This window comes from Triticum aestivum, chromosome 2A, assembly GCF_018294505.1.
Source record: "Triticum aestivum cultivar Chinese Spring chromosome 2A, IWGSC CS RefSeq v2.1, whole genome shotgun sequence".
Lineage (NCBI taxonomy): Eukaryota > Viridiplantae > Streptophyta > Magnoliopsida > Poales > Poaceae > Triticum > Triticum aestivum.
The window spans coordinates 739,171,977-739,244,065 of NC_057797.1; the positions used below are offsets into that span (position 1 = coordinate 739,171,977).

The 72,089-nt window shown below is 44.4% G+C and overlaps 1 protein-coding gene, 2 non-coding genes and 1 pseudogene across 3 annotated transcripts; all 4 read left to right on the forward strand.

The window, feature by feature from the left end:
* The first annotated feature begins 22,994 nt into the window (after window positions 1–22,994).
* On the forward strand, window positions 22,995–23,065 carry TRNAC-GCA (transfer RNA cysteine (anticodon GCA)). Its single transcript has one exon. It is a non-coding gene; the product is annotated as a tRNA-Cys (tRNA).
* Window positions 23,066–28,788: 5,723 nt separating this feature from the next.
* On the forward strand, window positions 28,789–30,070 carry LOC123190750 (cytochrome c biogenesis CcmF C-terminal-like mitochondrial protein; annotated as a pseudogene).
* An 873-nt stretch (window positions 30,071–30,943) lies between these two features.
* On the forward strand, window positions 30,944–31,929 carry LOC123190748 (cytochrome c biogenesis CcmF C-terminal-like mitochondrial protein). Its single transcript, XM_044603461.1, has one exon. It carries the CDS (start codon window positions 31,022–31,024, stop codon window positions 31,736–31,738), a length of 717 nt encoding a protein of 238 aa, XP_044459396.1. The 5' UTR covers window positions 30,944–31,021; the 3' UTR covers window positions 31,739–31,929.
* Window positions 31,930–47,501: 15,572 nt separating this feature from the next.
* On the forward strand, window positions 47,502–47,576 carry TRNAP-UGG (transfer RNA proline (anticodon UGG)). Its single transcript has one exon. It is a non-coding gene; the product is annotated as a tRNA-Pro (tRNA).
* The last annotated feature ends 24,513 nt before the right edge of the window (window positions 47,577–72,089 follow it).

Genomic DNA, 72,089 nt, shown 5'->3' on the forward strand with positions numbered 1-72,089 from the left:
GCAACCGTTACCCTTCGTGGGTTGAAGTCTCCATCAACGTGGATGTAGGATAGCACCACCTATCCGAACCACGGGAAAAACATCCGTGTCTCCAATTGCGTTTGAATTCTCCAAACCCTTCCCTTTACATTCTTGCAAGTTGCATGCTTTACTTTCCGCTGCCAATATACTCTTTGCATGCTTGCTTGAATTGTGTGATGATTGCTTGACTTGTCCTACAATAGCTAAAATCTGCCAAGAACTAAAATTGGGAAAAGGTTAAGTTTTTATTTGGTCAAGTAGTCTAATCACCCCCCCTCTAGACATACTTTCGATCCTACAAGTGGTATCAGAGCTTTGGTCTCCATTTGCTTTGATCTCCATAGCTTTTGGTGGTCATAGCCTTGGTTTCACAACCTAGGAGAGTATGGCGTCTAGCGAGGGAAATTATCACCGTAGAGGTCCTTACTTTGATGGTACTAATTTTGCTAGTTGGAAGCATAAAATGAAAATGCATATTCTTGGACATAACCCCGCCGTTTGGGCTATTGTGTGTGTTGGTTTGCAAGGTGACTTCTTTGATGGGAAAGAACCAAACCGTGAAGCTACCGCGGATGAGTTGAAGATGTTGCAATACAATGCTCAAGCTTGTGATATTCTCTTCAACGGATTGTGCCCCGAAGAATTCAACAAAATCAGCCGTCTTGAGAATGCAAAGGAAATTTGGGACACTTTGATTGATATGCACGAAGGTACCGACTCCGTCAAGGAATCCAAGTTGGATGTGCTTCAAAGTCAACTTGACAAGTTCAAAATGAAGGATGGTGAAGGTGTCGCTGAAATGTACTCTAGGCTTGCTCTCATCACAAATGAGATTGCCGGCTTAGGAAGTGAAGAGATGACCGATAGATTCATCATCAAGAAGATTCTAAGAGCCTTGGATGGAAAATATGATACCGTGTGCACATTGATCCAAATGATGCCCAATTACAAAGATCTCAAGCCAACGGAGGTGATTGGAAGAATTGTTGCTCATGAGATGTCACTTAAGGATAAAGAGGAACTTCACAACAAATCAAGTGGTGCCTACAAAGCCTCATGTGAAGCCCCTACATCATCAAGTGAGAAACAAAACTTCAATGAAGAATTGAGCTTAATGGTGAAGAACTTCAACAAGTTCTACAAGAGTAGAAGCAAAGATAGAAGCTTCAAGTCAAGGTCCTACAATGACAAAAGATCTTCTAGTCGAGAGCGAAACTGCTACAGTTGTGGAAGACCCGGACACTATTCCAATGAGTGTACGGCTCCCTACAAGAGAAGAGAAGATTCTCCAAAAAGAAGAAGCAAAGAATCACCACCAAGAGAGAGAAGGAGTAGAGATGATCGTTATGAACGAAGATACTCACGGAGAAGCAAGGATTCGGAAAGGAAGGAAAAATCATCAAGGAGCTACACAAAACGAAGACATCAAGCTCATGTTGGTGAATGGGTATCCGGCTCCGACTCCGACAGCCACTCCGAGAGAAGTTATCACTCCGACTCCGAAGATACTCAAGATGAAGGTGTTGCCGGTCTAGCACTTGTGTCAACCAACTCCTACGACATATTTGACTCACCAAATGAAGGAATTGGAAGATGCTTCATGGCCAAAGGTCCTAAGGTAACACACCCCGAGTATGTTGATTTCAATAGTGATGAAGATGACTTGTTAGGTGATGATTTGCTTGTTGACAACTCTAGTGATGAATACTATGATGAAACGTCAATTAATCATGCTAATCAAGATAAAACGAATGACAATGATAAGGAGAAGATTGAGGCTCTAACTAAAGAACTAAACACTCTTAAGTTAGCTCATGAAACTATCTTCGAAGATCATCGAGAACTTTTAAGAGCTCATGAGAAATTACGCTTTGAAAAGCTCAATCTTGAGCAAGAGCATGAGTTCTTAAAAGCAATCAATGATGATCTCCGCAAGAAAAGTTCTTCTTACATTGCCAAGCGTTTACTCTTATCCACTTACATGCCTCAAGTCAAGTCTAGTAACAAGAACAAGAAAGATTCTTCCTCTAGCAGTAACAATGATCATGCTAAATCCAATATTGTTGCTTCTAGTAGTTCTCTTGATTCCACTAATGATTCTCTTAGCCAAGTTACACTTGAGCAAGAAAATAGCTTATTGAAGGGAATTATAGAGAAAGGAGTGTACAAAAGCCTTGCCGGGAGTAAGCAATTCGAGGAAATTGTGCGCAAGCAAGGAATGCACCGGAAGAATCAAGGTGTTGGTTTTGAACGAAAGTTCAATGCCAATGGAGTTGAGTGGGAAGAAGATCAATACCCCAAGACAAAGTTTGTTCCTCAACAAGAGAAGTATGATACTTCTTTCAAGGGGACACAAGCTCAAGATGATCTTCCACCACAAGACTACAAGCAAAAAGGCAAGGACAAGCTTCAAGAGGAAATTGATGCATTTGAAGAAGCTCCTAAGACCTTAGTCAAGTGGATTCCCAAGACTACTTCAAGTTCCACTTCATCAAGTACGACTACAACTCCAAGGATTCCCATCAAGATGGTGTGGATCCAAAAGAAGAAGAACTAGAGAGTTCTTGAGGGTGACTCCGCCAACATACTTCACTCTTATCATTTTGGCAAGAACAAGTGCAATCAACTTCCACATCTTGCACTAGTTCAAGGAGTCACAAACCCTCTTGTTGGTAAGACAAGGGACAAGGTAACCTAAAAGTTTTCATGGACATCATCTTGTGTGTGCATCACTCTATGTCTATGGATATCCTTGTTTGTTCCTTGTGGGACTAACCCATGTAGGTATTGAAAGTGCAATTCACTCAAATGGATAGCTCCAAGTGATCTACATCAACATTGAGCATCCACATCTTCAACATCTACATGAAGTCATCATCGACAAAACCCGAGGTTAGTTCATCCCTCTAAGGGGGGATATCACATCTAGGGGGAGCTTTACTCTAAGACTTGAGCTAAAGCAACTCTAAAGATGTGAACACAACAATGCTTTATGTAAAAGTGGTAACCCCACTTGAGCTTAAACGATGAGTATGACCTATGATCAAGTGTTCTCACTTGACTCCTAAGTCAATATACTCATATATAGATGACCTTGTCATCGCAAATTGCTTGATAGATGCTAGAATTGGTTGTGCATGCCTTGTCACATATTTCATTTGCCATCTTATTGTGTGAGCATGCTGGTTGCATATTTTACTCATTCGAGGACATCCACTTGTTGTTTTGATTGTTTGGTTTTATTTCCTTTTGCCAAGTGGATGGACAAGAATGCCTAAGAACCTCCTCTAGCTATCTATGCTTTTCTCGTCTCAAACTCTATTCATGCTACATCACAAAATTTGATCAAGTCAGATTCGAACCACTCTGTGTGAGGAGCGCTCGGAGTCCCCGATTCGTCATAGACTTAAACTTCCAAAACCTCTTTATGATTCTCGGTCTGACCGATACCCTACTTTCGGTCCTACCGAGATCATTAAGTTGATCTAGGTTTTCGATCTCGGTGCAACCGATTTGAACCATTCGGTCACACCGAGTTGCAACAACTGTATACAGTTTTGCATCTCGGTGCCACCGAGTTGTTCCACTCGGTCACACCGACAGGGTCGGGCTATATATAGTCACGGGCAAAAATTTGGAAATTTCTCCGAACCCCTTCGCCCGCGCGATAGCCTGCTCTGCCAACTTGGTCTCCGGATCGTCTCCTCGCCGCCAGCCGCCTCCAGTCGCTGGTCTCCGTCGCCGTCAACGGAAATTCAACCCCGCCGTTGCCGCCGTAGCGAGTCTCCGCCGAACTAGGGTATGGACTCGATCTTTGTGCTATTCCCCAATCCGATTCTTAGCACATTGTGATCATCATGATTCTTGCCACGTTTGTTAAACTTCTATCCAGTCAATGAACTCGTAGATTAGGTTTAATTCGAAAATTTTAGGGTTAGGTTTCCGCCGAAACCATCTCGGACCCACCGAGTTGAAAAACTCGGTCCCACCGATTTGGCTTATGCCATTGCACAAGTGAGACTCGGTCTGACCGAGAATTACTTATCGGTGTGACCGATTTTGGAACTCTGTGAAACCCTAGCAGTCTCGGTGCCACCGAACTGTGACTCGGTCTGACCGAGTTCACTAGTTTAGGTGCCAAAACTGCTTCGGTATCACCGAGTTTAGAAATCGGTAGATCCGAGATGCTTTCAGTGGGAAACTAAAACTAAGTTTTTGAATTATTCTTTTGCAAAAATCTCTGCATTTTGTGATGCTCATCCACTCTATCTCATCTATAACCTATTCACAGGGTCAGCAGTCAGAGTTTGCATCATGTCAGACCAAAGTGATAGCCAGAACTTGTCAGAGCAGCAAGTGCAGATGAGTGAGGGCACTAGTCCCTCAAGTTCCTCAGATGATGGCAGCAGGAGCACCCCTAGCAATCTGCCTAAAGCTGCCACAAGACAGAGAAAGAAGAGAACCTCAGACTCAGAAGATGAGGATTATGTGGCAGAAGAGGAAGCAACTTCCAAGAGAGTTGAGCCAGCACAGGGCATAAAACCAGGGATGAAGATCAAAAGGCCAGCAGGCAGGCAGCCTATGTCAAAGGCCAGAGCTTCAACTGAGAAGCCCACTCCCATTGAGCCAGTTGCTGCTGAAGGCAAGAAGAGGAAAGAAAGGGTGAAGAAAACTGTAGCCAGAGTGCTTGGCAAGGCTTCCATCATGGAAGATGAGGAGGAAGAAGAAGAGGTAGCTGCACCAGCACCTAAGGCACCCAAGCTGATGGGTGATGCCATAAGAACAGGGGCAGCTGCTTCCAAGGCCAAGCCAGCTCCAAAGCCAAAGCCAAAGAGGAACACAAGAAGCATCCCAGCTACTGAGAAGAACAAGGCCCCAGTGCCTGAAGCTGCAGAAGAAGAAGAAGAGAATGTTCTTAGAAAGCTCAAGCCCAAGATCCCAGACCACAACGATGCTCATCCTGTGGCTGAGGATATGAAACTCAGGAGAGATTCAGGGCTCCGGAAGTGGAGAGAAGCAGACCCGTATGCTTCAAGGAGAAGGACTGCAGTTGACTACAGGTTTCACACCAAGGAGCAGCAAGACTTTTATGAGACAGTGCTGCTAGACAAGAAGCCAATTGTCTGTGATATGAGATGGGTTGATTGGCAATACATCAAGGACAACGAAGAGTACTACCCTGGAGTGCAGGACAGCTTCAAGGCATGTGGAGTAGAGGACTTTGTTGGGCAGAAGCTCACAAAGTGGAACGAGGAACTCATCATGCAGTTCTACTCCACAGCCCATTTCTATCCAGATGGCAGGATTGTATGGATGTCAGAGGGTACGAGGTACCAGTCTACAGTTGCTGAATGGGCTCAGCTGATTAATGCCCCAGAAGAGCATGACGATGACTTGGACATTTATGCCAAGAAGAAGATGGACCACAACTCAATGTCAAACATGTACAAGGAGATTCCAAATGAAGCACTTGATACGTTCAAGTTTGGCTCAGTACACTATCTTCTGTCAGGGCTGCCAACCATCAACTGGATTCTTAGGCACACCCTATTGCCCAAGTCTGGAGATCACAAGATGATCAGGGGCCACGCGATCAACTTGCTTCATATCTTTGACGTGCCACAGAAATTCAAAGTCATGAGCCTTATGATTGAAACAATCAAGAGGACAGCAGCAGACCAGAAGAGGAGCTGTGGATATGCCCCACAGATTCAGGAGCTCATCAACTCTAAGATGGGCACGGGCATATACTTATTGGACAAGGAACACCTGCCCATCCGTCCAGACTTTGAAGATAATCAAGTGGTCATGACTGAGAATGAGCCATCATCTGCCCAAGCACAAGCCAAGAAGGAGAAGGCGAGGAAGGAGAAAGCTGCCAAGATGCCTACTCAAGAGGAGGCATCTGAATATTTCCTGAAAACCAAACAAGAGCAGCTTGGTTACTTGATTGCATCCACCCTGCGGATTGAGCAAGGACTAGCCACCCTAACTCAGAACCAGGCAAGCTTAGAGAGGATCATGGAACAAAAGTTCTATGACTTGGATGTCAAAGTGACAGAGATTCAGACTGCAGTGGAGCAGCTCCAGGATGACATGCAGGAGAGGAGAGGCAAGACTACAACTGATGCCTTTGCCAGAGTGCCACGAGGTCCGAGGTCGTCTGCAGTGCCAGTTGCTGACCCCAGAGCCACCACGTCTGCACCAGCTACAGCCTCAGTTCCACCAGCTCCAGCGTCCACTTCAGCCTCGACTCCGACCACGTCTACAGAAGGCTTCGTCCTTGGAGTGCTCCGGACTCCACCACCACCTGAAGATCAAGCCTGAGTGTCGACTTAGCACTATGCATTTTCTAGGAACTTTTTGGTAACTTGTTGCCAAAGGGGGAGAAAATGTATAGATCATAGGCTTCGAGAGAGAGTGTTGCTTTTATTCTCTCTTGTTTTATTTGGTGGTTTTTTCGAACTTTGTTTGCTTTTGTGTGAGATACTATGTCATTGCTCGTGAGACATTGATGATCATGTGTTTGATCATAAGCTACACTTAATGTTTGCTTAATATTATCATCTTATCTATCTTATGTGATCATTCACTATTCTTGGTGATGAGTGCATGTATTTCATTCTTATCATTTTAAGCGCTCCACCAAGATGTATGTGACATGGAAGAGTAACCCATGACTCTAACTCTTTGTGCATTTGCAGTCCAAAGCAAATTTTAAATATGCACAAATTTAGGGGGAGCTCTTACTTGTCACATACTTCTCAAAGCGACGATATATTTCATGCTTATTATCATTTGTCGAAGCTTTGATCTATATGTTGTCATCAATTACCAAAAAGGGGGAGATTGAAAGTGCAACTATCCCTAGGTGGTTTTGGTAATTCATAACAACATATAGCTCATTGAGCTAATGCTATTCCAAGATGACTATTTCAGGAAAGCTCAATGATTGGCATGGCATGGATGTGAAAGTGGAACCCTCAAAATGCTAAGGACAAAGGATTGGCTCAAGCTCAAAAGCTCAAGACTCTTCATTTTATATTTTAGTGATCCAAGATCACATTGAGTCTTTAGGAAAAGCCAATACTATCAAGGAGGGATGAGGTGTTGCTTAATGAGCCTCTTGCTTCATGTGCTTAGTGATATGCTCCAAAACCCTCAACTACTTTCCCATATCCACATATGACCTAAACCCTAAGCCAAACTCGGTCCTACCGATTCTTTCTATCCGGCGCCACCGAGTTTCACTTGTCATAAGCCACTGCCAAACCCTAGCAATTCGGTTCTACCGATAGGGATCTCGGTCTCACCGAGATGGGATTGCAAACTCTCTGTTTCCCTTTCGTAACTTTTCGGTCTCACCGAAAGAGCGAATCGGTCCCACCGAGATTGCAATGTAAACTCTTTGTTTCCCTTTTGTAACTTTTCGGTCTCACCGAAAGAGCAAATCGGTCCCACCGAGTTTGCCTGACCAACTCTCTGGTTAGCTTATTACCAAACTCGGTCTCACCGAGTTTGTGTAATCGGTCTCACCGAGATTACGTTATGCCCAAACCCTAACCATATCGGTCCTACCGAGTTGCATGTCAGTCCCACCGAAAATCTCTAACGGTCACTAGGTTTACCTTTTCGGTCCGACCGAGTTTGTTGATTCGGTCCCACCGAGATTGGAAAACTGTGTGTAACGGTTGGATTTTGTGTGGAGGCTATATATACCCCTCCACCTCCTCTTCATTCGTGGAGAGAGCCATCAGAACACATACACAATTCCAACTCATATGTTCTGAGAGAGAACCACCTACTCATGTGTTGAGACCAAGATATTCCATTCCTACCATATGAATCTTGATCTCTAGCCTTCCCCAAGTTGCTTTCCACTCAAATCTTCTTTCCACAAAATCCAAATCCTATGAGAGAGAGTTGAGTGTTGGGGAGACTATCATTTGAAGCACAAGAGCAAGGAGTTCATCATCAACACACCATTTGTTACTTCTTGGAGAGTGGTGTCTCCTAGATTGGCTAGGTGTCACTTGGGAGCCTCCGACAAGATTGTGGAGTTGAACCAAGGAGTTTGTAAGGGCAAGGAGATCGCCTACTTCGTGAAGATCTACCGCTAGTGAGGCAAGTCCTTCGTGGGCGATGGCCATGGTGGGATAGACAAGGTTGCTTCTTCGTGGACCCTTCGTGGGTGGTTGCTTCTTCGTGGACCCTTCGTGGGTGGAGCCCTCCGTGGACTCGCGCAACCATTACCCTTCGTGGGTGGAGCCCTCCGTGGACTCGCGCAACCGTTACCCTTCGTGGGTTGAAGTCTCCATCAACGTGGATGTAGGATAGCACCACCTATCCGAACCACGGGAAAAACATCCGTGTCTCCAATTGTGTTTGAATTCTCCAAACCCTTCCCTTTACATTCTTGCAAGTTGCATGCTTTACTTTCCGCTGCCAATATACTCTTTGCATGCTTGCTTGAATTATGTGATGATTGCTTGACTTGTCCTACAATAGCTAAAATCTGCAAAGAACTAAAATTGGGAAAAGGTTAAGTTTTTATTTTGTCAAGTACTCTAATCACCCCCCCTCTAGACATACTTTCGATCCTACACACCCTCAAGAACTCTTCTAGTTCTTCTTCTTCAGGATCCACACCATCTTGATGGGAATCCTCAGAGTTGTAGTTGTACTTGATGAAGTGGAACTTGATGTAGTCTTGGGAACCCACTTGACCAAGGCCTTAGGAGCTTCTTCAAATGCATCAATTTCCTCTTGAAGCTTGTCCTTGCCTTTTTTCTTGTGGTCTTGTGGTGGAAGATCATCTTGAGCTTGTGTCCCTTTGGATGAAGTAGGATCATGCTTCTCTTGTTGAGGAACAAACTTCGTCTTGGGGTATTGATCTTCTTCCCACTCAACTCCATTGGCATTGAACTCTCGTTCAAAACCAATACCTTGATTCTTCCGGTGCCTTCCTTGCTTGCGTACAATTTCCTCGAATTGCTTACTCCCGGCAAGGCTCTTGTAAACACCTTTCTCTGTAATTCCCTTCAATAAGCTATTTTCTTGCTCAAGTGTAACTTGGCTAAGAGAATCATTAGTGGAATCAAGAGAACTACTAGAAGCAACAACATTGGATTTAGCATGATTATTGTTACTACTAGAGGAAGAATCCTTCTTGTTCTTGTTACTAGACTTGACTTGAGGCATGTAAGTGGATAAGAGTAAACGCTTGGCAATGTAAGAAGAACTTTTCTTGCGAAGATCATCATTGATTGCCTTTAAGAACTCATGCTATTTCTCAAGGTTGAGCTTTTCAAAACGTAATTTCTCATGAGTCCTTAAAAGTTCTCGATGATCTCCTAAGATAGTTTCATGAGCTAACTTAAGAGTGTTTAGTTCTTTAGTTAGAGACTCAATCTTCTCCTTATCATTGTCATTCGTTTCATCATAGTATTCATCACAATAGTTGTCAACAAGTAACTCATCATCACCTAACAAGTCATCTTCATCACTATTGAAATCAACATACTCGGGGTGTGATACCTTTGGACCTTTGGCCATGAAGCATCTTCCAATTCCTTCATTTGGTGAATCAAATATGTTGTAGGAGTTGGTTGACACAAGTGCTGGTCCGGCAACACCTTCATCTTGAGTATATTCGGATTCGGAGTGATAGCTTCTCTCAGAGTCATTGTCGGAGTCGGAGAGCCGGATACCCATTCACCAATATGAGCTTGATGTCTTCGTTTTGTGTAGATCCTTGATGACTTGTCCTTCCTTTCTGAATCCTTGCTTCTCCGAGGGTGTCTTTGTTCACATCGATCATCCCTACTCCTTCTCTCCCTTGATGGTGATTCTTCTCTTCTACTTCTTCTTTTGGGAGAATCTTCTCTTCTCTTGTGGGGAGCCGTACACTCATTGGAGTAGTGTCCGGGTCTTCCACAATTGTAGCAGTTTCGCTCTCGACTAGAAGATCTTTTGTCATTGTAGGACCTTGACTTGGAACTTCTTTCCTTGCTTTTACTCTTGTAGAACTTGTTGAAGTTCTTCACCATTAGGCTCAATTCTTCATTGAAGGTTTGTTTCTCACTTGATGATGTGGGAGCTTCACATGAGGCTTTGTAAGCACCACTTGACTTGTTATGGAGCTCCTCCTTATCCTTGAGTGACATCTCATGAGCAACAATTCTTCCAATGACTTCCGTTGGCTTGAGATCTTTGTAATTTGGCATCATTTGGATCAATGTGCATACGGTATCGTATTTTCCATCCAAGGCTCTTAGGATATTCTTGATGATGAATTCGTCGGCCATCTCTTCACTTCCTAAGCCGGCAATCTGATTTGTGATAAGAGCAAGCCTAGAGTACATTTCAGCGACACCTTCACCATCCTTCATTTTGAACTTGTCAAGTTGACTTTGAAGCACATCCAACTTGGATTCCTTGACGGAGTCGGTACCTTCATGCATATCAATCAAAGTATCCCAAATTTCCTTTGCATTCTCAAGACGGCTGATTTTGTTGAATTATTTGGGGCACAATCCGTTGAAGAGGATATCACAAGCTTGAGCATTGTACTGTAGCATCTTCAACTCATCCGCGGTAGCTTCACGATTCGGTTCTCTCCCATCAAAGAATTCACCTTGCAAGCCAACACACATAATAGCCCAAACGGCGGGGTTATGTCCAAGAATATGCATTTTCATCTTATGCTTCCAACTAGCAAAATTTGTACCATCAATGTAAGGACCTCTACGGTGATAATTTCCCTCGCTAGACGCCATACTCTCCTAGGTTGTGAAACCAAGGCTATGACCACCAAAAGCTATGGAAATCAAAGCAAATGGAGACCAAAGCTCTGATACCACTTGTAGGATCGAAAGTATGTCTAGAGGGGGGGGGGTGATTAGACTACTTGACCAAATAAAAATCTATCCTTTTCCCAATTTTAGTCTTTGGCAGATTTTAGCTATCTTAGCACAAGTCAAGCAATCTTAACACAATTCAAGCAAGCATGCAAAGAGTCTATGAGCAGCGGAAAATAAAGCATGCAACTTGCAAGAATGTAAAGGAAAGGGTTTGGAGAATTCAAACGCAATTGGAGACACAAATGATTTATCGTGGTTCTGATAGGTGGTGATATCGTACATCCACGTTGATGGAGACTTCAACCCACAGAGGGTAACGGTTGCGCGAGTCCACGGAGGACTCCACCCACGAAGGGTCCACAAAGAAGCAACCTTGTCTATCCCATCATGGCCATCGCCCACGAAGGACTTGCCTCACTAGCGGTAGATCTTCACGAAGTAGGTGATCTCCTTGCCCTTACAAACTCCTTGGTTCAACTCCACAATCATTGTCGGAGGCTCCCAAGTGACACCTAGCCAATCTAGGAGACACCACTCTCCAAGAAGTAACAAATGGTGTGTTGATGATGAACTCCTTGCTCTTGTGCTTCAAATGATAGTCTCCCCAACACTCAACTCTCTCTCACAGGATATGGATTTGGTGGAAAGAAGGTTTGAGTGGAAAGCAACTTGGGGAAGGCTAGAGATCAAGATTCATATGGTAGGAATGGAATAACTTGGCCTCAACACATGAGTAGGTGGTTCTCTCTCAGAAAATGTGTACTGGAAGTGTAGGTATGTTCTGATGTCTCTCTCCTCGAATGAAGAGTGGGTGGAGGGGTATATATAGCCTCCACACAAAAACTAACCATTACACACAATTTACCAATCTCGGTGAGACCGAAGTGAAAGACTCGGTTAGACCGATTTAGCAAACCTAGTGACCGTTAGGATTTTCGGTGGGACTGAGATGCAACTCGGTAGGACCGATATGGTTAGGGTTAGGGCATAACGTAATCTCGATGCGACCGATTACACAAACTCGGTGGGACCAATTTTGGTAATAAGCTAACCAGAGAGTTGGTCAGGTAAACTCGATGGGACCAATCGCTCATTTCGGTGCGACCGAAATGTTAAGAAAGAGAAACAGAGAGTTTACATTGCAATCTCGGTGGGACCGATCGCTCATCTCGGTAGGACCGAAACATTACGAAGGGAAATAAAGAGATTACAACCCCATCTCGGTGTGACCGAAATCCCTATCAGTGAGACGATTTGCCTAGGGTTTGTGGCAGTGGCTATGACATTTGAAACTCGGTGGCGCCGGATAGAAAGAATCGGTAGGGCCGATTTGACTTTTGGTTTAGGTCATATGTGGATGTGGGAAGGTAGTTGAGGGTTTTGGAGCATATCACTAAGCACTATGAAGCAAGAACCTCATTAAACAACACCTCATCCCTCCTTGATAGTATTGGCTTTTCCTATAGACTCAATGTGATCTTGGATCACTAAAATATAAAATGTAGAGTCTTGAGCTTTGAGCTTGAGCCAATCTTTTTGTCCTTAATATTTTGAGGGATCCACATTCCTCATCCATGCCATGCCATTCATTGAGATTTTCCTGAAATATTAATCTTGGAATAGCATTATCTCAATGAGCTATATGTTGTTAGGAATTCCCAAAACCACCTAGGGATAGTTGCACTTTCAACAGTCGTCTAGTCGTGCTGGCGTGTATACCGCCAGGCTTCTTGGAGGTAGGTAGCTACGCCCTACCGTCGACGTCCTTGGCGGTAGGGTTTACTCCCCCCAAACCCTCGAAACCCTTCTAATGCTCAGAGTAAAAATTCCTGGGTGCGGTAGGGCGTGCAACCCTACCGCTGAAGTCACTGACGATAGGTGGTTATACCCACCCGTCGAAGACCTTGGCGGTAGGGGCTTAACCCCCCCCCCCCCAAATGCTCAAAACCCTTCTGTTGCTTGGAACAAATGTGTTTGAGCGGTACGGTGTGTCACCCTACCACCAAGGTCCCTAGCAGTAGGATACTTTACCGTTTAAATCCAAAGTTCTCTTTCTCTAAAATTTTAACATTGAACATATGCATCGCACACAAATAGTTCAACATATCCAAATGAAAGATAGTTCAACATATCCAAGATAGCAAATAGTTTTACATGTCCAACATAGCAAATATTCTAACATATCCAAGATAGCAAATAGTTCAAGATATCCAACACAAGTTCTAAAGCTCAACACTAAGCTCGTCATGCCCGGAGCAAGTGACCATATCACTTATTCTTCTTACCCCTCTTGGAGGTAAGCTCCTCGTTTCTCTTTTAGCGACCCTCATTTTTTCCTTTCGTTGTTGTTCATTGACGAGGACACCCTTTTTGGAATGGTGGCGGACTCAAAATATTCTTGTGTGGGAGATAACCTTTTTCCTAGGTTGGCTCAGTGGGTGGAGGTCCGTCATCCTCGTCGTACTCTGCCTTGTCGCCCTCGTAGTAGTCCTCATCACCGCCGTCACTTCCCTCAGCTTGCTGAAAATCCTCTTCTTCATCATCTTTCTTGGGCTGCTCAACATGGCGAGACGATGAGGCAATGTGGCTAGAGGAAGCTGCACCGGGATCACTCGAGGAAGTGACGATATGTCCACTAGCATGTGTTGACGGGCCAGGAGCATGCACATCAACCAAGCTAGCGCACCCAAGCATGCTTACTAGCTTTCGACAACGGTCATGAACTTCTACAACAACAAAGAGAGTTGAACATGGTTACTTCAAGATTACGAATCAAGTGACAAAGACTATACTAGATTATGGCTAGGCTCAAAGTTAGTGACAAAAATAGGATATGTATAAAGGCTATGGTTGCTTGGAGGTTATGGCTAGGTTCAAACTTACTTTCGTCACTTCCCTCAGTGTTGAGTCAGAATTTCGCGTTCTCGAGGGCATGCACTGGCGCTTTTGAGCCATCGAAAATGCTTGTGTTCACCTCGAAACTCTGCAAATGTCGGCATCATGAATAAATTAGTGACAAAGACTATAATAGATTCACCTGCAAATGTCATGTCCAACAAAATCAACACAACTTACCACTCCGTTAATAAGGGGTGCATACTCCCTAAATTCACCTCGGGTATATCTAATGTTGGCATTATAGGCTTCTTCCTCGAGGTTGTCCTCCTCTAGTGATGTGACATCCGTTGCGGTCCAACCGTGGCCTCAAGCGCAAATGGTACTTTATACCATCATCAAACCACTTCTGATGCTCCTTGTACGCCTCCCAGTCGACCACTTTCATGTCGCTCTCTTCGCGATACCCCCCCCACACACACACATTTTCACATTTTCACATAGTCCTTGTGCTCATGTGCCCAGTTCATGATCGACTGACAAGTCTGCCTATTCTTCCTACAAGGCACAAGAAATAATAAACCATAAGAAATCATTAAGCCTTTTATGTAGGTTAAGAAATCATTTAGACTTGTAACAAAAAGTGGTAATAAACCATAAAAACAACAAACCATACAAAAACATAATAGATGTTAAGTCCCTCACCAGTGAAGGTCTTAGCCATCAGTGTAGTTATCCGCCGTGGGGTGCGTTGTATCCTACCGAATTGCGTCGCCACACATTGTGGTTCATGCCACTCGATAGCGTACACACATATCAATGGGACCCTAGCCCACCAAATATTCTTGTCCCTCGTGCACATCACGTTCAGCTCGAAACCCTGGTATGTCTTATACAGCCATGAGTTAACCCACAGACAAATTGGTTAGGTCTTCGTAAGCAACCAAAAAAGTGGTTAGAAGAAATCACTACCAAGCAGTTTTGCCTGGTGAAATTTTAGATTGTCCAGCTCGTTGTTGAAGGCCTTGTACAAGGTCTTGGACTTCCCTTTAAAGCCTTTAACTTTGTCCCAAGAGTACACAACGGTGAGATATCAAGAAGAGTCGCCTTCTTCGCCATAGTCTACCCATGGATGCCAGGATCTTTTTCAGGATGGCCCACCGGCAACTGCTCCCATCATGCGTCGTCTAACATGCGTCGTCCATCTGCAAATGTCAATTCATGATTAGATGACACAATTAAAAAGCAGACATACATCCATAAGTGTTTGTTGCATTAACTTCTTACCGAACGGTATGAATACGCCAGACCAGCAGACCCCCAGCTGTACCATGCGTCCCAGTCTGCCAGGAAGTCTAGATACATCCACAGGGCAATGCCCCCTGAGCAGTCTGGAAACACTACTTGTGACAGGAGATACCACAAATAGGCCCTCGCATACTGCTCCAAGGTCTGCTCGTCGACATTTTGTGGGCATCTAGAACGGCTGGCAGCTAACCATTGGAATGGGATACCGAATGACTCATTATCTGTCATGCCCTCGGCCTCATTACAGATAGAGGGGGGCAATCACCGATGAGGTTGATAACCCTCTGCCGCCAATTGCTCTTCTCTACTCGCCCAGTGAGAGGCTCGCCCTGGAGCGGTAGAGCTATGATCATGGCAAAGTCATCGAGGGTCATCATCATCTCGGCACAAAAGGGAGATGGAAAGTTTGCATCTCCGACCGCCAACGATCCATCAGGGCTATGAGAGTTGAATGGTTGATCGTCGGTGGCGCATGCTTAAACTGAAGCACAAACTTTAGCAACCCAGCTTTCTTGAAGTATGTCTCAAACCGCACATCATATGCCATCTTGCATGCCTTTGTGTGAGCCCTCATATGCACTGGTGGTACCATCTGCCAAAAGTTGGTTCAAAATAGTAAGTAACTTTCTTTTGCAAAGCAAACAAATATTTGCAAGAATTTGATCATGAGCATCGCTTATTACCACTCCATTCTCGTAAAACATGCACGATGACCCTTGTCGAAGGCAGGGTCAATAGTGTACCAAGTGTTGGTGTTCAAATCAAGGGTCCTCCTAAAATAATTGGCAACTCAAATTAAATTTTTGACAACAAACTGAAGAAAATATAATCCAAATTGAACAAAATATGTACTACAACTATCAATACACATACATCCACTCATCAACAATCATTCTATATCTACTCTAAATGATATACTCCTCATTGAAGAAAATGTCTAATCCAACTTCAATATATATCATTGCATTCATTCAACAACGATCAATAACAGTCATTAATCAACTAATTGCAATATGGACAAAGACAAAATATACAATCCTACTTCGATATATTTGCATTGCATTGCATTCAACAACAATCAACAACTTTCATTCATCAACATTGGAATATGCAACAACTAATTGCAATATACAACAACTAATTGCAACAGTCGACAACAACAAAATATTTAAATTCAACATTATCTATGCATTCATCCATAACAAAGGGGTTTATGAAACAACACAACATATCCACACATCACCCATTCGTCCACACATCCAACATATCCATTCTAAATAAATTTAGTTACAAGAAAATTTCAAACTAATAGATGAACTAGGGTTCACCTAAAGCCAAAAAATGCATCAAAACTAAAGCTATTGGAATATCTAAAAAGACAATATTTAAGAACGGAGGAAGTACATATGGAATAAACTACCGTAGTCTATATTGGAATATAAAAAGACTGTATTTAGGGACTTCAACCATCTGCCGTCTGAAATATACCTTTTGACATTTCTTGCAAAGATATTCAGAAGCTTAATGACAAACAAGTGACAAACACATCTTGACATATTCTGTGCTTATTATACCGAGCCAAAAGGCAGAGAAGGATTTGATCGACAGGGTAGCCGCGCCCCCTCTTTTGTAGCATCCTTTGCCCTTGCTGGGTGATGTGATGCTGATCAATCCCCGCTACAGCTCACACGCTCGGCAAAGCCAAGAGACGAACGTGCTCTCATAACAGTCTCCCAATTCTTCAGGACTCGATTATGTCGCACTTCCCTCTCCAATACAATTTCATAGCCCAAGCCCAGCTCACTTGCACCTACTGAGACAGAGTCACACGTTCGCTGGAAAAAAAATCCGCACTCGAGCGCGACGCACAGACGGGTTGCCATCTGCATCGCACTGCTCCTTCCTAGCACGCAGACTGCATCCAGTAGGAAAAAGTCTAAAACAAACCTTAAACTTGTAGACGAAAGCTAAATCAAACCCAGAACATTGAATCCAGGAAATTGACACTCTAAACTTATCAACCCTAGTCTATTTTGAACCTTGAGAGTGTTTAGCTTGTATTCGCTGAGTCGGGCCAACCCATTAGTGCAGTCGCTCACGCCGCTGATGCATAGCTGTAGGTTCACTCGCTCTCCTCTGTTTTTTTTTGTTTTCTCCTTTTTAGCTTTAGCTTTTCTTTGATTTTTCATCAGTTTTCCTTTTTCAATTGTTATATTTTATGTTTTCAATGGTTTTTTGTTTTTCTTTCTTTTTTATTATTTTGGTTTTTTTGTTTCTTTCTTGATTTTCTTTGTATTTTTTTCTTTTCCTTTTTCCTTTGCCGGTTTCATTGGTTTTTTTTATACATCTCTACTTTTTCTCTACATTCTTAGCTCACACTTGTAATTTTTTAGATAAAATTTGGACATTTTTAAAATACATTATGTATATATTTTAAAAATCCATGTTTTAGCACTTTTTTGAAAACACGGTAACATTTTTCCAAATACATGTTGTACATTTCTTAATGATAAAAACATATTTTAAAACTTCCTTAAATTAGTTTGCCAAAAAATTCATAAAGAACATTTTTAATACACTTTGGAAAATTTTCAAATATATTATATACATTTTAAAAAATACATATTTTCAGAACTTTTTGAATGCACGGTAATTTTTTTAAAAATAAATGAAATAAAAAATATTTTTAAACTTCCCTAAAAAACATATTTTTGAGCACAAGGTAACAATTTTTTGAACTTCCCTAAAAAAATTCTTCAAAAAAAACCTCCCAAAAAACACGGTCACCTTCTTTAAACCTCCCAAAAAAGAGTTCGCTAGAAACATATTTTTGAATACGCGGAGTTTTAGTTTAAACTTCCATAAAAACTTCCTAAAAAACCTCCCTTAAACACACGGTAACGTTTTTAAAAACTTCCTAAAAAAACAACTTTCCTAAAATACATATTTTTTAACTACACAAAGCCTATGAGGACTCGAACCAGGGACCTCGCACTGAAGGTGCGCGCAGGTAGCCGAGTTCAAAACACAAATAATGTTTGAAAATCCAAAGAAGATTTCATAGCATGTGAAAAACTATTGGAATTCTGAACATTTTTTGACAAGCGTGATTTTATTGAAATCGCGAAGAGTTTTTAAAAATATGAAAAGAATTTCAAATTCCATTTTTTCGAACACAAAAGTGATTGAATTTTTAATTTTACCAAAAATAGAAAAGATAAACATTTTTTCTAACTTCTGAACAATTTTAGTAATGGGCGAACATTTATTAAACTTCGCAAATTCTTGCTGTGGTATAGTGGGCCGGCCCAAATTTTTGTCTGTGAGAGTAGCCGGTTATCCGGTCGGGGTTGTGTTATTCCAAGTGTGCCAAACAGGTCTAGGGTTCATAATAGACCGGGATTGCAAGTTCAGAGTGCCAATTTTCAGAATTAAAAGTTCAGGTTTGATTTAGCTTTCATCTACAACTTCAAGGTTTGTTTTGGACTTTTTCCCATCCAGCAGGACTTGCAGATCAGACGGCGAGTGCTCCGTCACACTGGAAGATGCTCTGTACCATGGGTGCTATGTGGTTTTTGAATTCAGTCACACTTAGGGGAAAATTCAGTCACTTCCCCTAAAAAAAGAGAGCTAAAATTCAGTTCGCTAATTTAAGCATTCTATATTTTGGAGGGAGGCAAATTTTTTGTGCATCATCTCATTAATTAAGAAGAATTATAGTTGCCTTATTAATTACCAAAGAGACGGGCAAACTTTATAGTAAACAAAATCAATTCAAGCAGGTTCTGTGTTCTTTCACAAAAAAAGCAGGTTCTGTGTTGGTGGCGCCATCGTTGGCTCGCCACGCGCCAGTCGAAGCACTATCGTCGTTGGTTGCATCTTCAGTCATCACCGATCCAAGTTTTTTTTCCAGTGCACCGAGGTCGCCCGCAGCTTCTGCCATATTCAATTGTAGCTTACACCATTGGCGGTCCCAGCAACATGGGTTAGCGGTTCCAGCATCCCGTATGTCTGGTTGTAGCATGCCCGGCTCCCCAACTTTGCACTAGCACCCGAGGGCTTTGTAGCATTGACGGATGCCGGTTGTAGTCGGTTGCAGCATCCAAAGGCGTTGGCCCCAGCTACACACTCAGACGGTTGTAATAGTATTTGGCGGCGCTAATTCCAGCTCCACACATCGCAACATCCCGTGGTGCCGGTCCTCACATCAGATGCCCCCAATTCGAGCACATCGGCAACTCCACGCGCGGGGCGCGACTTGCTGTACTGACTGTCTCAAAGCTCGCGGTGTTGCCTCACCGAGTCGTGAACACAACAAGTGGCATGGCCATGGTTGGGGGAGATTGTGCAAGCTTTGGACGATGACCATCGTCACGACAGCTGCGCACGGTAACTACTGGATCACTAGCGCGGTGATGCTGAAAAGAGTGGTTACGGTAGCGTGGTGGTCGAAGAGATAATTAAACGTTTCCCTTTGAAGAACTCGAGTAATATGCCTTTTGCCCCATGAAGATTATTGCTCGTGTCACTATATTTAGTTTACATTAGGTCTGACGCAATAACGTCGTGGTTTGCATCATATCGTTCATATCGTCCTATAGATGTATTTGGGAAGACAATTAAAAAAAATCATATACAAGTACTATGGAAATAAAAATATACATGTAGAATTTGAATTAGAAAATATATCATTTTGATTTGTATCTGCATACAAGTGCAAAGACAAAAAAAATGTACAAAACACATCATTATATTTATATTCGTATGTGTTAGTACGAGATCGTGCTATCAACTTATTTCATCTTTCTCGATGATTAGGACAAAATTGTATCCCTTAGGAACCGTACATGCACCTTTGTTTGGATGCCGATCTAATATTGTTACAATACGAAATACTTGAAGGCCACACGCAATTGACTCACCTACATTTTATGCTCCCACCCTTTTGTAGAAAAAGCCTCTGCCTCTGGGGAAGTGCTCACATCAACTCCAATTTGGATGGAGCTTCTCGATGGGTTAGAGCGTTTGCGAACCAAAAGGGGAAAAACCCATCCTCCAAAGTAGTGAAGTGAGCCAGTACAATAAGACAATAGGTCTCATGGGCCAAGCCTGCTATCAGGCAGTGAGTGGGAATCAATCCTGAAAGAGAGAAGGTCTAGTGCTCTCAGAAAATATTTGATTCGCCGAAAAATTGGCTTTATCAGACCAATCCATGTTCAGAAGCCTTCCATCAAAAGTCAGTGGTCTAGGCCGCTTTCCTTGACTTTGAGTTGGATCTCATTCTTCTTCCCGGCACAAAAAGAGGGTAGACTTCATCCGAGACACATGGGTTCTTTTGCTTCCTTCAAAGAACTCATCTTTGAGCCTCTAAAAAGAAGGGCATAGTATCCCAGCCACCTAGACCACCTAAAAGGAAGGAATTGGTCTTTAGCTTTGAGTGATCCAATCATTGGTGAATGGGTTCAGTAAGGTAGAAGGAAAGGGCCCCTCCCGACCTGGGAAATTCACAGCAGGAAAGACTGGCGCCGATCAGCGAAAGCGAACCCTTTAGTACATCGCGTTCAGCCCTCCCTCAAAATCCCATTTGTTTTATTGAGGAATCACTCTTGATCCTCTAAAGGCTCTTCTCCGTCTATAACTCAAAGTCCATCTGTCTCTCGTGGAAGCGCTTTAGAGTGCCTAGAAGATCCAGCAAACGGGGGTGCCAATGCTGTCCCAAGACCAGATCACGGTAGGTAGCTGCTTTAAAGAGGTTGGGAGACAGACTGGTGAACAATCTTCTTCTTGTTTTCTCCGACCTAGAGCACTCTTTTTTTCAATCGTACGAAGAAACTCCGTGAAAAACCCAGCTATCACTCCTATGAGACGGCTAACTCCCAACTCCCGATACATTCTTTAGAGTCGACCAAAGGACTCGTTGGTTTGGACATAGTTTCTTTGTTCCTGTGTTTCTGTTTTGCTCTCCCCCTTTTTTCACTTAGTTTAGTTGGAATGGAAAGAGAACTTCCTTCAGTTTTTCTTTTTTTTGTTGCCTGGTTCGGTCTCTCCGAGTGGAATAAGTGGGTCCTTCTTCTTTTTCCTGACTGATGAAGGTCGAAACTGAAGATCGAATCAAGCGGAGTCTGGATTCCTATGTTCGTACCAACTCAAATGATTGATGAATTGGATCTTGAGTATGCTCACTTCGCTACTCAGCAAGGGTGAAAGAATGACAAAGAGACTGACATCACAGAGGATGGGAAGGACCCAATCGCCTGCCTCTTTCTTGGTCCACCCCCCCCTGGTGGGTACTTTATAGCTCACAACACGAGATAGGCAGATATGTGACATAGAAAAATTGCTTTCATTGACAACAAGACTCTCTTCCTGATTGGGATTGGTCTGTGCAGGATCTCCTTCCCTATGAGACTCTTGCTTCCCTTTGAAAGAGGCAGACCCCTACTTCAATTGTCATCTGACGCCTCTACCCCAGCTGTGGACTCAGACCTCTCACAACCAAAAAAAAGAAAATCAAAATCAAACGAATCCGAATATAACCAATCTATCGCCTTTGATGACTCGTTGACAGCCTCCTCAACCCAAGCTTCCATCTCCTGCTCCAGACATCGGCGCTTGCCCGCGCCAGTCCATGAAAGGTGGATGAAGGTGAGTTTGACTACGAACTCGAGGATGCTGGGAACGATCTCTTTTCGGGGAATCACTCCCGTCGAGAGGCCCTCTTCCTCCCTTTTTCTGAATCTGGTAGAGAGGCAAAAGAGAAGTCCAGAGAGACCTCGACTCTTTCAGGGAAAGGAGGGAGATCGAATGCGAGATGGAGTCCCTGCCGAATGGAATGGACATCCTTGGGGACAGCTGTGTAAGACTTAATTTACCAAAAAATGGGACGGAAAAACTACTAAAAAGATCACAAGAAACCCAGCTCAAAGTGAATGGAGAGAGAACCCCTGCGCCTTGGAAGGATCTGAAGCTGTTCGGACACTCATAGACAAGTGAACTCCAATCCAGGATCCCTCGAAAAGTGAAGTGAACTAGCCAGGTAGAACAGTCAGGTTAGGAAAAGAGTCTTTCATGTCAAGGTGAACATAGACAGACAAGGTTAGTTTGTTTTCCTTAATTCTCAGAGAAAAGACTCGTTGCTGGAACCGAGAGCACTGGCGATTGCTTTCTTTCTGACCTTCAGCCGAGAAATTCCATACCTTCCACCGACTTCTTTTGTGTGTGGCCAGAACGTGATGCTTTCCAATGCCGAGTACTTTTCTTAACAATGTATGAAGCCCGTAAAACCGAAATCGATCCAAATCCACGACCTTGACGATCGAGGAAAAAGGGTATGTATTATTATGGTGTGAGCCTTCTTTCTTTTTGGCCTTAGATTATCATAAGCGAGGAATGGTGCGTGCTAGCCTTCAGACTATACTTTATTGTAGGGAAAGGGAAAAAATGGAGAATATCTTTAAGAACCCTAGAAAGAATTTCACTTGGAGCAACAGGGGTCAGGTCACACTATATCAATATCATAATTCTCTTTTTTTAATTGATACTGATTAGCCGTAAATCAATTTGATTTTGTTATGCCATTAAGGAAACACTATTTGGGATACAATACCCATTTTAGAACCGTTCACTACTAACAAATAGAATTTATAAAAATAACAAATAATAACAAATAATATAGTTAATGGTTCCAATTTTTCCTAAATTTGCTGTGACTGGAAATCCTTTCTCTTTTCAATAGAAAGAGAAGGTATTTAAGCAATGTGTGTTTTGAGATACAATCAATCGAAGAGAATAAAACTGGGTCCAATAAAAAACAGGAATGAATTTATTAAAAGGGATTGGAAAGGGATAAGTACAAAGGGATTCAACGATCTAAAAAAATCAAAAAGGGTTTAATAATCCCCTCCTACGAATAAAAATTAGTAAAATAATGTGGATGAATAAGATTTTGCTCTATTTTGGATCGGATTTGGCGGCATGGCCAAGCGGTAAGGCAGGGGACTGCAAATCCTTTATCCCCAGTTCAAATCTGGGTGTCGCCTGACCAAAAAAATACTTAGGATTTCTTATTGTACTGATTGAACTCGACAAATTCTTGCCCTGCATAAGCAAAGGAAAAGAACTAGGCCTGTCGATACTGGATTTTACCATAGTTCTAGTTCTAAAAAAGACTGTCAATTTCTTCTTAAAAATAGGGCTCTGGCAGGGTTCTGGGTAGTGGCCCAAACCGATACCAATAGGGATGAGGGATATATACTTATGAATTTCATAATTGATTCTATTCCGCAATTCATAACTACGAAAGTAAGAGGTCGGAAATCTTTTTATCCAAAGGTCCCTAAAGGACATTCCTTTTTTGCTCCTAGGATTGAAGAAGAGATTATACGAAAGACTATCAAGACTTCCTAATTATCTGACACTACCTACACTAAAGTAAGGTCTACTGACTCTGTCTGGAATTAGATTGGATAGGCTGATGGGAAATTTAGGAGTTGTGGAAAGAAGAGACTTTCTTTCCATACTTACGAGAGACTCCGAGTACTCAAACATTCAATCAGGATGGTCGGTTAGCTCTTATCTTTTAGAATAACTTAGTAAAAAAAGTAAAAGTAATAAAGAAAATGAATCTCCTAACTCGGTAGCCCATGAGGTTCCAATGGTTTGTTTTGGATTTTTTCAGGCAAGAAAGCAAAGAAGAAGGGAGGATTCTCTATTACCAACTTCCCCCATTGTCCTGTCCTCATTGGTCATTCATCTTTCCCGATCTAGTGCCATCGTTCTTCAAGGTGCCGGAGGGTTTGAAGCATACCTACTACTCCTCCCCTGAGCTTAGTTCAGAGTTGCCTCAACGCGCTCGAGTAATAACTGGGAAAATCAAGGCTGGACAGGTCTTCGAGCCAACTTCAGGAAGAAATGCAAGTGAAAGAGAATGCTCTCGAGGGCGCAGGAGTCTTTTCTTTCTTATTTGAAATCCAAATCGAAATGCCTCAACTTGATAAATTAACTTATTTCTCACAATTCTTCTGGTTATGTCTTCTCCTCTTTGTTGGAAGATGAGTACACATCGGGTAATCCGCCCACGAGAGCCCAATCACAAGAGGCTCATACAGAAAGCAATCAGCCCATAGCCCAATATCAAGACCACAGCCTATTATTCAAACCACAAAGGATCCGTCTTTCATCGTCCAATTGTAACGCCCTCGATGCGGCTATATCTCCCACGTGTCGAAGCACGACTTAGAGGCATAACCGCATTGAAAGCAATGTCGCAAGTGAGGTAATCTTCACACAACCCATGTAATACATAAGGGAAAGAGATACATAGTCGGCTTACAATCGCCACTTCACACAATTACATGAATAAAGCATTACATCATCCAGATACAATCAAGGTCCGACTACGGAACCAAAATAAAAGAAGAACCCCAAATGCGACAAAGGTCCCCGATCGACCCCAACTGGGCTCCACTACTGATCAACTAGAACGAAACAACACAAAGGGCAAGATCTTCATCGAGCTCCTCCTTGAGCTTGGTTGCGTCACCTGCTCGGTAACATAGGCACCTGCAAACTGGTTTTGAAAGTATCTGTGAGCCACGGGGACTCAGCAATCTCGCACCCGCGAGATCAAGACTATTTAAGCTTATAGGAAGGATGGAGTAATGAGGTGGAGCTGCAGCAAGCGACTAGCATATATGGTGGCTAACATACGCAAATGAGAGCGAGAAGAGAAGGCAAAGCACGGTCGATAAAAGTATGATCAAGAAGTGATCCTATAGCAACCTACGTCAAGCATAACTCCAACACCGTGTTCACTTCCCGGACTCCGCCGGAAAGAGACCATCACGGTTACACACGCGGTTGATGTATTATAATTAAGATCAACTTCGGGTTTTCTACAACCGGACGTTAACAAATTCCCATCTGCCCATAACCGCGGGCACGGCTTTCGAAAGATAATACCCTGCAGGGGTGTCCCAACTTAGCCCATGACAAGCTCTCACGGTCAACGAAGGAATAGACCTCCACCCGAGACGTTCCGATCAGACTCGGTATCCGGTACAACAAGACATTTCGACAGGGTAAAACTAAACCAGCAACACCGCCCGAATGTGCCGACAAATCCCGATAGGAGCTGCACATATCTCTTTCTCAGGGCACACTCAGATGAGACTAGCTACGAGTAAAACCAACCCTCAAGTTTCCCCGAGGTGGCCCCGCAGGCAGCTCAGTTCGGACCAACACTCAGAGGAGCACTGGCCCGGGGGGGTTAGAATAAAGATGACCCTTGAGTCTGCAGAACCCAAGGGAAGGTGGTAGGTTGTTAGTGCAAATGGTAAAACCAATGTTGGGCACTGCTGGAAGAGCTTTACTTAAGGCGAACTGTCAAGGGGTTCCCATTATAGCCCAACCGTGTAAGGAACGCAAAATCCGGGAACATAACACCGATATGACGGAAACTAGGGCGGCAAGAGTGGAACAAAACACCAGGCATAAGGCCGAGCCTTCCACCCTTTACCAAGTATATAGATGCATTAATTAAGTAAGATATATTGTGATATCCCAACAAGTAAACATGTTCCAACAAGGAACAACATCTCCATGTTCCAACAAGGAACAGACTTCAATCTTCACCTGCAACTAACAACGCTATAAGAGGGGCTAAGCAAAGCGGTAACATAGCCAATCAACGGTTTGCTAGGACATGGTGGGTTAGAGGTTTGACATGGCAATTTGGGAGGCTGACAAGCAAATGGTAGGCATCGTAGCATTGGCATAGCAAGAGCGAGCAAACTAGCATAGCAAAGATAGTAGTGATTTCGAGGGTATGATCATCTTGCCTGAGATCCCGCAAGGGAGAAGAACGAATCCAAGAAGAAGACAAACGGTCGTAGTTGAACGGATCCTCACAAACGCGACGTTATCGGAACCAACCCGAAGAAGCAATCACCGGAAAAGAAGCACACAACATAGTAAACAAACATCACATAAACATGTCATGATGCACAAACGAGTATGATGCATGACCGGTTTAATGAAGCATGGCATGGCAAAATGCACAAACAATCCTACAAATTAAGTGGAGCTCAACATGCAACTCCGTTGCATATTGACGAAACACCACATGACTTATTAGTTCTCGCTCGTTAGGTACTCAACAATATTAAATGTTGTTTAAGCATGGCAAGTGGTGAAGCATAATATAAACTATACCATCTAAACAATTTAAATGGGGCCGGATATAAAAACAACAAATCCGGTAAATCCCCATATGCATTTAGCAATTTAATGCAACAACAAGTTTAAACATTTTAATTGTTATTATCATGATGCGGATGACATATGCAAGTTTTATGCATTTTTATGAAAATGTTAACATAAGCATGTTATGAAGCATTTGGTCACCATGGCGGAACAAAAAGGCTGCCACGGCGGCGAAACAAAAATGGTGCCACGGCAACATTCCGGTTCCGGTAGCTCATGGAGATACCGGTGCAAAAGGAGGCGTGCGGATGTGCGCAACATGCTAGAGATGGTGGGGTGCTCCCGACTACCGGGTTCCCACGGGACGGTGGCACGGCAAAAGAGGGGCATCGCAAGGATGATTCGATCACAGAGCAAACGATGCATCTCATTCATCACATGCATTAGGTCACGGGCGTCGTCTCGGGGTTATACCTTCGAAGCGTGCGTTTTCGAAGCGAATCGGTTCGGAGGGGAAGTAGTCGTTCACGGGCGTCGTGGAAGTAGTGGTACACGTTCATTTTCGGAGAGGTACTTGGGGTCATTCGAACTTGCCGATCTCGTCATCTCGAAGGGGTACTTGACGTTCTTAGCGATTCCGAAGACGAGGTAGAGGTACACTTGACGGTTTTCGGCGACGGTAGTGGTACATGTTCTCGTAGATGTTCGGGGTCGTCACCATTCGTAGTCGATGTAGTTGAACTTGACGAAACCCTCAGCGGCAGTAGTGGTGAATGGTCTTTGCTTCGTAGTCGGACTTGACGAATCCGCGTAGTGGTACTTGTCGGTCTCGGTCAGGGCGTTCCTGGTCTTGAGGAGGTCCCCGAAAGAGAGCTTGGCGGCCATGGGGACATGGAGCTGCGGTCTTGGCGTCGGGCAGGGGATCGAAGGCAAACGAGGGGTGCGTGTGGCCCATGGAGAGGTGCAGCAGGACAGAGCTCGACGGAGCAAGGTGGACGCCATGGGGCGAGATGGCGATGGAGGTGGCCAGAGGAAGCGAGGAGGAGGCGGACTTGACGCGAGCTCCCGGTGATGGGGCGTGACGTAGGGGAGGCAGACGAGGTCCCGGACGGCAGCCTGGGGGTGGATCCGGGCGGCGGCTGCGCGACGAGCTTGAAGATGACGACGGGAGGCAGCAGCAGCGGATGAGCTACCGAGGGACGAGGCGGCCGGGATGGACGGGACCGGGCACGGGGCTTCAAGGCGAGGAGGGCACGACGGCGGGTCGGGATGAGGCCGGACGCGAGGACGAGGCGAAGAAGGAGCTGCAGGGGAGCGGCTAGAGATGGTGGGTCGAGCGAGGGAGATGGGATCGACGAGAGGAGGGAGGAGCGTGGGAAGGTAAGAAGGCGCGGCGGCGGCCTGGACTCGCCGGCATCGAGGAGGTGGAGGCGCGAGGCGACGCCATGGAGGACGGCAGAGGAGGGGGATCGAGCGAGAGATGCTCCTGGCGGCGGGGGATGGACGAGGGGAAGAGATGGGGATCGGGCAGGGTTAGCTAGGGTTAGGAAAGGTGGGGCGGCTGGGCTGCTGGGATTTAGTGGGCCGGCCTGGTTAGACAGGCCCAAGAGGCCGGCTGGGCTTCTCTTCTCTCCCTCCTATTCTTTTCCATTTACAAAAAAAAAACAGAAAAGAGAAAGAAGAGAAAGAGAAGGTAGGGGTGGAATCTGGGCATGGAGACAATTTTCCCGGACTCACAAAAATGAGCTCGATCCAGGAAAAATAGAAGTGGGCATGATCGAAAGATTAAATTCAAAATCATTTGAATTTAATTCAATAGGTTTGAACTAGGACTAGGATTTAGAAGAGTCCAAAATTGTTGAGAATTTAGGAGGAGCCTCGATAAATGGAAAAAGAAATGTTGGCAAAGTTTGGGGACCAAACTTGAAGTAGAAAGGGAGTGGGGATTTTTCAAGTGTGTTATGGTGAATTCCAAAAATGGAATATTTACTATAGCTCTCTAAATATCGAGAGGATATGTTATAAAGAGAATCACCATGTGAATATCCCTCGATTTAAATGGACCAAAGATCCATATGATTTATTTAGTTGAGTTGCAAAAGATTTATGAGATGATGGCATGATGACATGATGCAATGCAAATGATGCAACAAACAAAACAAATCACACGACGAAACTCGGAGTCGCTGGAAGTCTTCTGGAGCGTCGGTCTCGGGGCGTTACACCAATCTTCTCGATCGAACATATTGACATCAATACTCCTTTCCATGGCCATTCACGGCCCGCGAAGATCAACCACTCGTGCCCGAGATCACTATCCAATCAAAAACCAGACTTCCAAGATCCATCTCACTCAGACCCTTTTGAATGTAGCGGATAACAACGGAGTGGGGCTATCGAATTGATATGTATTCGAATCTTAGGAGCTGGTAATCACTGATATGCTCGTATTGGTGACGTTATTGTTGCTGTAATCAAAGAAGCAGTGCCCAAAATGCCTCTAGAAAGATCAGACAGAAGTAAGACGAGCTGTAATTGTACGTACATGTAAATAACTCAAACGTGACAACGGTATGATAATATGATATGATGACGGTTGTCATTGATCAAGAAGGAAATCCAAAAGGAACTCGAGTTTTTGGTGCGATCGCTCGGGAATTGAGACTTATGAATTTCACTAAAAGAGTCTCATGAGCTCCTGAGGTATTAAAAATACTAGTAGTAGAGACTATGATATAGTAGGGTATCAGAATATAGATCAATTAGTAGATTGTGTCTGATGCATATACATGAAAAAAAAGAATAATTAGATAATAATAAGAATAAGAATTCGAATCTTAATAAAAGGAAGGGTTCGAATAGCATCTACTAATATTACCGAAAACTTTGTGAAAATACTTCTACGAGAAGGTTTTATTGAAAATGTTCGAAAACCATAGGGAAAGTAACAAATCTTTCTTGGCACGTGCCCCTGCTCCTGGTCTTCGAACTAGTCATTAATGGTCGGCAACATAGGTACCCTTTTTCGGTATGCGTTGCGAACACTTTCATTTTTAGCGTCTCATCTTCTCTGGAGAAGCTCAAATAGAACGGATAGAGCAGATGGTCCAACTACAGAACTTCTTCTTTTTCATTACTTCCATGGTCGTGCCCCGTGGCACGGCAGCACCCGTACTATTGAAATGGTTCGTCAGTAGAGATGTTCCCATTGGTGCCTCTTCTTCCAATGGTACTATAATTCCTATTCCTATCCCTTTATTCCCTTTTTGGTCTATCTACATTTAAGGAAATTCATACGCTCCATGGACAGAGCAAAAAGTGGAGTGTTGGTCAAAGCAGGCCGCCCTATTCTATTACCAGACAAAATGGAGAGAAGCTCATCCGCTAGAAATGCTTTATTTCGTTTCGTTCCTGTTCTTCATTTCCTTATTATCGAATCCATGGGGGACTTGTCATATTTAGAATCTTTCTGCGGTCTGCTATGTTTACAATTCTTTCATACTCTCTTCTCTTTACCACGCGATAGGTCAGCGAAGCGTGAGCGGGCGCTCCGAAGTAAAGGCCAAACACTTCGGCCTAAGGGGAATGAGCAACAAAATGACAAGATGGGGTGCCCCGGGCACCCCCATATAGAAAGAAGGGTCGAAGGTTTTGGGCCTGTAGCTTTCCCCGCCCCCCCCCCTCGTCGAGTGGTGCTTGTTTGGGGGGTGTGCCACCAGAAAGCGGGCTTGAAGCTCTCGCCTTACCAACGAGCCGACTGCTGATGGCTGTTGGTCACGACTACTACAAAAAAGTGAGGATGAATCTTTCTATTTCACATGGAGGAGTGTGCATCTTTATGTTGGGTGTTCTTCTGTCGTGCGACCCGATGGCTTATGTGCGACCTGTGGCCCACGCCTCCTATTCTATTTGTTCAGGGCTGGCGGCATGAACTCTGATTCGATCCGGGTATTCAATCCCGCCACTGAGATGCTCAATTGACTCCTTAACCTTGATAGGAAGATGGCTTATTCCAAAATTCGTGCATAAGGGTAAGGAACTTTGGATGAATTAATGCGAATGGGTGTAAGCCTCGCTGCTCGGAAACACCCAGTGCTAACCACACTGAGAGACACGAAAGCGCAGGTAATGCCAGTTGGCGAAGTGGCGTTAAGCATCCCTAGTGGTACGCAAAGAGAGGTCGTGATGATATCATCTACGTCTGTACCGCTCCTCGTGGAGTAGATCCCACATCCAACCAACCCTTTTTTGACCAGGGAATGGGAGAATTCCCACTACTGCTAGCAGGCCAGCCAGGCCGTGAGCGCGGTGGGAACGGGCTTCCCAAAAAGCGAGCCCCGGCCCGGGTCAGCATAGAATGGGGTGGACGGCCCTAATGTTGTGTTGGCCGGGTTGCGGGCGGATAAAAGCGGACGTGGGGACTCGGGTCGGGGCACAGCGTAACTAAGAGAGCCATTCCATTTAGGGCGAGACAGAATGGGCGGGCACAAGTGGTCTGGTGTCCGAGCCGATTGGTCAGACGACGACTACTGCACATATTAGATTCTATTAGCCGCCTATCCCGGAATGGACTGGGATGGAATAGAAAGAACACGAAGCAGCAAGCAAGGGATGAGTGCTTTGTTGCTAAAGCGCATACGTTTTCTTGCTGGGTCGGTTTGTTTTTGGGGGGGTGGGGCAATAAGATTGCTTCTTCACAAGCTTATCCCCGCCCCCTTTCCTGTCAGTCCCGACCGGCAGCAGTTGGGTCTCCCCATCTCTCCTCAACTTCCCCGGTCTTCGGCCCGAGCTGTATGAGGCAGAAACTCGTCCCACGTACGGTTCGGAGGCCGAGCCCCACCCCTGCAATAATGGTGCGGCTTAGGTCAACTAATACGAATAAGATACAGTTCACTCAACGATTGCCCTTGGGTCCCGAACTCCATATGGGGAAGGAACGTTGTTGTTTGCGAGGTCTCGATCATTTACATGGACCCACTTCTCATTCCATTTGTGGGAATTTGATGATTTATAAACCGTCCCCAACGAGCGAAAGGTTCATGTTTGAACATGATGAATCACTTCGTGCCGACCTGTTGCCCATAAACTTTCCTGCCTCATATGAGAATGGAAAACTGGAAGATTTTCTGCATCGGCGGATGAAGAATCACGAACATAAGAATTTCTGGTTTAGCATGTTCCCAGAAAGAAGATACTTTTTTTCCATTCGAGAAACGAGGAGCACGACTGAAGTGGCTATACATACAAATCCATTTACGGATCTATATGCTCCAATTGGAACTGGAAGTTCCAGAACTGGCGGCTGGTATACCACCATAATGAAATTGCCTTTTATTTTTAGTATTCATATAGGATTTCTATTGGCTTCATCGGGAGGCTCGCGTAGTTTGTTACGTCAACTCCAAAAGGATAAGTTGCATTGGAATCGAGAAAGTTTCGTTCATAATTGCATAAAAGGAGTAAAAATAGTGGCTGCGGCGCGTCGAGGGTCAACCTTTGATATCGAATAACCTTTCAAGCCTTCCCCAATGGATCTCTATCCTCCTTTGAAACCAATAGAAGTTCACTGACCATCCCTGTCAAACATAACCCAAGGTAGGATCGAGAGGAGAAGAATAGGACTCTTGCTAGTATCATAACCTCTCGATGGGAGAATGAAACCATTAGATTAGTGGAAAGAAGAAAGAATGGGAAGAAACCAGCCAACTTACCAAGAGGAAGAAATGATGACCACTTTTTGTATTATCTCGAAAGTTTTCATTGGATCTAGAAGTAATCACAATGTCACTTTTCGCCGGAGATTTCATGGTAGTTTTTGGAAACTTCAATTGATTAATGAGGTCAGGAGACTCTATAATTCGAATGATATGTGGAGAGAGCGGGGCGTCTTAGGCGAAGAAATCGATACCATGGTGTCGCATATACACGAAGGTTATTCTTCATTTCATCCCAAATTGGTATACAAAACCTATAAATATGGTAGGGGTGGTATGACTTTGCAGGAACATTTCACTCTGGAAAGGCAAGATGAGCTTGGCTATTGTTGTGCCAGGCGCCCACTCATCAATGCTGGTGATTGGCCTTGTATGGCTGCGCCATCTCTTCCAATAGATGTACTACTTTTTAAAGCGTTAGCTAATATCTTAACGCGGGAGTTTCTAGTGATAAGAAACAATCTTCCGTCTAGATTATTTTATTATAATTAAATGTTGGATTACCACCAAAGGTTCTGGGATGGTCAAAGTGGTGTAGAGAAAATAGTCTGTGTGGATTTGAGTCATAGTATCCGGTATGTTTCTATGGAACGTCTATGGAATACCTTAAAGTGTCTACACAATCTGGGTGTGATTTCCCACATCTTAAAGGAATTTCTATCTCTCCCGATATATAATGCTGCCACTAACCTCCGAATTCCTCATTCGAATTGTATACCATTGATAGGTGAATTGAGCGACGTGCTCCTACATCTCTTTTTTCAACATCAATTCGATAGGGAGGTCCTGAGCCGGTATGAAGGTGTTCTTTATACAAGATGGGACACCAATGTCCTTCTAGCTTCAACACGCTATGATTCATATCATCTTGACCGCCCTCAAATTGTGGAAATCTTAAGGCATGTAAATCTAAGTGGATTTATTTCCGTGATTGAACGTGGTGGCGGGGGCATGCACGTGAACCCTGAGAAATCTCAGATATTCCTCAGTGCAGATGGTGATGTTAGTATCCCTCAACTAAGCTAAGGTGAGACTGACTATGATAGTGAATGATTCTGGGGAATTGGATAGAGTAACCTATTCATAATAATGATGAGTATCCCCGGGGGCATGTCCTACTTTGTGAAGTAAGGTTCCAAGAAAGGGAGAGAAGAGATAGATGGATCTGAACCTGGAATCAAAGGGATCTGCGAAAGGGATTTTGAAGAATCTTACGTCCTTGAGAAAAGTAAAAAGATAGGAAAGGGAAGTAATGTCAAACCTGAAAAAGAATATGGCACGAGAGATTGAATATAGGGAGGAATGAATCGGGCATCAAGTAAACTAAGGCATCAAGGAAAGTAAGACTTGAGGATGGAAGGGAGGAAGGAACCAATAAGCCACCGTTAGTGTACCAGTCATTGGGACAGGTGCCGTGTGTTCGGTCTACCTGCCTTTAGTACGACCCGGATGAAAAGATGCTGACTTTTCTTAAAGGTTAGGCCAAATGATTCTAAGATTGAGGACCCATTCTATCCGGGCCTAAATGCTGGAGTTTCAGAATTCACTCTACTTCTTACTGACTTTCGCCGAATATATCCTATGTGCTTAACACATTGACGTCGGCGGCTAAGCTTTCTTTCTAATGGTAAGCCGGGGATCTAATAGTCCACTTCACCCTATCAAACTTGACCTCGATATAGGTTGCTTTTTGATGACTAGTTAATAGAATAGACGGTATCTATTATTTTCTACCTCCTCTACCTAGATCTCCTTTTCGTAAGGAGGGAGAGAAGACGGTTCTCCGGGACGGAAGACATCTCTCACTCGTACATATATGGATGGGTTTTCTACCTCAGAAAGGGATGAAACTGAGCAGCAGAGATTGCTAAAATAGCAAAGGGGATCCAGATTATTTCAGAACTCCAACTGAATGATGCTATACTCGAATCTGATTCTGCTGCAGCTTGACAAGGACCTGTGAAAATGTTGATATCTCGAATGCCTATCTTATTAAAATGGGGTAGCTTTACTGAAGTACTGCAAGAAAAGTATGGAAAAAAGCATAGTCGGTACTTCTTAATGCGGTACGTAAGCTGGTTATCCTGACTAACAATCATGCCTTGCTTGGATTTAGGGATTAGGAATTCTTATTGGGAAAGAGATTGGATTGGCATTCAAGTAGGAGTAGATCCTATTGGTCCAAAGTAGGCATTCTTGTATCAATTAAAGTAGCTATCTTCATGAAATAAGCGCTAAGATTCTAGTTCAAAGATAGGAGCATTAAGCTCTAAATCCAGTCAGTCCAGCTGGAAGTTTCACTAACTACTTAGGGAACTAGGGACCAGACCAGAGTTATGATTGGTGTATTCCATTCCTACCGTAATTGAGACTTGCCCTCGCTCGCGGGTGATTCCTTATAGCTTGATCCATGTGATGGCTGTTCTCTGCAATGAACCACAACATGTCCATGGACTTCACAGAGAATTGAGTGAATGCACTAAAAACCAAGAAATGACATAGCGAGAACTGAGCAGCTCGAAAAGCTCGGACTTCGTATACAGAAAGTAGAACTAAAAGCAGATGAGTAGAGATTGAATCGAGCATAGAAATAAGAGAGTTTTGCTTAGCACTGTTCGGTTCGTCTTTCTTTACAAGTCAATCTATGCATAATTCTATTTCTTGCAGCGCTGAATCCGCTTTTGAAATACAGATCAGGGGGCGGTATTCTTATTCCTTGGCTCGCCACTTATGAAACAAAACTAGATATTTCTTATTATTTTCTTAGGAGCTGAGCTCCGCATGCGGTTCAATTAAGATGCGACAAAACCTTATCCATTAGTCTTGGCGATGCCAGGGATGGAGGGAGTCATCAGTCGCACAAGCTTATTGCTAAAGCCAAGACAGGACATAATAGCTTCTAAGTAATGCCATTGTACCCGCTTTCATCATGCCCAACTCAAAAACCATTTATCCCATACTTCTTCTTTTCTTGTTCCTTCGTATGAATAACAGGAATCCCGGTTCGGATGGTTGACCAACATTATGATTGTGTATGAACTAGGGCTTTGGCTCAACACCTGCTGTCTTTCTTGCCCATCCTTTTGTGGTATCGAAGCTGTTCATTGAGATCCATAGGTTCACGTTACAACCCACCAATAGTCGATTCCAGAGCAGAAGGCGAAAAAGATAGGACGGGGACCCTTCGGAAGAAGGTATATGCCCGTAGTATCTAGAAAATATTCATGGTTGCAAGAGCGAGGTTAGTCATCCTCACCATCACCATCAAATACCGGTACTCGCTTTTTCTACAAGCTTGATTTACGAACTCGACCTTTCGCAGGAAGGAAGTTCCGTATACCATCAACGGAGTCAAACCGCTAGAGGGTCACATATATCTAAATACTAGTTCCGATCATACCAGTACTTACTTCCGTGGAGATACGAGAAAGGGGGAGAAGATGCGATTATGTATCATAAATACTAAGGCCAGACAGACTAAAAGGGGCTTTTGGATACGAAGAAGGTTTTCACGTCTTGCTTTGGGTGGTATGCTTCCTCACTGTTGCTATTCTGCCCTTTCCCGGTAGTCAACCACCAACGAACGCAAGGAGATCTGGACCTGCATGTAATGTTTTTTTGCCAATACTCTAAAGCAGCTTCCTTACATCAACATGGGATTGCAAAAGGGAGGGAATGGAAAAAGGCGACTCCTCCTTAGTAGGAATAGTAGCTGAGGCTGCTTCAACTCATAACGAAGCTATTCCAGCACATAAGTCCGGGATGATCTGAGGTCGCTGGTCTCACATGGAAGAGATACGAGCCTCCGCTGGATAAACACCAGAACTGGTATCGGCTTCTTTTGTTCGTAACGAACAAGCAATGGATTGGGGATTGCCAATAGAAAAAGATACAACCAACCAACAGCTTTTGGAAACCAGGATCACCCCCATTATAAAGAGAACACGGCACCCCTTTCCATAGGGGCTCGCAAAGGTATTATACTGGATGTGCGCAGAGAGCTAATGAAACTCCATTCCTTTTTCTCTATACTCAAGGATCTGCTATAGCTTGCTTTTCCAAGAGTATTGTATTGACCTGATTCCCCAGGAAAGAGTTGATGGCATCTCAACGCAAGAAGGTAGATAAGAATCCCTAGCGAAGATGTGCCGAGAGTGAGAAAGCCTGTCTTCCCCGAGATTATTTATTCCTCTTATTTCTTATATGAATAACTGAAATCAATCCTCACTTGTATTAACTTCATGAGTGAAGAGATAGAGAAACCCTCAATACCGGCACTGCTCCTATCAAAATCAAATAATTGGATTTGTTTCCCCACTTCCTCCACGGGATTCGTACATCGGATGAGGATTCCTACAATGGTACAACGGATCAATCCATTCAAATCAATGAAACCATTAGGTACGCCCCGGGATCTACTCTATTTTTAGATTTGCTAATGCCGAGATCCGATGCGAAAGCAAAGTGAAGGTTGTTATTCAATAGTTGTTGCCGGTAAAGGAACAACGGAACGGGTATCTTTAGCAAAGCAATTTGGATTGGTTGAATCGTATTGAGTTCCGGTCTCTTATAGGGTCTGTCTTTGTCCTACTTATAGTATCTTTCCTCCAGCCTATCGAAACTCGTGTTTTTATTAACCAACAACACATGCACTTTGTTAGAACTAAAGAAAAGGTTATTCAATCCACTAGTGCAACTGAAGTGAAGGAATTACCTATTCTGAACCTCCACAAGAAAGAGCTCATAACCACTTCTTGTGAACAGTTCTCCTCAACTGAAGGCGCACTACTTTTACTTATCAGTCTAGTCTCTCGAGGGCACTCTTTCGATCTCGAACAAACTTACTTCTCCGGAAGAGAGATATTAAGAAAACCCGATTTCCAGTCCTGTCTTAAGAACCCGACTCCAAAGAAAGAAAAAAGAAAAGCGGACTAAAAGAGAAAAACAAAAGAGAGATCACTTTCGACGATTGAACAGCACTTTGATATCCAGATTGGAACTGGACTTGAACCTTCATATCCAGATTTCACTCCACTTTCACTTTCATATCAGGAACGTCGACTTGCACTTTCAATAGTGAATTATTCACTTTTCGGAATTGGCTCATATTCACATAGGCCAAGAAAGACGAATAAGACCTCGAACTCCCTATTTCACGTATAATCGAGAGACTCATAATATCAGTGCCTTGGGTAAATGCCTACCAAAGGGAGAAGATTACCGAACTTTTTTCTGTCTTCTTCGCTTCCTAAAATATTTAGGGAACAGGCTGGCTTTCATGTTCATAAGTTCTCTTTGTCACATACATCCATCGCTTTTGTCTTTCTTGGCTTACTCAGGTGATCTAATTAATGGGCAAGCCCCACTCAAAGCAATTCAGTCCCGGAGCTCTTTCTTCTAAATGCGGATTCAATAGCACCGGTGACGAAAGCAAAGGATATTCAATCCACTTGTCGTCTTGTGGGCCTGCTTCTTTCCGTTCTTTCTCTTCTTTTGCAGAGGTGTGTGTTGCGCCACGCATACAAATTGTTTTTTTAGCCAAAGGGTGACTTTACCACTCGCTTCTGGTTCCAATGGATATGGGTTAGATGGATGGAGTCTTCCTTATTGAAGTGGGCAAGGCAAGCAGCTCCTCTCGAATAGGCTGATCGGTGATACGTGATTTTGGAATAAAAGCTAGAAGACTCAGCCCTCTTCTCATCTCAAAGCTCGACCTCTGCCACTACTACTGCTTCCCTAGCCAAGCCATACTTCTCATTCTTTGCTTGAATCCATCAAAAAACAAATTCCGTCGAGTTTCCTTGCATGGGTTGATTGACCTTGAAGTCCATATATAGATTCCCGTAGTTCATCTCAACTTGACCAACCATTGAGAATGGAACAAATAGGGGAGATGGAATTCTTCTATATTGTCTTTCAACCCTTGCTCTTGCCTTGGCTTCGCCTTCCACCTTCAGCTAAGCACCTAACCCGTGGGACGGGACCTTCGGTCTAGCCTTTGTTCGGGTATGGGACCGACCTGGGATTCTTCCATCTGAGTGAGTACTGCCCTTTTGATTTGGTTTGAGTACGGGACCGACCTTCTCTTTTGTTTGTAATTGGGCTTGCCCGAAACAAAGGAACTTTGGTGTGAGAACCCACCCGAGTTGGTAACCCAACGTTTTCACCTACGATTTCTCCCTCGTCTTCTTTGCCTAGCCTTTAGCTTCTTTCTTGTCTGATCTTAGATTTCACTGTTAGGAAATAGGGCATTACCTGTCACTCTGCCTTTCTAAGAAGGCCTTTCGCTTAGTTGTCATTTCTACTAGAACTTCCCTTTAGCAGTTCTGGAACATCTATAGTATGCTTGAATGTCGGCAATTTTTCTATATTCTCTTCCTCCTCGTCCATTAGTTCAGTTCCTTTCCTTAGTGAAATCTGCCCCCCTCCATCTTTCGAGAACAACAAGAGGGCATTCTCAAGCAGGTGTATTCTTCTTCACTTCCTAAGAAGGCATTTTCTTGCTAACAAGCCATTCTGGCAAACAAAAGAGCTACTTCTATCAAAGAGGAGCAAAGGCTAAGCGGAACTCCTCCCTTCGTGTCTTCTTCCTTTCCAAGCTTGTTGCGGGGAATCTGGGCTCTTTTTCAGCCCCTAAGGACTGCTACTTTGATGAATGAGGCCTGACGGTCTTAATTCCTAATGCTACTCCTACTGCTATTGCTATTGTTACTGCTTTTGGGAATTGGCATCTTTCTTCATAGGGGCCTAGCCAAGGAAAGCTTTCCCATTAAATGAATGTGCTTGCGTACTCTTCGATTCCTGCGGGAAGTGTGGGACTAATTGAATTTCATTCTTGTCTGCTAAGAGAATTATTCTTCCTTACAGCTTGCATTCGATGCATCCACCGTACTAAGAGCTCCTTCTTGAAGAACCGATTCTGTAACAACCCCAAAGGAGAATCTATCTAAATAAACCTAAATAAAACTCCCATTATGATTTGAGATTGCCTTGCCGTTGCGCCCCTTGCCTTTCTTACTGGATTTCCAGTTGATGGGGAAGGCTTGGCAAAGAAGCTTGTGTCGGAAGAGAAGTGGAAAACTAAGTTGTTCGGGCTTAACTTAAACCTGATTGCCCTAGTAGGAGTCAGAATAAGGTTGAGGCTTGAAGACAAGCAACTGACATCTCGGATCTTGCCATTGCCAGGAGCATGGATGCCCAGAATGCCCTTAGTCTATGTCTGTCTATATAGGCTTTAAGGAAAAAGGCAAGTAAGCCGTAAGCCACAAATCAAGGCTTTTAAGGACCTTCGACAGCTTATAAATAAGCTAATAACAGATCTTTTGCGTCTTTCGAGATGCGAAGAGAAGTAAGAAGGTTTACTATTGGGATAACGAAGATATGACCATATTTCAGATCGATTTTCAACAGACGAGATCGGATAGTAGAATAGAGAGAAGGATTTGCTGCTTTCTTAAAATGATAGAGAGTCAGGAGAGGGTCTATGTTAATAGAGCTCTTTAGATAGGGAGAGGAAAGACGTAACTAGACCGCGGAAAGAATAGAATCTTTTACCGCTACATCCGCTGGAGAAGAAAACTTAGCAAAGGAGATTCCTATCCTTTCTCTAGTTGAAGACTAATCTGGATATTCCCGAAGATGCTTGACTTTGAGTTCTTGGAGTGACAGCTTTCTTTGTAAACAAGGGTCCCTTACTCTATTACTTTTCCACTTCATTGATCTGAAAGAAGTGACAGAAGAAAGCTACGGGCATATACCCCTGCCCCGGGGGAACAGGTGCCACCTCAACAGCTATATTCTAAATCGTTAAGCCTCGCAACCCTTTCCTTTGTATCGGACCTTTCCCGCTTTCCTTCCTCACTCAAACTTCAAAAAGTCCTTCCATGAATCTAGGGAAGGAAAACCACCTCTGACTTCACCAAGTCTCCCTTTCTTTGGTCGAAGGCTTCAGGTCAAGATCCTTTTTCCTATCTATTGAAGATGCAAAGAGAGATGCTTCTTCCTCTTCAAGTTGGAAGTGCAAGAAGAAATGCGGTAAATAGGAGTTCCATCTACCACGCACTCGCCCCACACTCCAGCTAACTTCAGCATCCATACTCAGCTAGGAGGAAGGTGCCGGGGACACTATGAACACACATGTACTTGGTTGACTTCACGTCCCATCTCACAACCGGGTAAGATCAAATAAACAAACAGCTTGCTTGCCCAATCCCTATTGAGAGGATTTCTTGAGATTGAACTTCCTTTTGTAGCTCCGCTCACAAGGACTTCTTTTCATCCGCAATGAAGCTTATACCACCACTTGGTCAGTAAGGCCTGATTCAAAAAAAGATCAATCACCCCCTTCCCTACTTCAATGGAAAAGGGGGAATCGCCCTTTCACAGCCGCCCCTCCACAAAATTTATACCTATCCTTTCGCCTAAGATGATCACGAATGAAGACAGAGAATTGCGTAGATAGGAGGAGGAAACGAACCAACCCGAAAAAACAAACAAAAGGGAATGAGAGAAATGATCGGAACGATTGAGGAAAGAAAGAGAATGGCGGCCCCTTTCCTTTCGCCCAGGGGGCATCGTCATCGGGGACAGGCTTCGAGGGTTCTTCCATATCTAGATATAGAGATAGATGATGATAGAGATCTAGATCTTTCTATAGATAGATCCTTTGAGAAATTTCTATTGATCCGCTTTCAAGATCTATGAACAAGAGAGATCCAAAAAATCTCCATGTAAAAAAAAGAGATGAATAGATAGGGCTGAGCCGATAGCAGGACTGGGTACGATGATGGGCGAGAGAGGGAAAAAACCCTTCGGGATGGATCGGGAAAAGTGACCTCCGGCTCAGCCCACGACTTCCTTCCCTTCGCATAGCTCAGGTGACTCCCTTCCCCCTTTTTTCCCAGAATGAATTAGCCCGACACGACGAATCCTGCCCTCCTGTCTTTGTTTCTCATTGAATGAACCACTGCCTGGGACGCCCCTATGCCTATGAATTCAATGATTTAAGGGCCCCGGGAGGAAACTTCAGAAAGAAAGCCTACTGGTTGGTCTGGTTGTCCCCCGGCGGTGCCCGGGCGGGCCTCGATTCAATCTTGCCGATTCTACCTAGACATGGCTCAAAATGAAGGGGTAAGGCCAAGTGTTCTTAAAACAAAACTCGAAGTGCACACTTCGGAGCACGGTCTTCCGTTAGGTCCTTTACGGACGACGAAAGCCCCTTGGCTATACTCTACTCTTCGCCTCCGGCTGTTCTGTTCTTTTCTTTTGGCCCGGCGGAGCTGAGCTGGGTTCCATTACACTCTGTAGGAAATGCATAGACAGTCCACGCAGCAAACCGAGGCCCTGCGTGCGCCGTACGTACCGCCTACGAATAATAGGTAGCCCCACCCCAGGCAGAGTTTGTGAGCCGTGTAATAGGCGACCATTTCGCGCGGTTCGGGGGGCACTTGAATAAGCCGCCGGCACCCGGCTGCGTCTTTACCCCTATCCAATTTTTGGGCCAATTCCCCCTTCGTACTACCAAAAAATGAGATTCTTGCCGAATCCGAGTTTGCTGCCCCAACCATTACAAAACTAATACCTATTCTGTTTAGTACTTCAGGTGCTTCTCTAGTGTATAATGTAAATCTCGTAGCGGATCAATTCCAACGAGCCTTTCAAACTAGTACTTTTTGTAATCGACTCTATAGCTTCTTCAATAAACGCTGGCTCTTCGATCAAGTTTTGAATGACTTTCTAGTCAGATCGTTCCTACGTTTCGGATATTCAGTCTCATTCGAAGCTTTAGACAAGGGTGCTATTGAGATATTGGGCCCTTATGGTATCTCGTACACATTCCGACGATTGGCCGAGCGAATAAGTCAACTTCAAAGTGGATCTGTTGTGCGAAGAGTGCGTTATGAACCGTGGCCGCCTACCTGCTTTGGTTGGTGGGGGCGGCTCCTCCGTTGTGGGTAAACGGGAAACCCGACTCTACGAACCCGAGGAAAGGCTGCACAGCTTCCGTAGGGGCGTTAAGACCGGAGCTTTTTGTAGTGCTAGCAGGAATGCAAGTGAATGAATCCAATCCCATCCCCTTTAAAATCGGCGAGGTAATACCTTATTGAAGTAGGGCACGCTATGGCAACACAGGACTGACGGGATGGGGGCTTGTTGTCTACTTGGCGAGCCTTCACTGCCCCCTTCTGTAACTTCCCTTCTTCCGTCCGTCCACGAGGCAGTCAAAAGAAAGAGAGAAAGGGGCGGCTATAATGCAGGAGTCGTGGCGGTTGTATGCCACAAGGTCCCTATAGACAAGGGGACAAGTGAATCATCGCTTTTGGGCGCAGGCAGCCCTCTACCATCCATCCCATTGCATTCCTCTCGTAGAGTACTGTACCGTCTCAGACCAGATACATCTATGGAAAGAAAGGATTTCATAGAAAATCTGCATTTTTCTATTTTTTTATCCCCATGCATTCCGTTATTCCCGTAACTATGGATTGATTGTCCCTACCTAACTAAATGGTAGTGGTCTAGGGAGCGCAATTGCTAGAGCACGGGAGAATGAAGAGTAATGATTTAAGCAAGAGCAGCCGGACGGACTACTATAGTCAGTCTAGTGACTACTATAGTCTTTTCTTTCTTTGTAGTTAAGTAATAATGTTTGGTATAGCAGCCTTTCCGAGCGAGTCTCTGGGATCTCCTGTAAACCCCCATGATGTGGTAAAGGGAGGATATTAGGGGAAGCAGTGAGTGGAGATTCCCCTGCGGAGAGCCGGATGAGGGAGACCCTCACGTCCGGTTTGGAGGGCGGGGATATCCCGACCCTACTATCATTATGCCTTTGCAATGTTACTTGGTTCAACTCCATTTGTGACCTTTTCTCGTATGTGGGACTCTCTATCTTCTTGGGTAGATTCTAGATCGTCTTTCATTTTGTTAGTGAGTAGTTTTCTTATTAATAAGTCAAGTCAAGAGTAATAAGAGAACTGTAGGAGCTTGCCAGGACGGCTTGGTAAGCAAGCTACCTGTTATGTAGGCGCCAACTCCCAGTTCTTTCTCTTCTTTCTTTTTGATTTTTTATTCTTGTTTTTTTACTAAACTTATAATCTCCTTTCCGGGGAAGGGGTAACATACACGGAGGCACATGTAGACAGATACAAACTTTTTCAATCTTTTGCCTAAGCGAAGTAGTTGATCCCTCCGAGGTAAGGGCGAATCGAGATCGAAAGCTACTAATAAAATAGCATAATCTAAACACATAGCTGAACACATAGTTTAAGTAGAAACTGTTAAAGCTCCCTGGTCTCGAAACGGCTGGCTTTGGTTCAGCTCTCGGGGCCACCTTACACACTAATAAAATCGTCAGCTTCCTTCCCCACTCATTGCCCTCACTTTAAGACAAAAAATCCAATTCGATTCAAAGATCGGAATCATACCTCCTGCGGGCAAGGTCGGCTCAAGAAATGGAAGTTGTGAGATGGAAAGAAAACCATGAAAAAAGAACTGAATTAGGGATCAATCCATACACGTCTTGCCTTCTCCCCTTCCCCATAGTAAGCCAGCCAATAGAATAGTACCCTAACTTAAGAAGTTCTCTTAGCTAGCGCATGTCCATTAATGTGACCACCGCATGCTCCTGCATGAGTTTCATGAATGGTTTGTTTTCGAATCCTGTCTCTCTGGGGAAAGGTATCTTTTTTCAATTCGAACAACGGTATCCCTACCTGGCAAACTATCCTCGTTTTCGAAGTCCCTAGTTTTGTCCTCTGCTGTAGTATTCCGGTTAGTAGACGGCTTCCTTCATCGGAAATCTAGCCAGTGCTTTCCATTAGGTGTGCAACGAAGGATAGCCTTGCTTTTCTTCTGATTCTGATTCAGTCCAAAGATAGAGACAAAAGAAAGGTAATTATTGAAAAGGACTTGGCTTCTTTTTCGGCATGGGCAAAGGTTTGGCAATTCCACCATTAGCAAAGGTTTAATCGGTTGACGGTATCCTTGGCGAAAGGCACCTGGTGAGAGTAGCTGCTGCTGCTGTGCTACCTCCAACTATGAAGTTCAGCACATGAACAATACAGAGTACTTTGTTTCCAAAAACAATACAGAGAACAAGACCACAAAAAAACAATTTAAAAGAACTACTTTTAGGTAGCAGCATCTGGACAACAGGCTTAAAAGCTTCCAGAAAAATGATAGCACAGACAGCCGAAACAATTTTCCTAATATTTCTTTAACTTGACCTTTTTGCAGTACATCTAACAGCATATAGGGGAATGCCTTTTTTATATTACATTTGCACCAAACTAAGCTATTCTTAATACTAATTCCTTTGCATAGATACTTTCCAAAGTGCTGAGAATAGCAACAGAGAGAAAACGCCGCAGAAGATATCACAATTGAATTACTAACTTGGTACTTGTTCATAGATTTTCTAGCATCTTCAATAAGCTTTGATTCTTACTCAAGTAGTTTGGTTTGTAGTGTCGTTTTTTTTCTTGACTCTAGTAGTGTAGTTAGCATGCCTTCCGTTCCTTGCTTGCTTATGCACTTTTGAATTAAAGACGACCTTTCAATTCATATTGACTGGATAAAGTAGTATTAGTTAATGTACGCTGATTCAGACAAATCAAAAATAAGAGACAGTCTTTTTCGATACTGTATGCTGGGACAGACCTGTAGGTGAGCACAAGCACAGCCAGCCTTCCACCTCTTTATACTTATGTTTAGCAGTGTACCTGGTCTTACTTCTTTTTCAGTTTACGCTTGTGTCCCAAGCTTGCAAGTTCGAAGAAGAGTATTGTATTGACCTGAATCAAGTTGTTTGCCTACCCGCCGTTATGTCTTAGCTAAGAATGAGCTGTGAACAAAATAGAAATAGTTGTTACTTGAGTCGATAATGACTTTGTGTCGGTTTGCTATTTTCTATAAATTGGACTGGTACCATGTATTGTAACATAAGCTTTTGTATAAGAGCTGAGATGTAGTTAAGATTACACTGGATCCTCTCTCTGTTTTGTTGCTTCCTTCCATTATCTCCAACTACTGGTATCAACACTAGGAACCTTCACGGTCAGGGTTGATTTTCTTAGACCACTATGAACACTTGTAATTGGTTATTTCTACTTCAGGCATGGTTCTCTCTAGTTAGTGGAAGAGTGTACAACATAGGGATTGGTATCAGTCACACATTTAGGAAAGAAAGTGAAAGGGGAGGGCAAGAGCGGTTCGAGGGTCAATGAAATGATAAAAAACCACCAGGTCGAGTTTGCTTCTCCCTTCCTTTTGGTGTTTAGGATGTGAAGTTTATATAAGAAGAGAGGAAAGGGGAACTGCGCTAAATGGATAATTTCATCCTAGTGATGGGCTATTCCAATGGGCATGCATCTGAGATATGGGCTTTGAGCGTAGGAACGCCCACCTTTACAAGAGCTCAGTTCTAAGATTGTTTGCGCGCAGGCACCACTACTATTCTGTCTTTTCTTGTTATGCATCCGGTCCTAGAAATCTTTTTTTTTCTGACTGGAGGAAGAGAAATAAAAACGTGACTTCGCTCGCCTTGGGGGACCTAATTAGGAGCTGATTGGTTTCTTTAATAGATATGAAGATGCCTTGAATGAACCCAAGCAAGCCGAAATAGAATACTATAAGTATGAAGTGGACATCTATGGTTTAATTGGAAACATCTCTTTTCTATTTAGATTTTGCCAGTGCCTCCCTTTGTGGCAGAGCGAGCGCCTTGACTAAGATAGATTGACTCTTTCATCTTTTTTTTATTTTATTCTGGTTCCAATCGTTTGAGGAAAACCCCCTTTGGCATCAATGAAACTCTGTTATATAGGAGTTCAAAAACCTCATTTCGTTTGAGAGATAGTGGAATTTCTTCTTTCAACACGTACATCAACGAGGGTGTCGATGACTTGAGTGAGGAATGGTCATGTGCTAGAGGCCGTACCTTTGGAGTAAGAACTCAACAAGGGGGTGTGCAGTTTAAATGTAAATGACGAGCATGGAGAGGCCAAGGTCATTTGTAATTAGGTGTGGCTGATGCAAGAAGACTGGCGAGCTGTCCATGGTGAGAAAAGTTGTGATGCTACTGCAGGGGGCATCCTGGTGTAGTTGAGGGCGCAGAACTTCTGTGCGGGTACAACTGGCACTTAAAAGACCTTCCGTGTAGATGAGTTCTCTTGAGTGAGACTAATCGAGTTACGAAGAAACCTTTGCGATGGTGCTGTGCAGTTGGGTTCTCTATGGAGGAACTTCGTTGTGGGGACCAAGGGGTCTTCTTAAGAAGAGTTGCTTTGATGAAAAGAGTGTAGCCATGATGGCAAGTCAAGGTGGGGCCCTGTGAAGGCAAGCCTTGTGTATGTTGGCGTGATGACGAGAGAAAGAAAATGCCCAGGAACAATAGATGTCCGTAGCACACCCTGCAATGACTTCGACCAGCGGACCAGCCTATCCAATACCCTACGCCATGACCTTAGAAGTTCTTACCCCATGATATTCAATGACACCCGTAGACATTTGATCATTCATACCTCACAGTACGCTTTCTTTCTTTTTTTTGGACTTTGAATTCCAAGCGAAGGAAGCTCAGTGAAAGATAGACTGGGATTTGACAGCAAGAAGAAAGCAATCATAGTATGCGGCACACACCGCTGACGAATGAGATTGACGTCCCAAACCAACACAGGTTCAAGACTAAGTGCAGAACCAAGAATGCCGTGGATAGAAAAGTGAGTGCTTCCTCAAGCTTCATGAAGGAAGGGTCCAAGGACCTAAGCGACAACCTCTACAAAAAAGAAAAACCTATATATAGATAGTGGTATGTGTTCGCTGACACTAAATAGACTTGGCTCGGGGCAGAACTGAGTGGCTAGGCTAAGTTCCCTAGTCTTCTATTGGCCTACCCACCCCTACGACATGGAGGCGCTTACCCTTCTCCAACAAGCGTTCCACCATGCGGCGATTGATTACCGCTTTCTGTCTCAATCCGTTCCAGACCAAGCCCCTTCTCTGATCGGGGGAAGGTCATTCTAAAACATCAGATCTCCCATTGATGCTGATCAAAAATAAGTTTATCCACCTAGAATATATGATAGGTACCGAAAGATTGGATGTCATTTCTAAACACCAGGCGGGACGAGCAGCCCTATACCATGTGTAGCCACACTCTAGTGTCCTTTTCTACTTAGTTGGACAGATCACTTCAGAAAATCGTATAAAAATCAAGCAAGAAAACGGATGCGCTAACGCGCAACGGCTTTCGCGCTAGTTGCTCAAAAAATCGTATAAAAATCAAGCAAGAAAAAGGTTCTGGCAGGCTGCGTGGGACTGTAAATCCTCTTTCGCTGGCTGGACCCTTTGGACTCAAAATCCAAACGGAGTGAGTGGTTCGATTCCACTCTCAGAACGAGACTGAACGAAATAAAATGCAAGTGAAACGAGACGAGAATCAAATTGTAGGCTTCTTTCCTAAAAGCGGTGGTTCTCGCCTCCCCGTGCCCAAAGCGGGGTGGGCGACAGCGCTGCGGTTCTTTTCTTTATCGATCGGGTAGATCCATATGTTCTGAGGGGGGGACGAGGTGTAGCGCAGTCTGGTCAGCGCATCTGTTTTGGGTACAGAGGGCCATAGGTTCGAATCCTGTCATCTTGATGTGGTATTCACACAATGGGGCCAAAGTGCAAAGCCCCGCAGCCTATCCGTGGTCGGGAAGGCAGGGGTATTAAAAGTGAAACTTGGCTTGCGTGTGCGCGCACACAAAGGAGACTGAGTTGGATTGCAAAGCCTCTCAGACGGAAGGAACCTGTTTTAAAAACCCCTTTCTACAATCTTGAGAAATCTCACGCAAGCAACTACACGCTGCAAGTCTTCGGTATTGTTCGCAAGGAATTTGAAAAGATTGACTCCGCTTTTTTTTCTTTTCGAGCATGCCAAGCCTCCAGTAGAGCGGAGTTCTGTGCATGAAGTAGGCGCAGTTTACAAACTAGTGAATGGTCAAATGAATAGGCTCGTTTCATCAGGGGTAACCAAGGAGTAAGAATGATTTGATAAAGTAAACATTCCCTTTGAGTGCGGTTCCTTCAGAAAAAGCTCTTCCCTTTTCAGATTGCTTCTTTGGGCCACTTGAGCATCGACTGGGCAAGGTTGGATTCCCTCTACTTCGGGTGGCTACTATTTCTCAACAATGTTTTTTCATTTGATCCAACAGCCCTCCGTTAGATAGGAACAGCTTTGCTAAATACTGAGAACTCTCGAATAGAATATGAGAAGGGAAAGATCCTTTACATAAGGAACTATTGATCATAGGCATACACTCTGAAAAGAATTGAATGAAACTCTCTTGTTTCGTCAACTTTGATATCATTAGCTGTCTCTGTAGCTGGCTCTCATGTCTGGTGTTCCAAGTAAAAACTTTTCAACTAGCTGGGTCACCGCTGTTTTAAACCCTGACTTGGAATCAGAGCCATAAACGAGTGATTCGGTCGGACGGATGATTGAGTTCTTAAAGCTTGGATCGGCACTTCTTGTGTTGAAACAAACACGCTGTTGCTAGCGCCCTCAACGCTCTCTTCGATCCTTCACAAACATAGCTCCTTCTACGGGAGATAACTTTCGATCACTTTCATCTCAATTCGTTTCATTGGCTGGTCGAGTGGATGATTAGACACAGGCGGAGTATTCAAGTTGTCCCTACTTCAAGTTGTCCCTACTAACTAACGGGTCTAATTATCGCTGGCTCACAGGCTCTTTCGAAGCAAACATTCGCAGCGCCCCTCGCATTCAAGCTCTTGCTTTGTCCTGCGGCCTGCCCTCTAAGCAAAAGCAAGATCTAGACAAGAGTGAAAAGCAGTCAGAATATTAATAATCTAAAAAGGCCTTCCTTGGTTGTGTAGCTAATCCCCCTCCTTGACAAGAACAGAATTTTTGCATCTTCAAACTGGTTATGGGTGATACCCTCATTCCCCATTAACTCACTAGAAAGCCCTTTGAATAAGCCTCAGGAACACCCATTCCTTTCGGATTAGGGGGTGGTTGTTTTAACTACTCGTTCGGGGAACATTAGACAAAGTTACTTATTTGAGAAAGTAAATGAACCTGAAATAGGACCTATGTGATAGTTTGCAGCATGAGCATGTAGATGCTGGTTATGGTATCAGATCTGAGGACCAAGAATTTCCAAAGGATAGTACTAGACTCAATAAGAAGCTTTCAAAACATAACTTCTCATATTTGGTCTGTGGGCTACCACGCTTAAGCTTTCTTATCTTACTCTTTCCACTAATGTTAGGACTTAGGCAAGCTGCTGAATACGAGACACTTCTTTCTCGGCCGTGCATGGTCTTCCCTCGGGGATGGGAGAATATAGAAGGTGGGTGGGTGGATCTCTATTCTCCATAAGGATAGGGTTGATTTGATTGGCATTCACGCCTTTTAGAAAGAGCCACCCAATGCAATTCTCTTTTAGGCAAAGAGAGTATGCCCAACTGGAGTGGTTTCCGCCTATATTCCTACTAATGTAATATCCAAGATGGACAAATCTTCTTATCTGCGGATCTATTCCATGCCGGAATTCGACCTGCTATTCATGTGGGTATTTCACTTTCCAGAGTAGGATCAGCGGCTCAAATGTGCCGCAATGAAACAAGTAGCTGGCAAATCCAAATAGGAACTAGCTCAATTCGCAGAGTGACAAGCCTATTATTCGCCTCTGCTCTCAATAAAACTAGCCAGAATCCATTGTTTTTATGACGGGAATTGCTTAAACAATCTCAATCAAACCTTCTCCCAGTGGAAGAACAGATAGCTACTATAGCTACCGGAACGATAGGATATCTTGATTCGTTCGAAATTGGACAGGTCAAGCTATTTCTGGACTGGATGAGTTACGTAAACACCTCAAAGATACTCATTCCAAGAAATTTGATCTTCTAGCCAGCTTCTAGCCAGGTGGATAAGGATGGAATCTGGTATCCAAGAAGAGGATGTTGGACATTCTTCATCCCGGAGGGCCGGGGAGAGGAGAGATAGCATCACACTGACTTTGCCGGAAGGAGGAAAATCCAGAGTTGGCTTTGGGAGAAGAGAAGGAAGCTCTCAGGTTTAGTGATTCATACCTGTCCTATCTTTTGTTTCCAGGGTTTCGATTTCCGGTCCAGAGCTAGTATACTTATTTATTTTATACGGAAACGGAATTTTGCATATTATACGGAATTTGTCATACCAGGTTTTCCTAGAGTTGAGGAATTCTATCCATTCCAGGAAAAGCACTGGTTTGAGAAACTACACTACAGGAAAGTACTAAGGAATAGGAAGCTGCTACTTATACTTCTTATTCTTGTCCAAAGATGCCAGGCCGAGACAGAAACCCAACTAGTGAAATAGAACGGATCTCTCTAATAAACTGGGGTTCTTCTCTTTGGGTTGCTGGTATCCTTATATGGATCCGTCTTGTCTCCTCGGCTCGATAAGCTAGCAAAGTCAGTTCGTTGGATTGGTCTGTCCGGTCTGTCAGTCAGGAAAGCACGTCAAGTCGGTTAATAGCTCTGGTCTGGTTTCTAACTCGGTGAATTGGTATGGTCTTGAGGCCCGGCAATAACAATAGCAGATAGGTCAGTTGTTCAAGTCCGTCTGGTTGATAGGTCAGCTCGGTATAGAATCTTGTCTGGTTTCTGAAGTCGGTAAAGTCCAATCAGTAGAGTGCCAGTTAAGTTCCTCAAGTAAGGATCTTTGATTCCTCCAATTCGGTAGGTAATCATAATAGTCTCGGCTCGGAATGCGAAGATGCTGCTAATCTGTTAAAGGGATCTAGATCGCATTTATTTGATATGCGTCCCTTCTTCAACCCCGGATGTGTACCTGACGCCAAGGAATAACGTAGTTCTAAAGTAGTGACTCGTGTCTTGGAGGTCGTCCATCCAAATGTTCCTCTTTGCCATTGCCCGCGTCTACTCCTATAACCGAATCGATGGCCTATAGCGCCATGCCATAATGAAATTCTTGATCATTTCTTTGTTCGTAACATGGCGTAGTGTATCACTGGGTGCCACAATCCCATTCAATTCTTGTCCATTCAATACCATGGATATATCGATTTCTATTTTCAGAAAGCTCCTATTTATTTCGATTGACATCTCTAGCAAATATATGCGTAGCGTATGTCAAGATAAAGTAAATCAATCCGTATGACGGCAGGGAGCGGAGGCAGCTTCAACTCAAGTGAGGAGCAAGCTTACCTCGGGCGGGTAGATTGATCGGCTCCTTCATATCTCGGGATTTCGCTTAGGCCACCCAGGCCATACCATAGAAAAAAGATCTGGTTTCCTTTCCCTCATCAACCTGCCGTTCTTTTATTTCACGAAAGAATCTTTCCGTCCGTATTGAGCAACTCAAATTCCTAGAAAGCCGTTGGTGCACCCACCCAGTGAGTAACTACTAATGCAGTGAGTAACTACTAATGTTACGAACAAAGAAACTTTCAAAAAGTGGACCCAACAAGCAAAGCAACGGATTGGGCTGCACTGCCTTTCGGCGTTTTAGTTAGGCGCATCCTCTTGCGGGATGAAAATCTGCCATAGCACGCTCCGCGCCTTTGAAGGAACATTTGCTCGATGATGGTCCTACCCTACGCGGGCTTACTAACGATGGCCAAGCACGCAGTCATTCCCGTTCTATTTGATAGGGGAAGCAAGCTAGTCAAAGAAGAAGGAAGCATGGGTATAGGTAAGTCTAGACATATTGACACGGGCGTATACTGAAATAGGCATAAGGCCGCTAACGCTAAGGAGACAGCACCGCTTCTTTTTTCGTAACTAGGACATGTATTGATGCTAGAGGCAGACTCCTGGCACTTATCACTCCTTAGATGAAGCAAGACAAGAGTGAGTCCGCTAAGGGACAAGTATGACTAAAAAAATGATGGCAGATTTTTATGGAAACGATTCTATTTGAGTATATTGTCTCATTGGGTTTGTCATTGTCGATAGCTATTCTTGTCGCCGTTAGGGCTGGCCGGATGATCCATCACATAAATGCTATTAATGTTGAAACACAAGTAACTGATATATCCAAAGATGTTCTTAAAGAACAAATCATTTATCAATTGGAAATACTCTATAAAGTCTATAGAGATACTACTGAGGGTGTGCACTTACCGGCAGGAGTCAATCTCCAAGAAGTAAGCACACATCTCTTTTTTGTAGACGAGAGAGTGAGCCTTCTAAACAGTATGTACTGTGATCTTATTGCAAAGGGAACTGGAAGTGAATACTTTGGCCAAGTTATACAATTTCTTCTGGGATAGCTTGTTGTGGGGCTTTCCGAAGGGTCGTTCTGAGAGTGGTCTCTTTTCTTTAAGGTTGCATATATTGTCGGAGAAGGGAGGGCCAGGTCTAAAAGTGCCGAGTTGGGTTTGGGACAAGATCAGGAAATAGTGCATCTTATATAGTGGGTGCCAACTTGATTGCTGCTGGGATTGCTTGATAGGAAACTTTGATTGATACGAGCAGATGTGAATGAATTGAAATAGTCAATAGTGGTGATATGATCCCGGTATCTACACTCGGATCTACTTCTGCTACCGAGACTGCTGCTACTGTAAAAGCATCAGGAACGTGTCAATTCACTGAATAAAGTGCTCTTTCCATTGATTTTTGGATGAAATCACGAAAAAGAGAAGGAACCACCGATTCTGCATCAAAAACAGGGGTTCTGGAGCCAGTTTCTCAAATCGTAAGTAGATCCAATCCAGGGCAGTTGATAAGTGAGGTTCTCCGGTCGAATGCAAATAAGCCAGAGCGTATCTCTTGTTTCGAGGAAGAAACAAACATCCTGGTCTCAATAGATCTTGATTCTATGCATGCGTCAGACGCATCATGAGCCGGAACAAACGAGTGCTTTCAACTCACGAGCCGGAACAAACGAGTGCTTTCAACAATAAGCAATACCCGAGCTTCCTTCTACCAACCAGGATTCCGATACCAATTCCAATCTGGCACAACACAAGGAAGTAGCGCACCAGAAGAACCAATACGAGAACCCTTCCTTCCAGCCAGAATCCGTCTTTCTTGTCCTTTGCATTCGAGAGTGGGATCTGCCTTGTGGAAACAAAAGCTATTTGTTCGAGTCAAGCAAGCGGACAGTCAGCTAAGAATACTGGAAGAGAACTCTCTAGCCCTGCACTTAAACTAGACTAGAAATCCGAAAAAACACTAGTTTTGGCCCATAGCAAAATAGAGTTTTTCTTCTCCGCGGACTCCCCATGCTTGGCGCCATAGGCTTTAGGACTTTTGGCACTAGGGAATCATAGTTTGATCAGATCCGTGGACAGTCTCCCGAGGTTAAATCGGATTATGGACTTTTCCAGCTAAGTGAAAATGCACTTCACTACTAGCAAAGAAGTCAGCTCAGGGCAGGGCCGGTGGTAATCTTAGATAGGAACTTGCCGGGATCCTTCCATACCTGCCATCCACCACTACTACTGATCGTTTCCCAGAACGAGCCATACCTTTTCCCAGAATGAGAATACGGCTGAGGACGAATAGCGGCGCCTAGCTTTAGTTTCCACACGACACGATGGATCTATCACTCTCTTTAGCCAGGCCATTCTCTAGAGGAGAGTTCCGAGAATGAATTCCAATCTGGTACCAATCGTAGAAATCGTATTGTAGAGTTCTTCTCACGCCTAGCACAACTACAAGCATTCCTCGAATGCAGAGACAAGACGGAGGATATCTGATCCCGCGGAACATCTGCTACCAACTACGGATTACCTTGTTTCCATGAAATCCATGTTTCTGGCACCTTGGCCCCCTCTACCTACGAAATTCTGATTCCTGTGGTTGAAGAAAGTACAGCGTTGTCAATTCAACCTGAAAAAAGGGGAATAAGTTGACAAAGTCAGCTTGAATATTACGGTATGGATCAAAGGAAGCTATACCCGCCTTGATTTCTATCAAACTTATTAGATAGTAAAGCAGACAAGTCTGAAATGGAATGTTTGATCGGTATATGTAGGGCTCTCAAAAGTGAATCTATTTCAGCATAGTTGATTTTCAGAAGCCAACTAGAACTTCACAGCTGCCGTATAGTTGATTGTTCCCACCAGTTTCGTTCTCATCTGGTCAGTTTCACGAATGCAAGGATTTACTACGACTCTTAGGTGTAAACCTTGGTCGTATACAGCGGTGAACTAGCTAAATATAGCTAGAGGAGTAATATAGCTAAATATAGCTATAGGGCATTCCACAGAGGTGAAATTCTCTCGGCAAAGCAAAACAAGAAGCAGCAGAAAGCAAAACAGTATAAGGGTCGTTCGGAGTTCCAGGCACAAAACAATTCTACTAAACCGGGTATACCAAACAGTTGATCAACAAGGCAAATGTCCACTAAACCAGCTAAACGGCTCACGAATTGTTTGGAATGCGACGACAAATGTGATCTCCCAGCAATATCTCGAGTCCAAAACCTCACCCATCTACATATATCATCATCTGCGGCAAGAACATAGCAACACCAAAATCCTACCAGCAACTGTTGCAATGCACCCTCCTCACGACAGCCAACCATCGACGGTGTCAGACTATGATTCAGTTGCTGTACTACTCCTCTTTGTTCTGTTTCATGTTTTTGGCGGTTTTGTTCTTGTGTCTGAGTCCGAAGAAGACGGTGGATGTTGATCCAGTAGCAAAATTGTGCTTCCTGTTGCAGGATTTATGTATCGTGCCGTGCGTAGATACGGACGACATGGAAAAAATCCAGGTTTATGTACGACATGCTCTTTCCTTCCTTCATTCGGTGACGCACAGAGGTGGCAGAGTCTTGTTCCTGGAGTCGCTCACAACTTTTGGGAGTACCGAGATCCTGAATAAGATGCTGCACGAATTGGCTGAGGTGTTGGGAGCCCCCAATAGAGAAGGACGATGCGGAAAGGGATGATGGGAAAGTGACAAGACTGGACTTCGACTCGTTTAAAAAGAGTTCTAGCCGTACGGAATTCCAATTGGAATGGACCCATCTCATGATACAAGTTACCCTGGATTTCTTTCTATTCCTATTTCACTGGGCAATTCTAGTTTTTGTTATGATGATCTCATGGATAGTAGTATTGAGTTCTATAGACAGATTGATAGTAGGTTAGCTTAGCCCTTGCTATGATTCAATTTGTATTGGAGAAGAGGGGCGCCAACCCTATGGGGAATGTAGCTATGCTGTACTTCTTCCTACTTGCTATGGTGCAACACCTGTTCCTAGCTACGATGCTGCTCCTGTCCGTCCCTTGATTTATCACCGCTTTGGTCTTTTATTGGTCATTGATTTATAGACGGGAGGATAAGTACCCTGGCTCGACCCCAGATATCGATTTAGCATTCCATTATCGGATCTCCGAAATGGGAAACCAGAAAAGTAATCGAAATCGTGTGCCAGCGGGACATACGAAATTCACACTTTTTGACTCTCAATCCACAGGTGGAGATACCAGGGGTGGGTTTTCATGGCCTATAGTCTCCCCTGCCAACGAAGCACGAACTACTTGTTGAAATCGCGGATCCAAATCTTGCATTTCTCCTTTACTCGTCAAAGGCCTCGTATTGTTATTCCCATGATTCATGTGGGCTATCTGCTCTTTATTGTAGGGTCCTACTCCCACCTATCCTTAAAAAACGATGTGAGTGGCTCATACTAATCAAATGTACAAGTAACTGACCCTTATCAAGCTTTCCACACATAGTGTTTTGATCTAAGATTGCAATTCTTCCATGTTTCCGCAGTAGCATATTGTTCCATGGAGCTAGGGTCCAAAATAGGAATTAACAAGTGTTTCCACGACTCTACCGCCCGGCCAATCCTGTTCCACTGAATCCCCTCCCTTTTTCATGGCCACATATCTTTATGGCTAAGGAGTGGGAAATCTTTCTCCTGTTACACAAATCAAATGTTTCATTTCATCCGGGAAAAGCCACCTCTTTCTCCACAAACAATGTCTTTGTCATTTGATCATGTTTTTATCCGTTAGATAGGAACAGCTTTGCTAAATACCGAGAACTCTCGGATAGAGTATTAGAATGAAAAGACCATTAATTATATAAGGAAGAACCCAGGGTTCTAGCCCATTCCCATTCCTAAATCAATAATTCGTAGTGCTTTTGCCTTTCTTGCGTACTCCTGGTGAACCAGTTGCTAGCCATATGTTTAGGAGGCTATTTTCTCCTATTAAGTAAGATTCTTAAGCTTAATAAGCCCAAAGATCGAAAAGTACGGACCATTTTGAAATAAAACCGGACCATTTGTAAATCAAAATAGAAAAAGAAATCTAGCTACTCTCTTCTCTGTCTCCTTCAGGAAAAGAAAGCTAAGGCAATTAGTGTTGAATAAACAAAACCACACCGAACCAGTCAGGAGTTTTCAGAGATTATGCCCAGCGTCACATGACACCACTTCATTGTATGCAACATGAGGAACCGATCAAGAAAGACGAAGCAGACATGCACAAGTTCAAGAGCGAGGTCAGACAAGCATGTATCAGAACAGCAACGTGATCAAGGCTGCAGCTGCTACTGCGAGGACTAATGTCACAAGGGAAATTCGGCAGGAACTGAAGGCCACCGATCCCGACCGATCGCGCGGCACGGACGTCGAAAGCTCCTCCATAGTCGACGGGGGCACTTCACTTGTCCTGGGGCGGCAGCAGCACGGACATGCACAACTGATTTCAATTAGTACACACGAAGTATGATCAACGATTCCGCAAAGATATTAATTCCAGTGTTCAAACGATCAAATGGATGAGATGATCAACGATTGCTCAGATTAAAAAACTAGAAGGTACAGTTACAACTTAACAGATCTGTGCACTCAGAGTTTGAGAAGACTATATATATAGCATCCGCATCACCAGGACACTCGATACTGTAATTAGTAGGCAGTTACAAGTTAATAGAACAGATGCTGCGAGTAGAAGAATTGAATCAATAATCAGTTTTATCATACAATCAAGTTTGAATCTGTATTCCTATAGCCCTATAGCAGCATATAACAAGAAATGGAGAGAACACCGCAAGTGAAAATAAAAAAATTCCATTTTGTTGTGGGCAGATGAGCAGGGATCATATGGTGCGAAAGCCGAAATGGCCAAGAGTCTATGAATGGCATTAGTGGCCGCAGATTCACCAAATTACTAGACAAGCAGAAAAACGTTTACCTGGAGACATTTTAGGCGTGGGAGGTGAGTCAAGTGTGAAATGCATCTCAGGAAGCGACTTGAGCCCTATTTCAAATGGGGGGAAACAAATAAATGAAAAAAAAATTGGTACATTCAAAAGAACTGCTCAACTGATCAGTAATCATGACTAACCATAGCAAAAAAGCACAGTAATAATATCCCTAAGAGTAGCATCCAGAGCTCGCTGGTAATCCGCATCTACCACCAACCATCACCAATGTAGCTTCACAAGGACTCACAAGAACAAGGATAGGAGCGCATAAACTTATTTTGTAACTTGTTCGGTGATCAAGAACACACGCATAGGGAGCACAAGAATCGATCGAAGCATATACTCGCCATCAAGAAGGGACAAGTTTCTCCCCCCGGCCCTACTCCCCAACCAACCCACCGAACTAACTCCATACGTTCATCATCATACATTGCGTACCATGCATTTTTCCTCTTCCTTCCATACTGTGCACGAGGCCTTTGGCTACTCAATTTATTTTCTTTTGCTGCTTCTCTATTCTACATAGACCCGGCAATCTCCCTCCGACAAAAGCATACTTTTTGAGTACTCTAAAGAAATATAGCCCATTGGGCCGGCTTTAGGATTATGCTTACTCCTACTGTGGAGAAAACCAGAGGAGTCCGACTACCATTTCTTCATATGAAGTACGTACTTATTCTTCACCGTGCAAGCTCTACAGGTTTCGGAATCCGAGGCCTTCAAGTTCAACCGTAGACGTAGAAGCAAACCAGTACTTAAGCATCGAGCGAATGAGAGATGAGTGAGACGCCTTTAGCTCCTAGAATGCCTTCTTCAACTTTGCTATACGCAATTCGTGCGCCAAATAGAACTGCTAGACTACGTCGAGTTGTGACCACTCATGCCTCTAAAGAGCGAGGCAAAGGGTAACACTAGGGCGGAGCTCCACCTTTTGTTCTTCCAGCTCGGACTCCTAAACTAGAAACTATATAAGAGGCACGAGATGATCAGGTGTGTGCACTAAAGCTCGACATGATGAAAGCTTATGAGAACTTCACTGCTATAGCTGATACGGGATCTAATGACTTATTTCTTAAAATAGGGTTTTGTGACTACCGAAAGTGTCTCTTTTCATGACACAGGGGGGGTCTCTGTGGCCCTAGTTTCTTTGGCCCATTTGAAATGAGGTACGAATAGGTCCTACTTCAGACAATCCTTCGTTGTCCCTTCAGAGGAGATGAGTGGGATGACGAATGAGTTCTTTAAACATCTCTATACTGCTGAAGGTACTGAAAGAATGGAGGATGTTCGTTCTATCGACAGTTCCTCGGAAAGTATCTCAGGCAATGAATGAGCAATTGACTGCGCCCTTTACTGGTTCTGAAGTGTGACCTTTTTAAGATGTACCCTGAAAGGCCCCTGGCCCGGACGGCTATCCAGCCCACTTTTTTTCAGCGAAGGTGGGATTTCTATGGTGATGAGGTTAGTGACTTCAGTTACCTTCTCGGTTCTTTTCAATGGGGAGCGTCTTGAGGAATTCAAACCTTCTCAGGGACTACACCAGGGAGATCCAATCTCTCCGTACTTATTCTTGTTAGCATCAGTTTAGGCATTCGAAATAGCAAAATACATAAATTATCTATCTCAAGTACGTCTCGTACTTATCTTGAGCCATCAGTCAAATTGAATGCAGCGCCCTGCCGGCAGCTCCTGACCTCTGTTCCTATGGGGGAAAGAAGGTGTGGCTTTGGACCCCAAACTCTTCCATGATGCCCTTCTTCTTATAGCGTGGGTAAGTGATCAATACAGACAAAAATCACACCCATTGGATCCATCCTGATATGATTGGGTGATTTGCACGTTCCCTTAAGAACAAGCAGACACACACTAAATCCTGAAAAGAAAGATAGATGCTCATCTTCACACTGATAGCAGCAGGCTCACTACGTACGTTGTCCAACCCACCTCGTAAGACATCTTTCCTCGGATAGCCAAGCGAAAGAGGAGGTCTCAAGCGTGCAAAAACACATGTATGAGCAGGAAAAGATGTGCAATCAAGCTCAGAGACTGCAGATAACGGATCTCTCAGGCACCGGTTTCCCTCGGTTCAGGAAGGGAAGCGAGCTTTCAAGGGTCCAAGGATAAAAAAGGTAATTAATATGTCTCCGGCTGAAGTGATAGATAAAGGCTTTACCCATTGGCAAGGAACGCTTGGAGGAGTGAAACAACGATTCCGCCTAGCGTAGGACACGTATATTTGATTCAATCTAGCAAGCGTAGCCAGCCCCACCCACGGGTGAAATTGTATAGCTCCCTATCTCGTTGAAAGCCCCTTTGCTTACGGAAGAGAAGAGTTGGATGCCGTGGTGGGAAAGCTCCCGTTTCAACTTTGCTTCTTGTAAGCTTCGGTATAAATAGCTCACTTGCGGGATCTAATCTCATTCTATGGGAACAGCTTTCATTTCTATCTTTTGGCTTAAAGTGGTGAACAAATCCTTTCTCTTCACTTTTTGTGCTCCGCATGGCTCCGGTCAAGATGTGACTCATCCTGTATATACATAATTAGGAGACCTCTCACGAACTTGTTAAAGAAAGGAGCACCATTTGTGTGGACAAGCCAAAGCAATCCTTTGATGTTCTCAAGCAAGCTTTAATTGAGGCCCCTGTGTTGGTTCTCCCTGATTTCAGTAAAAGATTTGTGCTAGAGACAGATGCCTGTGGGCATTGGAGCTGTGATAAGGGGTAGAAGTATTCGTGTGGGGTGGGTTTCGAAGGGAAGGTTGCACAATAGATCGGAGATCCTTTGAGGAAGACTGAAATGACTATACTTATAGAATGGTCCATATCGAACAGATACGATACTGGTTTACACAGAGAATATCGCCTAGCTCTAAAACGGCAGCACCTAAGTGCAACTTAGAGTAAGAAAGAACGACCTTCTGCTACCTTTTTACCGGGGCATTGTTTTAACAACTTTAGCTGATTGATCTACGAATGGAGGGATTCCAGCTTATTTTTGTTAACCGAGATGCAAACGACTAACAAACTGGATTTGAAGCCACCTGTCGTAATAGTACCTGCGGGTTCTTTCTGTGGAGCCTTCAAATGCAATAGCTAGCTGCCCAACGGCCAATGCCACAGGCAAATCTCCATTTTCCAACTTATACAACTCTTTGGGGTCCAAAGATACTCGCCATTGCAACTTAATAAATAGGATCGGTGGGATCGCCTTCAACAGATATATCGGTTTCACTGCTTTCGTACCCTTTGTTTTGGTCATGTGGATGACCCGCAGACCGTAGATAAGATGGATACCCACGTACTGCCTTCAATGAAGAGAGTTTTACCAAGGACCCTTAGACAGATAGGGGGGACAGACAAGAGGTATGCAACCTGCTGAATATTGTCACCAAATCGCTCACTGACAAATACTTGGGGCTCCCCTCCCTGGTAGGAGTGGATAGGAGCGACTGCTTCCAACACTTAATTAAGAGAGTTTGCACTCGGATTAATGGCTGCAAAGAGGAAGGGCTAATTGGCTCCGCCATGGAGACCGAAATACGAGCTTCTTTCATCACATCATTTTGCAACGGAGAAAAAAGAAGAACATAATAAAGTTTCTGAATGACTCAAACGGCAACAGGATCGAAGGTAATGACCAGTTAGCATCTCTGATACAGGGTTACTTTGAGGGACTGTTCACCTCAGAAGTCCTAGCTCCCGACCCTGGGCTACTGGGGAAAGTAAACAGGCGAGTAACTGAAGAAATGAACGCAAGCCTCTTGGCTCCGTTCACGGCAGATGAAGTAAAGGCAACACTCTGAATTCAATCGAGAGTTAGGTACAGTAATCTTCAGATATGACAATACCACCCCCAAAGCATTGTCAAGTGTTGGAATTAGGGCACCAACCACGAATAGGAGCTGTATAGAACTCCAGAAAGAGACCTTTGATGAAGTCGGCATCCTCCCAAGTGGCATTTGCTTGATCCAAACTAGCCCGCTTCCTTGGTTGCTGAAAAACCATGCAACGCAAGTAATTTTCCACACACTGATTCACACGTTCTGTCTGGCCATCTGATTGTGGGTGATAGGCAGAGCTAAACCTCAATTTCACTTGCAGTGCTTTGAAGAAGGCCTGCCACATGTTACTTGTGAATATCCAGTTTCTATCAGAGACTATTGACTTTGGCAATTCATTCCACTTAAAAACATTATCCATGAAAGCATGAGAGACTGATTGTACTGTATAAGGGTGAGCAAGGGGAATAAAATGAGAATATTTAGTGAACCTGTCCACCACCAACAATATGACTTCTTTGCCCAATGATTTGGGAAGACCCTCAAAGAAATCCAAGGAGATGTCAGTCCAAGCAGAAGTAGGTAATGGCAGTGGATCTAGGTGACCAGGATAGTGGCAATGCTCTCCCTTGACTCTTTGGCAAACTGCACACTCATGTAGAAAAGTTTCAATCTCCTGGCCTGGCGCCAATCAAATAGCTTTTTGACCCTTTGATAAGTAGCCACAATGCCTGAATGGCCTCCTATGGGAGAGTTGTGAAGTGAATCAATGATTTGGTGTTTAAGAACAGCATCTGATCCCACATATATTCTTCCTTTATATCTCAAAATGCCAGAATGAAGAGTATAAGGGGGTGTTGCATTGGCTGATACAGTGAGCTTCTCAAGCAGAGATTTGCAGTGATCATCATTAGTGTAGCTGGTTTCTACAGTTGAAGCCCAAGCAGGAGTAACTGCAGTGACTGCCATCATAAGAGAATCTCTTCTGCTCAAAGCATCTGCAACCTTGTTTTCTTTTTTTGTATTCAATCTTGTAATTGAATTCAAGCAATTTTCACATAAGCTTGTGCTGGATGCCCTCAGAGACTTTTTGTTCTGTGATGTATTTAAGGCTCTGTTGATCAGTTTTGATCAATAAAAGAATTGGGAACCAAGAAAGTAGTGGCGCCATCTCTTCAAGGATTCACAAATAGCTAAAGCTTCTCCTTATCATAAGTTGACATAGCTGCATTTCTGGGTCCAAGGGTTTTACTGAAATAAGCAATTGGTCTGCCTTGTTGCATGAGGACAGAACCAATACCTTGACCTGATGCATCTGTTTAAAAAGTAAATGGTAGGGTCAAATCAGGCAAAGCCATAACAGGAGCAGTGACCAGACAATTCTTCAATGTTGTGAAGGCCTCAATTTGAGCATCTGACCACTGGAATGATTCTTTTTTTAGACAGTCATGAAGTGGCCTAGAATTTATCCCATAATTCTTGACAAATCTTCTTTTTCAGCAGCCATACCAAGAAAACTCCTCAACTGAGTGATAGTCTTAGGTGCTGGCCATTCTTTGATGGCAACTATTTTGTGGGGGTCTGTAGATAAACCCTATCCTTAGATAACATGCCCTAAATACTCCACTTGAGGGACAGGAAAACTTCATTTGCTAATCTTAGCATATAGTTTTTATGACCTTAGAATGTCCCGGACTAACTTTAGATGCTTGAGATGAGCTTGTTTGGTCTTGCTATATATCAGAATATCATCAAAGAATACCAAAAGGTATTTCCGGAGCAAAAACATGATTCATTAAAGATTGGAAGGTAGAAGGTGCATTAGTGAGTCCAAATGGCATCACTAAGTATTCATAATGACAAAAATATGTCCTAAAATTTTGGAATGTCTTCTCTTCTCATTCTTATCTGATGATAACCTGATCTCAAATCAAGTTTGGAAAACAGTTGTGCACCATGTAGCTCATCTAATAGATCCTCAATGACAGGAATATTGAATTGATTTTCGGCACTTAACCCGAAAGCAAGTTTGAAAACAAGACCTGCTCTATGAAGTGATGGAAGTAGTGAAGGTTTAGGCTTCAGATCTGTGAAGTTCAGGTTTTGGAGTAGAGGTCAGAGGCTAGTGCGGGTAGCCCTGTCGGAAACTAGAAAGAAGAGGCTGATGCACCTGCCCGGCGGTGGGTGGGTTCATCTCAATCAACTGGGATAGGAGTTTTTTCTCTATCTTGCTCCATGGTGTTCAAGCAGTGCGTCCAGAAAGCTGTGATTCATGGGAGGGAGCAGCTTCAATAGCTTTGGCTGTGAAAACTCTTGGTCTTGGAGCATCAGTGTCATCAGTTCACCCAAGATCAGCAGGACAAATAACTACTAGGTTTGTGCCAGAAAAGCGTCTTGCGTGACGGGGAAAGAGTGGAAAAAGAAAGAGATTCATCAGCTATGGAATCTGACAGGTATCGGTATTGAATAGAGGGGGCTGTTCACAAAGCATCCCATGGATGGTAATGGTGCTTCCCCAGCTGCTGTTCCTACTCCTTTGGCTGGTGCCAAATCAGGTGACTTTGAAGTTGAAGCTTGCCAGCAGAATGATGTAACCATGCTGGTAGTACTATGATTGCCTTAGAGCGCAGATGTCTCTGTCCCTAGGAACGTGATGCTTAGGTGCGAGGTGAAACACAAGCAGGAGATCGAGAAAAGAAATCATACGGATTGCAACCTACAGATGAAGAATCTGCTTCATTGTTCCCACCATCTATATCAGATGTTTAATAAGAATAGGAATCGGATAAGATGCTGATTGACTAAGGAAGCATTTGAAAAGAAAGGAAGGGTGATGCTTGTTAAACAAAGCTGCGTGTGGGGCCGCCACGTATAGCTGTAGTTTCTGCTGTAGCATCGGTTATTTCCGTTATTGCTGTAGTAGCATCGGTTATTGCTCAGGTTACGAATGACCCAATCTATCTATGGCAACCACCCCTAATTTTAGTAGATGGAGATGCGCACCTAGAAAAGACGGATGAAAGAGAACCTACCCTTCTGACTTCTTCTCTTGTCTGTCCTTTATGCAAAGCGATCTATGGTCTCAACAAGCCCCGATAGCGTCGGTTTTTGAAGTTCAGCACAGTGGTTATGTTATCCAGGCAGGGTTTGCTCGGAGTGATCATGATTCGGCCATGTTCGTATTAGTTTATCCTCGAGGACGTGCTATTCTGTTGTTGTATGTTGATGATATCAAACTGACTGGTGATTACTCCGTTACCATATCGCTGATCAAGTGTCGCCTTCATCAATTATTTGCTATGAAGGCGCTGACGCGCCCTAAGCCTTTTCTTGGCTTGGAGGTCGCACATTCTCCTCGTGGATATTTGGTATCTCAGATCAAATAACGTCATGACTTGATCACTCGAGCTCAACTCAATGATGAGAAGACTGTTGACACTCCCTTGGAGCTTTACGTTAAACTCCATCCGACTGATGGCTCACCATTATCTGATCCGACGCAGTACAGACAGTAGGTCGGCAGTTTGGTTTATCTGACGATCTCTTGCCCAGATGGCTTTTCCTAAGAAAGTCAGCCTTTCATGGCTGCCCCCCGGTCAGTTCACTTTGCAGCAGTTCATCGGATTCTTAGATATATTCGAGGTACCTTTTCTCGAGCCGTCCTTTTTTCCGTCATCGTCTTCTTTAGAGTTGCGTGCAACTACTGATGCCGATTGGGCCTTCAGATAGGTGCTCAACTACAGGCTTATCTATTTTATGGGGAGACGAGACACTATCTTGGATGAGATAAAAGCAATAGACAGTTGCTCCTTCCACTGCCGAAGCGGAGTACCGTGCCATGGCACACTACTAGATAGATTGTATGGCTCCGTTGGTGACTTTCTGATCGCGGGTTTCATTTGAAAAACCCCAACGCCATTCATCTTGCGTCAAATCCGGTCTTTCATGCAAGAGTTTCATTTTTGGCCGCTACTACGTTCGTCGAAAACTTCTTGATGGCACCATCATCTCATTACCTTATTTTTTCCCTTCGACTTCGGCTATGACCAATGCCCCACCTAGCTGAATAGGCGTAACAAAGCTACCTGAAAAAGGCAAGGTGCACCTTAGATTGAAATCGACAAATTTCGTTTTGCCAGATGGATTCTTTAGAAAGATTCCCGGATAAAGTTCAGTAAAATATTTAGTTAGAATCTAAATAAAGGCGCATACGTGGGCGGGCAGGGGGCCCCACTACTTCTTCATTCAGGGGGGGGGGCTAGCCTCATGACTTCCCACTGGGCGAGGGGTGCACCTAACCCACCTACTCACTCATCAATTACGGTGTTCAGCTGACTTGCACAGAAAGACCCCTATTGTTTAGTAATTTGGCGCCCCATCTTTTGATTGACTGTTGTCAACTAATATTTTCAATGTTCAATTCTACTCTATGTTAGAACATTTCTGTGAATGCTATTTCGATCTAAGTGGTCCTATTCTCTGTCCCGTGCTAGGAAGCATTACTCCTCTTTTCATTTCAAATTCTTCAATAAGACCGATACGATTGATTGGTCTGTGCGTTTCTCTTATTACTTTTTTGTATCCCCCTGTTCCTCGGATACAATTCGATCCTTCTACGGCCAAATCTCAATTTGTGGAAAGCCTTCGATGGCTTCCTTATGAAAACATCCATTTGTATATGGGTATAGACGGTCTTTCATTATTCTTCGTGATATTGACCACATTTCTGATCCCTATTTGCATTTCAGTGGGCTGGTCTGGTATGAGAAGTTTTGGGAAAGAGTATATTACAGCATTTCTAATTCGTGAATTTCTAATGATCGCCATGTCCTGCATGCTGGATCCTCTACTATTCTATGTTCTTTCCGAAAGCGTGCCAATCCCTATGTTGTGCGGAGCTGAGCATCTTCTATTCGCTGGGATCAAGCTTTTCCTCTGCAGGGGCCTTGTGCAGTAAACCCCCTACGGGCGGTCCCCCGTCGTCATAAAGTAGTAAAGGTCCCCGCGAAGCTTTCGGGAAGAGGGGTAGTCTTGTGCGTAAGCATAGCATTTCTGGTCGAACCACCGAACCACACATCTTTTTTTGGTGGGAGGGTACTCCGAGTAGTGGGTACCTCGTAGGACCTCGACCCGCCTACTCAGGTCTTGTATGGATATGCAGGAAGGGGTGCTCCTAGGTGTGTGTAGGGGGTGTGTTTGTTCGTGAGAATGAATTCCTCGTCAAGTCAGGGGGGGTGTGGACACACTTGCGCGAATTCGGGTAACGGCTACAAGGGATAAAAATAAAGGAAACTGTACCCGACCAGGGATGGACGTAAACTCGTAAGCTACCGAGGGTAGGGATAATCGTCCAGGTCTTATTAAAAAAAAGCGGCCCCGCCACTGCAGGCAGGTTAGTTCCTCTGTCGTTGCCGGAGAGTTCTTGGCGAAGAGACCTTAGGATAAGTTGCTAAAACAAACGGAGGGGAGGATCGACCCGTTCAGTAGAATTCCGAAGAAAGACTGTTGGCAGCAGGTGGAGACATTTCTTTGGCCCCCTTCCAAATAAATGCGGGCAGGGTAGAGCTCGGTAGAGGGTTCGAGAATAGGGTAGGGTTTTTTACGGTCGGGTCCCCTACCACTAGTCCGGCTAGCCTTCTTTCGGGCAGGAAGCATGCCTAAACGACGGGCGGGCATCTCCCGCTACGCAAGCAGCATTGTTCGCCACCACCCGAGAAGCAAAAGATTCGAGAGTAAAGGCGGAAAAGACAAGCATAGTGGTCTAATGACAAGGGCCGACGACGGAAGCTCGGGACGGAGCCGTATGATGCGGAAGTCTCACGTACGGTTCCCTGAGAAGGGAGTGGCTACCCACTGGAGCTTCGACCAACTACCACCGGTCAATTCCGCTTTGGGGCCACCCCTGACTCTACCATCATTATAGGGGTATGGGGTTCGAGACAAAGAAAGATCAATGCAGCATATCATTTTTTCCTATATACTTTACTGGGATCCGTTTTTATGCTATTAGCTATTCTGTTGATTCTTCTCCAAACAGGAACCACCGATTTACAAATTTTATTAACCACTGAATTTAGTGAGCGGCGCCAAATCCTTCTATGGATTGCTTTTTTCGCCTCTTTTGCCGTCAAAGTGCCTATGGTACCAGTTCATATTTGGTTACCCGAAGCCCATGTAGAGGCACCTACGGCTGGATCCGTCATCTTGGCTGGAATTCTTTTAAAATTGGGAACCTACGGGTTTTTAAGATTTTCCATACCCATGTTTCCCGAGGCGACACTTTGTTTCACTCATTTCATTTATACTCTAAGCGCGATTGCTATAATATATACTTCCTTAACCACTTTAAGACAGATCGATCTTAAGAAGATCATTGCCTACTCCTCAGTAGCCCATATGAATTTGGTGACTATTGGTATGTTTAGTTGGGCGGCGGCCGTTAGGTCACCTATTTGAGTTATGGACACACAAGCAAGGCCAAAACATGTGTGCCGGGCGTGCGACACATCAACCTACTAGCAATAGGGGATAAAACTTAGCATGTCGCAACAATAGCGTCGATTCGAGGCGTCAGCAAAACACCGTCGTCTGTTCCTAAAACAAAACCCCTTAGCGCCCCGGGACGGGAGTGGGGTACGGCCCTACGCAGACAGCAGTAGCACCGGCTCTACGAAGTCCGAATCGAATCTTTCGGTTGGCTTTCCCGTGAATAAGAATTGCTGGGCGCGGCGAAGCGAGCGCTTGTAGCTGTTTCGCTTGCTTCTTTCTTATTGTGGCGGCTATTATGGCGTGGCTGAAATGAACGAAAAGCGAGATGATTCAAATTGATTGATAGATGGCCTGATCTGTTCTGATAGATTGAAAGGTTTTCTATCAATAATAAGGGTTGACCTCTTTCTATCTATTGATGATACAAGATATCTATCTATTCTGGATCCATCAGAAAGAAATCGATATGTATCTTATTTTTTCTACATCGTATGTAGAGCGCCCAAGCGTTTGGCCAGCTCAGTTCTATTATCCATCGGTCCAATGCACTGGCTCATCTCATGGAGGGAAAAAGCAAATGTAGTTAGTTGTCTTGTTGTTGTTCGCCGCCTCGACACATTCCCCGGCATCGTCCCACACAGAAAGAAAGAGCGTGGAGCCCCGGCCCGACCTATAAGTCCGCTAACGTAAAGCGAGGAGTTGAGCCTGAACTGGCGAACCGAAGTCACTTTCGTAACCATACTTCCTACAGCTAACACGTGACCAGTACAGCGGGAATGCGAAGCGCAAACGAATGTGAGCTGCTATACCGAATCCCCCGCTGGCCATCGGGGACCTAGTGGTAAGGCCATGATCCGCAGGGGAAGGGATCACTCATTCTTCTATTGGGGACAGGTGCACGAACGACAACTCCAAACGTCAGACATCCGCCGCCTATACCTACCGTTTAGGTGGCACCAGCGAGATCCAGCTAAGGTAAGGAACTTCGTGTCGCGGCTGCTCCACTCCGCTGCGATCTTTTGAACTGAACTTCGTTGCCTTCCCGCGCGTGAAACGAATGGGCGCTGTGTCGTGGGTAAGTTTTGGGGCGGGAGGGCAGAGAGAGACCAGAAGAATGATTCATTTGGATCGACGAGCCATTTCGCGAATCAATAGAATGTCTCTCTATCCATATCTATTCTATCTTTATATGACGGGCCATAAAAAAAGAAGTATTTTTTATGGCATGCGGGATGATCGCGCCTAGTAGCCACATATCAGCTGCGCTCAATATGCGGGATTTCCGTTGGATCAGATCTTTCGCTTTGACGAATTTGGACCTAGCGAAAAGGACTCTAAGCCTTCGCGCAAACAAGCAAAGTAGAAGCAAGACGAGGAAGCGGAGCTGTCGTAGAAGCAGTAGCTTCCCCCGACAATATACAATACAACAGTAGCGACCATGAATAAAAAAGCCCCTTGTTTAACGAGTTTGCTGCTTTTCCCAGGCCGGAGAAGGGCAACTACTTATTGATTGATCGCCTTTCTTTGATATGTGTTCAATTTAGTACAATACAAACTACAACTAGATCAAAGCGGAAGGGCCACTCACTATAGAAGTTATAACTAGAAAAGCCCTAGCCAATAGTTTAGTAGTCGGCCAAACCCCCATGCTCATGACATGTTCTTGATATTGATTGAGTTGGAGGGAGTCAGAGACTACCACGGAATCCTTCCATAGTCACCCCGGTGACCTTCGTCACCAAAGCGTCACGACAGTTTCCAAGACCCCTCATATAATCTCCAGTGGGGATCAGTCGGAGCACGTAGGAATGCCGACCACTACATAAGCCGCTGGCGGAGAAAGCTCGAAGAGCTTCCCTTCATTCGCTTCGCGGGAGTTGCACACAGCACATAGCTGGAAGTCAGAGGGCCCGTACTACCTGCCTAACCCTTCGCTACGAGGGACCGTACAATGGAAAGCGCCTTCTAAACAACTCGGCAGAAGGGAAGGGGCCTATGTATTTGCATGACTCCTGCGGATTTGACCCTACCTACACCCGGAGCCAATCCCCTAGCGGTCCTGCCACCACGCCGCAGAACAGGAGCTCGTGTGGAACCTTGGATTTCTGGCGTAACAGCGGTGGAAGGTATCAAAATATTACGGCCGCATAACCATAACATAGTATATACGCTAAGGTCGGCCAAAATATGGACACCCGAAGGGCCCGGCGCGCACAATCCTATCCTATCCGAGCCTGTCATTGCATGCACTTCGGACAGCCGTCCGTAGCATCATAAGGAGCACCTCCCTTTCGAGGTACCCAAATGGAACGGTCTTTATTTGTGTTGTTGGTTGGTCTTTCTCAACGTGGTCTATAGCATGAAAAACCATTCTTTACAAGATAGGGCCGTTCACATGAAAGAAAATACAAAATCCATTCTTCATGGTCGGGCGCATTTCTCCAAATCCTCCAGGATCACAAGTGGAACGCTAAGAAAGGGTGGGGAGGCTGCGAGCTCCGCGTCAAACAAAAAGAAGCAAGCAGGGGGTGTTGCCGTAGCGCGCCGGAGAGCAAGCGTAGGCAACCAAACTAAATAAGGCTACAAAAGTAGCTAGCTAGCGTTTTTAAGCTGGCTGCCTTTTCTAGCGCGCGTACTCTTCTGTGGAGTCGCACGGAACGAGCCTTGTCTTCCCTCCAATGACTAGCTCCCTTTTCTTGTTCCGGTCACCCTTCTCTTGCCGTGGAAGGACTTTTGCCTGTGGTGTGGTCCAACCCGTGGGCGGAGTCGCCCTCATCCCCCCATTGCTCAGTGCTCCCTGCAGCTTCGCTGGGCTTTACCCGCGTGGGCGCGGGCTTCTATAAGAGAATGAAAAGCTCTCTTTTTACAATAAAACGCAAACCGCGCGGAGCCCACCCTTTTTCGTTTTCTGCCGCCACTGGGTGGCCGCAGGGGAAACACAGCCCGGCCGCCTCTCGGGAAAGGGGGGGGTGGGCCTACCTATCCCGAGGGAGCAGCTGAGAGGTTCCATATGCCGAGCCGAAGGGCAGAACTTCAGTGTGTGATCGTAGTATGTCACCTCGTCTCGTCCTCGCAGCATCGAAGAGTACCTATGCACTATGTTCCGGTTCACTGATAAGGAAGATAGAGTTGGGGTGGGGGTCTACGATGTGATACTATAGTATGCCCCGGGGAGAAAGATGCGCAACTCAAAACGGAAGCAGGAAGCGTGTTGTCAAAAATGTTGGAGGTTACCAGATCTCTGAGACTACCATTGATCCGACAGAGCGGAACGACCAGAAAAAGAAGTGGAGTTAGAAAGTTGTATGATAGGTGGTAACTATCTTGTACAGTTCGGGGGGTAAGCGGCGTACTCTGGGGGAATATTAGGCTCTATCGAACATACAGGGAATTGGAGGTAGCATTTTACTTATGTTAAGTCATGGACTGGTTTCTTCAGCCCTTTTTCTATGTGTTGGTGTTCTATATGACCGACATAAGACTCGACTTGTTAGATATTATGGAGGTTTAGTGAGCACCATGCCGAATTTCTCTACCATTTTCTTCTTTTTCACTTTAGCCAATATGAGTTTACCCGGCACTAGCTGCTTTATCGGGGAATTTCTAATCTTAGTAGGAGCTTTCCAAAGAAATAGCTTAGTAGCCACATTAGCTGCGCTTGGGATGATTTTAGGCGCGGCGTATTCCCTGTGGCTATATAATCGTGTGGTTTCTGGAAATTTAAAACCCGATTTCCTCTATAAATTCTCCGATCTAAATGGCAGAGAAGTTTCCATATTTCTACCTTTTCTTGTTGGAGGGGCGACCGTCCGTTGAACTACCAAAAAAGGGTAAACCAATGTGATCATGACATTGTAGGTGCTTGCGATGGGACGGATGCGACTTCCCTCATAAGTAATGGGTGGCATAGCCCGTAGCAGAAGTCCCCTTTTTTATCCATTTCTTTATTACCCTGGTGGGACCGAGAGAAAGAAAGGACGGGGGGGCGACCATGCATGGCACTTCTCGACCGTGTCTCCGAGGGACAGTTGAACGAGCGACTCATGAATGCTGCCAGGTCGGACGAGCCAATAACTCGAACATGTTCGGTCAGTTTTTTGAGCAAGAATCACAGCGTTACCTTACCTTCACCATGATACGGACTCCAAGTTCTTATGGCAGAGCACGAGGAGTTTCCTTCAATATGATGATGAGAATGGAAACCAGAAGCACGACTGGGTCTTCGTAGTCCGAGATCATACTTATATATCAGTCACAGTAACGTAAGCATGAGACTTTTTGGTAGTACCGGTGAACCAGATGGCCGCGGCGAGGGAATCTGGGACGGACGACTCGTAATATCTCTATAGATCTGGCAAAAGCGAAAGACCCCTAACGTCAGGGGCTGACCACTGAGCTCACTCAGGCCCCGCTGGGCGGGCCAGAGTGGGTGCGAGCTGGAATTGCCATAGCTTATGGTTAGAGCAATAGGAAAGGGCCCAGCAGAGAGAACAGTCAGGATAACAAGCGCGGAGCCCACTTGGCAGGCGGCAGGAGCAGCGGGCAAGTGCTTGCTTGGTAGGCCAACAGCCCTGTGAACCGGGCGGGGCACTCGACGCTGAGCAAGTACGCAAAATTGGCCCTGTGGAGCTTTCAAAAAGAAAAGCAAGGACCACTACGGGAGGTCGAACCACGGACCGGAGGTAGTA

Excerpts from the sequence above, each read along its gene's own strand:
- LOC123190748 (XM_044603461.1), top strand. The coding sequence starts at position 31,022 with ATGAGGCAGAAACTCGTCCCACGTACGGTTCGGAGGCCGAGCCCCACC.